General features: G+C 44.4%; 8 protein-coding genes and 1 long non-coding RNA gene across 18 annotated transcripts in view; 5 read left to right on the top strand and 4 right to left on the bottom strand.

Annotated features, from left to right (window-relative positions):
- Window positions 1-4,130: 4,130 nt before the first annotated feature.
- Window positions 4,131-10,827, bottom strand: kynu (kynureninase). Of its 2 annotated transcripts, XM_049753287.1 has the most exons (16): window positions 10,682-10,827; window positions 10,455-10,557; window positions 7,834-8,009; window positions 6,832-7,018; window positions 6,579-6,699; window positions 6,422-6,504; window positions 6,201-6,262; window positions 6,054-6,125; window positions 5,885-5,959; window positions 5,609-5,755; window positions 5,441-5,539; window positions 5,300-5,373; window positions 5,154-5,206; window positions 4,838-4,923; window positions 4,491-4,721; window positions 4,131-4,323 (listed from the first exon to the last, which is right to left on the bottom strand). In XM_049753287.1, the coding sequence occupies exons 4-16, from the start codon at window positions 6,998-7,000 to the stop codon at window positions 4,204-4,206; spliced, it is 1,392 nt and encodes a 463-aa protein (XP_049609244.1). In that variant the 5' UTR covers window positions 7,001-7,018; window positions 7,834-8,009; window positions 10,455-10,557; window positions 10,682-10,827; the 3' UTR covers window positions 4,131-4,203. The 2 variants fall into 2 exon arrangements, with proteins under 2 accessions (XP_049609244.1, XP_049609245.1); XM_049753288.2 differs by lacking the exons at window positions 7,834-8,009; window positions 10,455-10,557; window positions 10,682-10,827 and adding an exon at window positions 7,545-7,800.
- On the top strand, window positions 8,707-22,001 carry si:ch211-246m6.5 (von Willebrand factor D and EGF domain-containing protein). Of its 5 annotated transcripts, XM_049753168.2 has the most exons (33): window positions 8,713-9,006; window positions 10,635-10,819; window positions 10,901-11,129; window positions 11,206-11,271; window positions 11,341-11,588; window positions 12,399-12,488; window positions 12,558-12,690; window positions 13,010-13,227; window positions 13,654-13,727; window positions 13,786-14,062; window positions 14,154-14,329; window positions 14,401-15,224; window positions 15,303-15,442; window positions 15,583-15,729; window positions 15,799-15,903; window positions 16,254-16,368; window positions 16,742-17,227; window positions 17,289-17,426; window positions 17,500-17,808; window positions 17,926-18,063; window positions 18,126-18,211; window positions 18,242-18,400; window positions 18,474-18,744; window positions 18,819-18,914; window positions 19,097-19,192; window positions 19,253-19,348; window positions 19,603-19,698; window positions 19,867-19,962; window positions 20,035-20,130; window positions 20,262-20,357; window positions 20,450-20,545; window positions 20,958-21,055; window positions 21,294-22,001. In XM_049753168.2, exons 1-33 carry the CDS (start codon window positions 8,931-8,933, stop codon window positions 21,303-21,305), a joined length of 5,568 nt encoding a protein of 1,855 aa, XP_049609125.1. In that variant the 5' UTR covers window positions 8,713-8,930; the 3' UTR covers window positions 21,306-22,001. The 5 variants fall into 5 exon arrangements, 4 of the variants coding, with proteins under 4 accessions (XP_049609125.1, XP_049609122.1, XP_049609120.1 ...); XM_049753165.2 differs by having other exon boundaries at window positions 17,503-17,808; window positions 18,126-18,400; XM_049753163.2 differs by having other exon boundaries at window positions 8,714-9,006; window positions 18,126-18,400.
- Window positions 22,002-24,278: 2,277 nt separating this feature from the next.
- On the top strand, window positions 24,279-25,673 carry si:ch211-246m6.4 (transcription factor 15). 2 transcript variants are annotated; one of them, XM_049753341.2, is made up of 2 exons: window positions 24,279-24,773; window positions 25,594-25,673. In XM_049753341.2, the coding sequence occupies exons 1-2, from the start codon at window positions 24,279-24,281 to the stop codon at window positions 25,630-25,632; spliced, it is 534 nt and encodes a 177-aa protein (XP_049609298.1). In that variant the 3' UTR covers window positions 25,633-25,673. The 2 variants fall into 2 exon arrangements, with proteins under 2 accessions (XP_049609298.1, XP_049609299.1); XM_049753342.2 differs by having other exon boundaries at window positions 25,597-25,673.
- A 510-nt stretch (window positions 25,674-26,183) lies between these two features.
- On the bottom strand, window positions 26,184-30,988 carry bzw1a (basic leucine zipper and W2 domains 1a). Its single transcript, XM_049753328.1, has 12 exons — window positions 30,918-30,988; window positions 30,212-30,284; window positions 29,961-30,137; window positions 29,785-29,879; window positions 29,024-29,089; window positions 28,737-28,872; window positions 28,553-28,662; window positions 28,309-28,479; window positions 28,091-28,237; window positions 27,865-28,003; window positions 27,148-27,270; window positions 26,184-26,839 (listed from the first exon to the last, which is right to left on the bottom strand). The coding sequence occupies exons 2-12, from the start codon at window positions 30,273-30,275 to the stop codon at window positions 26,808-26,810; spliced, it is 1,260 nt and encodes a 419-aa protein (XP_049609285.1). The 5' UTR covers window positions 30,276-30,284; window positions 30,918-30,988; the 3' UTR covers window positions 26,184-26,807.
- LOC125988307 (uncharacterized) lies at window positions 30,223-32,966 on the top strand. Its single transcript, XR_007488277.2, has 3 exons — window positions 30,223-30,348; window positions 32,010-32,195; window positions 32,386-32,966. It is a non-coding gene; the product is annotated as an uncharacterized lncRNA (long non-coding RNA).
- Window positions 32,967-32,970: 4 nt separating this feature from the next.
- LOC125988299 (ADP-ribosylation factor-like protein 4C) lies at window positions 32,971-34,353 on the bottom strand. The gene has a single exon (XM_049753338.2). The coding sequence runs from the start codon at window positions 33,945-33,947 to the stop codon at window positions 33,363-33,365; it is 585 nt and encodes a 194-aa protein (XP_049609295.1). The 5' UTR covers window positions 33,948-34,353; the 3' UTR covers window positions 32,971-33,362.
- A 489-nt stretch (window positions 34,354-34,842) lies between these two features.
- Window positions 34,843-43,121, bottom strand: LOC125988259 (SH3 domain-binding protein 4-A). 4 transcript variants are annotated; one of them, XM_049753221.2, is made up of 7 exons: window positions 42,986-43,121; window positions 42,147-42,352; window positions 41,845-42,061; window positions 40,371-40,535; window positions 37,554-39,826; window positions 36,023-36,211; window positions 34,843-35,815 (listed from the first exon to the last, which is right to left on the bottom strand). In XM_049753221.2, exons 4-7 carry the CDS (start codon window positions 40,498-40,500, stop codon window positions 35,591-35,593), a joined length of 2,817 nt encoding a protein of 938 aa, XP_049609178.1. In that variant the 5' UTR covers window positions 40,501-40,535; window positions 41,845-42,061; window positions 42,147-42,352; window positions 42,986-43,121; the 3' UTR covers window positions 34,843-35,590. The 4 variants fall into 4 exon arrangements, with proteins under 4 accessions (XP_049609178.1, XP_049609181.1, XP_049609182.1 ...); XM_049753224.2 differs by having other exon boundaries at window positions 42,147-42,229; window positions 42,986-43,120; XM_049753225.2 differs by lacking the exons at window positions 41,845-42,061; window positions 42,147-42,352.
- A 10,669-nt stretch (window positions 43,122-53,790) lies between these two features.
- Window positions 53,791-66,638, top strand: LOC125988260 (aryl hydrocarbon receptor). Its single transcript, XM_049753226.1, has 11 exons — window positions 53,791-54,105; window positions 56,419-56,606; window positions 62,513-62,661; window positions 62,735-62,824; window positions 62,964-63,090; window positions 63,160-63,299; window positions 63,369-63,571; window positions 63,639-63,748; window positions 63,820-63,961; window positions 64,353-65,859; window positions 65,937-66,638. The coding sequence occupies exons 1-11, from the start codon at window positions 54,047-54,049 to the stop codon at window positions 66,033-66,035; spliced, it is 2,814 nt and encodes a 937-aa protein (XP_049609183.1). The 5' UTR covers window positions 53,791-54,046; the 3' UTR covers window positions 66,036-66,638.
- Window positions 66,639-66,785: 147 nt separating this feature from the next.
- The window catches only part of LOC125988265 (aryl hydrocarbon receptor), a 7,875-nt gene continuing 7,142 nt past the window's right edge, over window positions 66,786-67,518 (top strand). The window contains exon 1 of the mRNA XM_049753236.2: window positions 66,786-67,479. Within this exon, the coding sequence (XP_049609193.1) occupies window positions 67,439-67,479 (41 nt within the window). The 5' untranslated portion in view covers window positions 66,786-67,438. The remainder of the gene's footprint in view (window positions 67,480-67,518) is intronic.

Here is a 67,518-nt window from a genome sequence, read left to right on the forward strand (position 1 = left end):
AACACTAGCTCTAACCCTAACCCTAGCTCTAACCCTAACTCTAACCCTAACCCCTAACCCTAGCTCTAACCCTAACCCTAACCCTAGCTGTAACCTTAACCCTAGCTCTAACCCTAACCCCAACCCTAGCTCTAACCTTAACCCTAACCCTAGCTCCAACCCTAACCCTAGCCCTAGCTCTAACCCTAGCTCTAACCCTAACCCCAACCCTAGCTCTAACCTAGACCCTAGCTCTAACCCTAACTCTAGCTCTAACCCTAGCCCTAGCTCTAACCCTAACTCTAACCCTAACACTAGCTCTAACCCTAACCCTAGCTCTAACCCTAACTCTAACCCTAACCCCAACCCTAGCTCTAACCTAGACCCTAGCTCTAACCCTAACTCTAGCTCTAACCCTAGCCCTAGCTCTAACCCTAACTCTAACCCTAACACTAGCTCTAACCCTAACCCTAGCTCTAACCCTAACTCTAACCCTAACCCCAACCCTAGCTCTAACCTAGACCCTAGCTCTAACCCTAACTCTAGCTCTAACCCTAGCCCTAGCTCTAACCCTAACTCTAACCCTAACACTAGCTCTAACCCTAACCCTAGCCCTAGCTCTAACCCTAACTCTAACCCTAACCCCTAACCCTAACCCTAGCTCTAACCCTAGCCCTAACCCTAGCTCTAACCCTAACCCCAACCCTAGCTCTAACCTTAACCCTAGCCCTAACCCTAACCCAAGCCCTAGCTCTAACCCTAACCCCTAACCCTAGCTCTAACCCTAACTCTAGCTCTAACCCTAGCCCTAGCTCTAACCCTAGCTCTAACCCTAACTCTAGCTCTAACCCTAGCCCTAGCTCTAAAAAAAAAACTACCGTGTATAAGCGTTTTCATTAAAAAAAAAAAAAAAAAAAAAAACCGTTACCATTTTAAAAAAAAACTACCATACACGGTAGTTTTAGCTCTAACCCAAGCCCTAACCCTAGCTCTAACCCTAACCCTAACCCTAGCTCTAACTCTAACCCTAACCCTAAGCCTAGCTCTAACCCTAACCCTCGCACTAACTCGAACCCGAGCTCTAACCCTAACCCTACCTCGAACCCAGGTCGCTTGGGTGACAGCCCAGAGCACTAACCACTACCCTATGGAAGCCTTGCTCTCAGGCCACGGAACGTGTATGGTTTTATGGAGCAGCTCACAAGAAGACTAGCTCAGTGAAAAATGTTTGTGTCCCAGTGAGATTCGAACCCAGGTCGCTTGGGTGACAGCCCAGAGCACTAACCACTACCCTATGGAAGCCTTGCTCTCAGTCCATGGAACATGTATGGTTTTATGGAGCAGCTCACAAGCAACTAGATCACTGGAGACTCCACAGCAGACTCCATCGTTCTACTGGGTGACTTCAATGCTCACGTGGGCAATGACAGTGAGACCTGGAAGGGCGTGATTGGGAGGTGATTAGACTGGTTAGTGACTCGAACTCTTGCTCGGTAAGAACTTGGTTCGATCCCAGGTGCGAGAAAGTTAACCTTGATGTGCTTTTGTTGTGCAATTAACCCTTTATTTATTTATTCTTTTTTTTTAAACCTTGTGTAGTGTACCTATTGAAGGTGTACCTACACATATTGTCATATAAAGCATGATTAAGCTGATTTTTATGTTTTAATTGGCGAATAAAGAAACAAGGAATAAAACACCAGACAAGTTTGAACATAAATGTTTAAAAGCAAATTTCAAACCAGCAATCTAATGTGAAATTGCAGTAGATATATTGGATAACAATATTTAGGCAGACATAGGTATACACGTTATTTAAAAACTAATATAAATAAATAAGAAAGTGTAGCGAACGATTTGGTGAACGATTCTTTTGAACAAATATTTTGAGTGAACCGATTCTAAAGATTCAGTTCACTGAAAGAACTGGAATACACATCGCTCGTGCAAAAAGTGTAAGCTATTGTAGACTACCGGTCGAAATAGCCCACTGGTTAGTGACTCGGGCTCTTGCTCAGCAAGAGCTTGGTTCGATCCCAGGTACGAGGAAATGCTTTCGTTGTGCAAATAACCCTTTATTTTTTTATTCTCTTTTTTTTCAACCTCGTGTAGTGTACCTACACATATTGTCATATAAAGCAGTTAACCAAATGTCTGATTTTTATGTTTTAATTGGCGAATATAAAAACAAGGAATAAGACAAGTTTTAACATAAATGTATCTTAAAAATAATAACATTTAAAAGCAAATTTCAAACCAGCCATCTAATGTGAAATTGCAGTAGGGATATATTGGATTTAGGCGTATATAGGTATACACGTTATTTGAAAACGACTAGAATCGGTCCTGCTGAGACTCGAACCCGGGTCGCTGGGGTGATAGCCCAGCGCACTAACCACTACCCTATGGAAGCCTTGCTCTCAGGCCATGGAAAATGTATGGTTTTATGGAGCAGCTCACAAGCGACTAGATCAGTGAAGACTCCACAGCAGATGTCATCACAACACGTCGTGTACACGAACACCTAGCCACCTTATTTATGACACTTTCGAAGTACCCAATTATTTAGGCAGATAATTATGGGATATTTTGATACACCACACGAGGTAAAAAAAATAATAAAATAAATAAGAAAGTGTTTATTAAAAATAATAAAAGCAAATTGCAGTAGATGTATTGGATAACAATATTTAGGCGTATATCGGTACACACGTTATTTAAAAACGACTATAAGTGTGATACTACGATACGAGTGTTCACCAGCTCAGTGGCCGAAGAGGAGAGTGTCCGCCCTGAGATTGGGAGGTTGTGGGTTCAAACCCACAGCCGAGTCATACCAGTGACTATAACAATGGTACCCATTTCTTCCCTGCTTGGCACTCAGTGTAAGGGGTTGAAATGGGGCCCCCCCCTGCTGCTCACCATCATTGGGACTTTTGGCACCCAGTCGGCTACTTCAACCTGGCAACCCATTGCCGTCTGCACTCTTTTATACTAATGATGTGCATTCCAGTGTTAAGTGAACTGAATCTTTAGAATATTTATTCTTTTTTTTTCTTACCTTTTTTGTAAAAAACAAGGAATAAAACACCAGACAAGTTTTAACATAAATGTTTATTAAAATAATAACATTAAAAGTACATTTCAAACCAGCAATACAATGTGAAATTGCGGTAGATATATTGGATAACAATATTTAGGCGTATACATGCATACGTTATTTAAAAACCACTATACGTGTTATAAAATCAAGATTACCCAAAGAGAAGCATAATCTCCCCGTTGTTGCATAACGGCGCATCCCTTCGTGCAATAAAGTTAGCCGTTAGCTTGGAGAAAACGCGCATAAAAGTGGTGTTTCAGTGAAAGGTTCTTTCTTTCCTAGGCAAACCGTAAATCTACATTCTGGCTTACATAGTTCACGCGAGGAGGGAGACGCAACACGTTCACTGACTGATCCGTTGGCGCACGGGAAGGAAGGCAGTTCACCCATTGTCTCGTTCGCGAACGGGAAAGTCAGGATTCGTTCCCTCACTCATCCGTTCTTGCGATGAACTGGAAATGCAAATCACTGACTCGTTTACTCACAGATCTGTTCGGTTGGGGAACGGGAAATGCAATTCACAACTCGTTCGTGAACAGGAAGTTACGTCATTTTCTTCTTCGTTTTGTTTTATGGCGAGGTGGCACCAGCTTTAATGGGCATTACCGACACCTACTGGTTGAAGTCATATGAACTGGAAAAAGAACAAATCACTTTAGGAAGTGAAATGATTCGTTTCTTTGAACGAATCGTTCACTCACGAGCCAACACTCGTGTAGGTGTATTATAGAAAGAAATGTGTGAATTACCCGAGCCAATTATTATTTCAAACTTGGTTTTATAACTAGGGTTAGGGTTTCAAACTAGGGTTTCAAACTCGGGTTAGGGTTTCAAACTATGGTTTAGAACTAGGGTTAGTATTTCATACTAGGGTTTAAAACTAGGGTTAGGGTTTCCAACTAGGGTTTTAAACTAGGGTTAGGGTTTCAAGCTAGGGTTTGAATTACCCTCGCTCACAGACATTGCCATGACAATTGAGGGCACCTTCCTGCAGCTCTTCATTTTAAATATGGACATCTACCAAGCAAAGTTTTTAAAAGAAAGTATTAACAAGAAAAACACAGATTTTTTTTTAGGGTTTTTATTTGACTTGCTGATGAAACAGGCTACTTGTTGGCGGCTCACTGGCAGTTGGTGCCTACAGCCGCTCCTAAATTTTCGATGAAGCGATGGACGTCACTAAAGGAGTTGTAGAGTGGCACCGGGGCGATGCGCAACACACTTGGATGACGCATGTCGCACTGGGGGAAGGAGGGAGGGGGGGGGGGGGGGGACATTTGTGCGTTCAATAAAATAAGTTCAACAAATGAATTCAATCAAACAAATGAATATACTAAAAAAAACCGATATTATATTATATTATATATCATTTTCCCCAATTATTGGTGGGCGACTGAAGACAACTCACAGCCACGCCCCTCTTCTCCAGTTCCCGGAAGACTGTGTCAATGGGCACAGAAAAGCTGAGTGATAGCTGGCAGCCTCTCTGTTGCGGGTCCGAAGGCGTGATGATGCGCACATGAGGTCTGCCGGGGTGGGCGGGATCCTCATGGTAGTAGTGGCCAATTAGGTACTCCAAGTAGCCTGTTAGTAGCATGGACTTCTTGCGCAACATCTGCATGCTGGTCATGTTAAACACCTACAATGTGGTCATCATTAGTGATGTTTGTGCATACAAAAAAAAATCTATCCGTGCATCCAGCCTTCATTTACAAGCTCAAAAAATAAATTTCTGTGCCCTCATCGAGGCAGTACCTCCAAACTGGCTTGCAGGGGGCACACGAGGAAAACAGACTGGTTGGATAGTCTGAAGCCTTTCACTCCAGGCTGCAGTTCCAACTCTGCACACACACACACACGCATTTCACAATTGAAAAAAAGTCAAAACTTTAATTTTTGGGGCGTGTAGTTCCCATAAACACCACAAGTTGGGAGTATTGAGATCGGGGACGAAACGTTTACGAATTGATTTCATGACTTTTAAAACAAATACTCCTTGTCTGTCATTTTTACATGTAGTTTCCATGCACACCACAAGGTGGCAGCATTGCAATTGGGGACAAACGTTTACCGTTGTTCATGTCGAAACGAGTTTTTAAGTTATGACCCCACCATCCCGTCAGCCTGCAAGCACAAAACAGATCATTCCACACCAGTCATCATCACTGTGTGGTTATCAGAAAATAATTTGTCTGGGGGGCATCCAAGTGCACTTACGCAGGTTTGACGGTGTGTTGATGTTTCTCATGGACGAACGCTCCTGCAATCCCACCGCAACCTGAATTCAAATACTGAACACGGACACGAACATACAATCTAGTTTCTCGTCATACGCAGCTCGTGTGGATGTGCGGTGACCTTGTAAGAGCACCAACAAGCAAAGTCCACTCCCCAGTCGTGCAGCTTCAGCTCGGCGTTTCCTGCTGCGTGCGCTAGGTCGAAGCCCACCAAGCAGCCCTGGACAACAAACGTTTTGTTTATCTCCAGTGTGTGCACGTGAACCAGATGCAAATTATTCCAACTCACCTGCTTCTGGGCAGCCTTGGTGATGGCAGCCATGTTGAACAGCTGACCGGTGTAGTACTGAACCCCGCTGAGCATCACTAAAGCCACAGAGGAGCCCTCCTTCTCGATCAGGTCCAGGATGTCTTCCGTTCGGAGAGTCTCCTCGTCCTGGAAACCGAGATTTACCTCCCTTTTTCACAAGTTCAGATTTAAATACCAAGATGCCCAGCGCAAAGATTCTTTTCTAATGTTTGTCAACAACAGGTTCTGCTCTGTCTTCTCGTCAACGGGACATACCGGCCTGTGCTTCAGCAGCAACATGCTCTCCTCCGGGTCAAATCCTCGTAGTCGGATCTGAGACTCAACGGCGTACTGTCAAGAGACGGACGGTTTCGTGGCATCACGTCAGGCTGGTGCGACTTGGACGCCGTTCTGAGTCAACGCGCAACCATAAAAGTCACTCAACATGATCCGAAGGGAAGGCTTTGTCTTCCAGGACGATCTTGTGCCGTGCAGCCGTTGGTCGGTAGAAGGAGAGCTGCCAAAGCAAAGTCAGCAAAGTCAGATGTTAGTTTTTTTTTTTTTACAACAACACATTTGTTTGGTTTTGCACCATCAGCAAGTGTAAGTTGACTGTCAAGCCGTTCATCAGCGCCACTTCTTCGGGTTGGGCTCCTAAAAAAAAAAACAACAACATGGCATAATTGTTGAAATGCAGCAAGCAGCCTTTAAACGCCTCTTTCAGAAGATCATAATTATCTATAAAATAAAAACGAGCACCACCCCTGCTTTACCAATCTCAATCGCCACTTCAATGAAATTGCTCAGTGTTACCGACAACTCTTGCCATGAGCGCCTCCAGGTCGTTCTCAGCCCAGGCCCAAGGTCGCGACCCCTCCGTATGGCCGTGCACACCCCTGACAAACACACGCTTTATCAAATCAAGTTTGAATGTTTAACATCACAGTGGCAGAGATGAGAGGCCGCCCACATTTTGGCCCACTTGTCCAGCTCCTCGTCCAAGTACTTCTTGACCGTTTTGGGCTGCAGGCCCAGCGAGTTGCCAACCAGGTAGATGCTGTCTTGGGTGCCGTCGACTAGCGACAGATCCGCTGCGGGTCAAACACAGAACCACAGTTGCTGTCTTGTACCGCTTCCCTGTCTACTAGAATTTTTTTCATGTTGTCAATTTGTATCGGGTCTTTTTTTCGTACAATAAAAATAGAAAAACATTGTCCACTCACAGGTAGGTAAATCTGCAATTTTGGGCACAAAAAACTTCTCCCTGAGGTGTCTTAACTCATCATGGTGGTCTAAGAACGCGGCCACCTGCTCCGAGGTGGGATGGCATCCCAGCAAAGCTGCCACGCGCTCCACAGTTTCTCTGGCGCTCAAACCACTCAGCTGCTCCATCGCTGCTCTTCACTAAGCCTGAGATAAGAATCAGCTTGAAATAAGGCAATGTCGCCGGACTCTCACCTTAAATAACCATTACAGATACTGCGTGGGTGGATGGTTGAAATAAATATTTATGTTCAATATTTGATATTTAAATGTTTCCTGTTTGCCGAAGAACTGCTTTCATGTAAAACTATTCAGTTTATATTTGCGGATCTCGTGATGGCATTTCCAACTCAGAATGATGTCATCATGATGCCAAACTGCTCAATGACCACACCCAGAGGTCAGACGACTGCCTGTCGCTTTTTAAAGCGTACTGTTACTTTAAAACAGTGCATCTCAATTATTTTCTGTGATGCCCCACCTAGGGAGAAGAAAACATGTTGCGCCCCCATGTTTGTACCCTTAATAACATTAAAGAAAAACAAAAAAGAAATAAAAAAAGATCAACTTACAACAAAAAATAACTTTATTAATAACATTGGTTTTTAGTCTGCACTTTTTATCGCCTGCTCTGTACTGTGTGATACCGCCACTGCCGTGGATGTCTACTTACCCTTTAAGTTGTACAGCCAAAAAAAAAGCACGTTGAGAAGGACTGCCTTAGAGTAATATTACTCAGGAATAAGTATAAACTACTCCTTCAAAAAATTACTTGATGGGTGTAGCTATGGTGCTGCTCCTTTTGAATGTTTACAAGTGCAGTGGCAGATTACGTAAACGGTGTCGGTTGCATTGTGGACTTGCAAAGATAAGCTACACCCCTTTCCCATGAACCACATTCCGTTACCTACAAAGTAACCGAGTAATGACTAAATACACGAGACAATAAAGTTGTAACTTACAGTTAAGTTGCAGGTGTTGCTGTACTGTAGGCAGCCAATCATCTAAACCAAAGGCGCTCTTTCACCTTTGACTCTTTCCTTGCAGTTAATTATTGTCATGACCTCAAACATGCTTCTTGGTAACCTTTCCTTGTTGACTGCAGTGCTTCTTGTCAATCAAGGTCTTCGCGGATATTCTAGACAAATCTATTCCAGTGATGAAGAAAATATAAACGTCATATTCAAGTCGGCTACAATTAGCATGCTTATCCAAATAAAAACATTTTTCCTATACAGTCAAATCGGTGACCTCCTCTCTCCCGTGTAAGCAATTTTATCATTTGAGAATTCTCAAATGTCCGCACGATGGCAGCAAAACATCTCATATAGTGACGCTTTAAGGTCACGTTCACTACCAAAGTGTTTAATTATACGTAGCTATTAATTTAACCCCTCAAGTAATAGTACAAGCTGAAATGTACTTAAATATAAAAATAAAAGTTTTTACTGTCAATCATAAACAATAGCTGTTCAAAGGCGACATTTCTGTCTAAACGACATGTTTTGAAACAAGACCAGATGTCACCATAGCCGTGAAAAAAATGTGCCGTGAGAAAGTCTCACGTTTGCAGTTTTACTGGAGCCGGGGGAACACCTGCTTATCTTCTCAGCTCTGTGATTTTTTTTTTTCTATCTCCGCGCGGCACCTGATGTTTAGCTCCGTATCAGTGATGGGAAGTAACCAGGAGCCAGAGTAAACTTTTAAGCAAGTCAAGTTTGACAGACTCCGAAGAAAGTTTCTATACTTTACTGAATGAAATATGTTGAGCGTTGTGCAAACTATGGTTGTCCCATTTCGTTGCACGAATCATCCAACCTTTCTCCTCGTTGAAGGATCTGCTGAGGACTGTTTTGTGACGGGGGTCCTCCTCCACGCTCCTGGTTGCCTCCTCCCCTCTCGCCCACTACTCGCACATGAGGCAAAGCGCCACAGTCTGCGAAAAAATCTGCGCAACCTTCTGGACACTGATCGCTTTGAGCAACTTTTGCGCAAAAACCTCCGATGGAACCGCGCGTCTGAATGACGCCTATTGTTTAATTTCCTCACGCACGCAGCCATGAAGAGTCCAGGAAACAGTTTGAGATTTGATTTGTTCATGCTGTTTCTTGCAGCGCAGGCATTTGCGCAACAAGGTGAGTGGATCCTCTATTCTATCACGGGTGACCTTTGATAAAAGACGGACTATGCTAACCTTCACACAAGTGAACCCACACTACTTGCACTGAGGTCAGGCGAGTGTTATCACTGTACCAATTTAGTTGTGTGACTCTTGTGCGTGGTTCACAAACTGCAATCCGGGGACAACCTGGGGGTCCCTATGCCATAACTTGGAGGTCAGGTAAAATAATTTGCAGTCCAATTTCTCGCATGTCAAATGAGTTTTACTCAGTGGAATTACTTCATATATTGTACACTTTCTGTAAATCCTATAAACTTAATATAATTTCTCAAATATCAATGTATAGAAAACAATTATTATATTTATTATTATTATATTTTATTTGATTTTATTATATTTGATTATATTATAATTATATATTTATTATATATTTATTATGAGAAGAATCCCTTAGCTCACTGCTAACATTTTTAAGGTCCCATTTTGTTTTTGAAGGAGGGACATATCTTGCATGTTGTTTTTAGGGAATGGCAAATATGCGGCGGGCAGCTAAAAAGCAGTTGGCAGGCCATAAACAACCTCCGGCCATATTTTGGACATCCCTTCTTTAAACGCACGAGAAATAGCATCATTCTTGTTTTCTTTTCTTTTTTTTATCTGCTCTGTTGTTCATGACCACCATCGGGACTCGCATAGCCAGCCATCTCGCTCATAGCGTTTTTCTCCTGTGAGACATCAAAGCTTGCAGTCGTAAAGTTTACCGTCAGTCAGGCCCTGTAAAGTTAGTTGAACGTTTCTAGACCATCTTAAACCGTCTAAGTGTTCCCGGCCCGTGTCTGCGTGCTGAGTGATGGCCCCTCTGGGCGGGAACAACTACAATTGTGCTATGAGGCCACGCTCCCCCGATAATCTCCTTGTGGTCTAAGTAACGCAAGGAGCACATCTGGGCAGCCGGGCCCCCCAAACTCGCACTCCCTGCCCTCCTCTACTCCACAGGGTGCCCCCCCGCCACTGAGACTCTGTAAACTCATTAAGCCCCCGATTGAAGCAGTTTAGTCGGGAGCCAAAGTCTCAAGCATTGTCTCCCATTTGAGATGTCTGTTTGTATGACCTTTGACCTCCTAGCAAGTCAATGGTGAGGCAAACATCAGCTTTTAAGAGGCTGTTTAGGTTAGTAATAAATAACATAAATAGCCCCCAGTCAAGCCCCTCCAATCCCCCAGTGCTTGTTTTGCTCCAACAGGGAAGGTAACGAGTTTTTTTTTCCCAAGACAGGGGAAAGAACATCCTGTTCTTTTTGTTTAGATTACAAAGCCGACTGGCTTCTGACTCGCACAGGTGGTGGCGGACAGGAATGGAGCGTTCTACAAAAGACTCCCATGCAGAAAGATGAACACACAAAAAAAGTGTTCCCGCCTTCAACTGTCCATTTTTGTGAGAAAAAAAATCTCAGTATCTCACCTGTAATGTTTAGGGCTGAGAATTTTTCGTTTCTGACATCAGCACACTTTGAGGAGTTAATAGTGAGCATCATGGTGACTTTTATGATCTGAGACTTTCTCACCTGTAGGAAAACATCAGTGGCGGCAGTCAAATCAATACAAAACTGAACTAAGAATAATTTCGTGTCTATCTCCTCAGCGCCTGAGTGTTTCTCAGGGGGCCATCGTACATTGCGGAACCCTTACCGGAGCGTCGACTTTGACTCCACCGAAATCCAGAACACGGCCATCCAGGACCTGGTCTGTGACCACTTGCTGGCACCGGGCTGGTACCGATTCAAGATCAATAACAAGCCGGCCGAGATGCCGACCAGCTGCGTGGAGGCATGTCTGAGTTGCTGCGTCTCCTGTTGAGTAAAAGTCACAAGTCCCAACGCCATTGTTACTTTTTGCTCTTTTGTGCAGATGAATCATTGCGGGACGCAGGCGCCTGTGTGGCTGTCGCTGAAGGGCAAGTCCCTGCCGGCGCCCAACGAAGTCCTCCACTTGTCCGCCTGTGCCACCTGGCAGTTCTTCCGCGGTAGCACCAAAGACTGCTGCCTCTTCCGTATCCCCATTACCATCCGCAACTGTGGCGACTTCCTGCTCTACTACCTGCAGCCCACTCAAGGATGCATGGGGTACTGCGCCCAAGGTGTGGGCCTCTGCTTTGTAGTCCCGTCGGGCCACTTCGGCCACACGTGGGTAACCCCAAACTCTCTGCTGTCCAGTCGCTTCTACTTTGGCGCCCGGATTCTGCCCGTCGGGCGAGGTGGAGGTCAACGGTCGGTGCAAAGGTGAGCGATGGTGACCCGTTGCGTTGTCAAACACACGTGCGGCCGCTCTAATCGTCGGCTCGCCGACAGCCACATCGCCGACAGCCACGTCACCGTCGCTGATGTCTCGACCCCTCATCAACTCGGAGCTCATCGGCCGCGGCGTCTACTTGAGGTGCTCCTTCGTCCCGCCGCCTTCCAGTCACTCGCTCGGCTTCCACGTGGTCTGGGCACGGCATATCGGCCAGAGCATGAAGGCCGAAATCCACCGGGAGTCCACATTGAAGACCTTCTCGCTGGTGGAGATGGACGGCGCTCACTTCAGACTAGGAGAGACGGTAATACTTGCCAGATGTTGGCGGATGACGTTGACCCCCCACAGCCAGGGTTGAACCTTCGCACTGGGGAGGTTGTAGCAGATGCTGCGGCTTAGCTATGCTCTCCTCACTCAATTTGAGTGCCACACAGGACAGCAAGTCACACCCAAAATCTGGACCAAAAAAGTACCATATTTTCCGGACTATAAATCAATTGCGACTTATAGTCCGGAAAAGACGGTAAATTATTTCTCAGAGAAGCTGTGATGGAGCCATTTTTCAAGGTAGCTACGGCCGATGTATAAATACTCGATTGATAAATGAAGACTGTCAGGTGGGTTCCGCAGTAAACATTAAAGTATTGCCAGACTTGCCACGCGCAAGGTGGTAATCTTCTTGTCAGTCTACGGAAAACGAGCAGTGACACGTTTTGCTGGTGTCACCATTGCCTCCCTGGAGGAGCAGGAAACATCTCTTAGCATTACGTTCACTGTTGATAAGCACATGATCATGTGTTTATCGCTTCATTTCCTGGAGCGATTACTCGTCACCAGCAAATATGAAGACGTGACACAGAAGTGAGTTCATCCTCGCAGCTGTGGACCGCCGGCTCGCCATATTTGGGCTCTGGGGTGGGTGGGATTAGTCGTGTCTGGAACATGCTCCAGTGGGCCTTGATTGGGGAACAGGGTCCAAGGTCAGTTTAATCTTGTCACTTGGCTGTTGGGAAACTGTCTTGATAGATGACAAACACATTGTCAGGTCCCAGGGAGGGAAAAAAAGTGCATGTGAGACCTCACAAGACAAAGATTGTTGACGTTTGTCTTGCAGTTCTTGTGCAGCGTGTCCACATTCCGAGTCAACGTCAACCACAGTCGATCCTCTCCCAGGGAGAGTGAGGCTTTCTACGCCGGGCTGAAGGTGATCAGGCCATCTGGTTAGAATTGACGGCAGAAAGGTAGCTAAGCTCAGTCTGCTTCTTCTCTCAAGTTTTCTGTGGAGTCGCTTCACATAGCGGAGAACGGCGAGGAGCACGAGGTCAGAGTCCACAGCACTGTGCCGCTCCCCTGTTATGACCTCAACCAGTGCGGAGTCCCCCTGATGCTGAGTGTGCACGACCCAGGTGAGATTACAATTAAAAGGTAAATACAACTGAACTGAGTTATTCTTTCACAAACCAACAGAGGGAGCCCACATACCACTAATTGAAGATTATTCATTTAGATCATAGGTGTCAAACTCAAGGCCTGGGGACCAGATACGGCCCGTCACATCATTTTATGTGGCCCACGAAGGCCAGATGAGATTTGGATAGATCTATCGTTTCTTAGCTATTGTTTATAATGCTTGTATATAATGCTAATTGTATGCTAAAATGCTAAAAGTGACCCTCCCCCCTCATCCCCGGAACAACCTCACCTTCTTCGTGCTTGCGTCCGCAGATGGCCTCGGACACGAGGTGTCCAATGTGGCGCTGTCTGCCTGCCAGGTGCAGCTCCGGCCGACCGCCTGCAGGGAAGGAAGCTGCGGCCAGGCGTCGTTCTTCATCACCGCCGTCACCGACTTCACGCGCGATGGAAACCGGATCAGTTTGATCAGCTCCCTGCCCCAAAACAGCACCTGGCCACTATGGAAGAGCTACATTCCAGCACCGCTCAAAGTGAGTTATTATTCAAGTTTGGTACGTGAAATATTGAATTCTGGTCGCCCTGGACAGCTGTGGAGACACTTGAGGGTTTTTGAAGGGCCTCCAAAATACTTTGAGGAGGTCCTTGAGAAATGCTGTGGGATCACTGAAGATCACAAAGTCGACTCAATTTCATGTGTAATTAGACTCCAACTAAATTAAACAGCAGTATTCTTTGTTTATATAGACACAAGCTATAAAGTGCTTCATGAGACTTTTCCAGAGCTAAAGTCTGGTATGATCTTCTTACATAATCATTATGTTTGGATTTGGCATCTCGTTGCTCTTGAGACAACTTCTCCATCTGTCTTTCATAAAAAAATAACATCAAAGCCAGGGGTCAAGATGTCATGGGGCAAACCCCCTCTTGTCTTTGTTCTCCTTCTCCTACTTCTCCAGGTCACAGTTCAGGATGTTCCCACCTCCATCTGCTACTCACTGACAGACCCACATGTCATCACGCTGGATGGCAGGTATTTGAAGGACACAGAGACGTTATCAAAAGATCCATTCAGCAGCTTTCTCTCACAGGCACTACGACAACCACCAGACGGGCACCTTTGTGCTGTACCGCAGCCTGGCCAGGGATTTTGAGGTCCACGCTCGGCAGTGGAATTGCGGGAGCCTGCATCATGCCTGTGGCTGTGGCGTGGCAGCACGGGAGGGGAATGAGGTCACCGTCGTTGACATGTGCAATGGCCAAAGACAGGAAACGAGGCCAAAGGTCACCGTGAAAGTCCCTGGTGGGGAGCGCAGCAATGGCCGCCGTGTCCGTGTGTTGGAATCTCATCAGGGGAAGAAAGTCACTGTAGGTATCTTTGGTTTCATGGTCTTAATTAAGGTCGTCACCCGGGTTGTCCTATAATGAGTCACGTTGGCTTCTGCCACTCCCCTTGCAGATTATCTTCCCCTCCGGGGCCTTTATTCGAGCCGACGTTGACGACTGGGGGATGAGCTTGTCCGTCCGGGCGCCGGGTGTTGACTACGGCAACACGCAAGGGCTCTGCGGCACCTTTGACGGCAATATCAACAATGACATCCATGATGACTTGCATTCGTTCATAGAGCACTGGAGGTGAGTCACATGATTATTTACCGTCGCTGTGTTTTGGGGGTTTGACTCACACAGGTACATGTTTGGCTTAGGATAGCTCCCGGTGAGAGTTTATTTGACAAAACGCCCCAGGATTCGAGGCAAGAAGAAAGGAGACCTTTCTGTAGGTGCCAGAAAGGGTACCAGTCTGAAAAAAAGCATACATCTTCTCAAATCCCTCCGTCTGACTGTCACGCAGAAGACAATGTGGATTATACATCTGTGTTTCCCTCACTGGACACCACGATGGAATATGTCAAGCATCTTGAAAGAGAGCAAATCAGCCCCAACGTCTCATCCGGTCATTCATGGAAGGGGCGGGCCCATCATTTCAACGTCCGCAACGAGTTCAGCGATGACCGTTTGCTATCTAACGACAGATTCAGGAGACAGTCAATGTCGGCATCTCAAAGCATCAGCCAGGCTGACCTGGAGCATCTCGCCTACTTTTTCCCAGAGGATCACCTCGTAAAAGCTCCGCTACAAGTCCAACTCGGGTGGCCCACGTCGAGCGGCCTGACCTCCAGCAAAGCACTGGAGCTGTGCCACGTAACTTTGTCCAACTCTTGGGTCGGCACCGTCTGCCGTGGGCTGCTGGGCCGTCGCCTTGAAGAAGCTGTGAATCTCTGCATCCTGGACCTACAATTAAAGGATAACCTAGGCTGGGATGAGGCAATGCTACCCTACCTGACCAACGAGTGCGAGCGGCTGTTGCTGGAGAACCGGGCCCAGAGAGACCACGAGACGCTGGGTCACCCTGATGAGGTCCTGACAGCGCTACGCTGCCCCAATTTCTGCTACGGCAACGGAGAGTGCACAGAATTTGGCTGCCAGTGTCACCCGAGCTTCAGTTCTTACGACTGCAGCAAAACCGTCGGTGAGTGTCTTCCATCCCCATACTTGGAATTGAATGTCCTTTATTGACAGAAATTCCTATCTCTGCTTCTCATTGGAGAAGAGCAGCCAGTAGAGCTACTTAACCTGGAAAACGGTGGCCTCTGCGACCTCAGAACATTTGACTGTCGGAAAGTACGGGTCTTTGGTCTGGGCTTTATCGAATCACCTAACCTGAGCTGCCACTCCACCAGACTGAAGGTGAGTGACCTTTGGGTTCCACAGCTTCATTGCTATCATCGTGAACTCAAATTGATGGAAACACATCGGATCAGGGTTTACTGTTCCAGGCTGAGGCACTGTCAAAACATGGAAATCATATTCACATCTTGTCTCTCCAGTATGTGAATGGCGCTTGGCTTCCAGGGGAAAAACAGAAAACGAAAGCCACTTTCCTTAGCTCCAAAGCTTTGGACTGTGGCATCCCCTCGTTGAGCAATGCAGACTTTATGATGGATGACAAATCGTACGCACGTTGGGAGATCAGGGTAAGACTGCTTTATACCCATACTTTGTCCTGTATGCCGTTTTAACCGTTCCCCATCTCCTCTCCTCAGGTGACCAACGATGGCTCCCAATACAGCCTAGCCAAGGTGCTGACGATCTACGACGGGATCTGTCAGGAGTGCGCAGGATCTCGCTCTGGGATGTGTCGATTAAAGGTAATTTACATCGAGCCATGCCATTATCTCTCAGTCTCGTAAATTGTCGTGGCGGACGATAACCAGGGGTTTACTGATGACCAAAAAAGACATCGTTTGCCCTTTCCCAACACATAGCAGCTGCCAGAGAGAGCAGGCCAGGCAGGCAGGCAGATGGGCAGTCATGGATTCATCTAGGTGCAGGCCAGGCAGGCAGTCATGGCTTCATTACTGTTTGTTGTGTGGGTTGTTGTCATTGGAGGTTTTACAGAATAAGGTCACAAAAGGTCGCCCCTACCCAAGCTCGTCGCAAGCTGCAAAACAAAAATGTAGCTTTTGATGGCCTTTTTTTATGTGAATGTCTTTGGCAGGAGCGGACGTGTAACATTGACGGAATGTGCTTTGCAGAAGGAGACTCCAATCCAGGAAGTCCGTGCCTTCTCTGTGACCCGGACACCTCAAAATTTACCTGGTCAATCAACCAAGGTACAGTGTTCAACAATTTAGACTGTTGGTATTTTAACATGAAACATTGAACACACATGGTTTTGCGGGCCACGTACAATGATGCGGCGGGCCAGATCTGGCCCCCGGGCCTTGAGTTTGACACCTGTGTGCGAGAGTCACTCGCTGCTTCCGCTGCTTAAAGACAGACAACAGGAGATCTTACTGTGAGGTCAGCCCCACTGGGAGCCTCAATTAGAAGATGAAAGAGGCCCAGGTTTAGCTTTCCAGGCGTGCACCTGTTGTTTAACCACCACAGGACGTAAACGCCATGCTTGATCATGCTAACACTTACCAACACTGACAGAGTCTGAAAAAAAAATGGATAGAACTCTTAGATATTTTTTTTTCCCAGTCAACCGGCCGCCCACCTTCCATCGACCTCAGGGTGAGCTGCGTACATTCGCCGGAGAGAACTTTGTCTTCCAGTTGGCTGCATCAGACCCTGAAGGGTCAGCCCTGCTCTTTGAGCTGGTCAGCGGACCAAATGGTGCCATCCTCTCACCAGCTGGGCTCCTTATTTGGAGGGTCCCATCAACATTCAAAGAGGAGTTGACTCAGTCAACCTTTCACTTCACACTATCAGATGAGTGCAATGCCCAAAGCACCTTGGCGGTTCAGGTCCATGTGGTGCCGTGCGGATGTCAGAACGGAGGCACGTGTGCAACTGATTTCAGCTTCCCCGCTGGGAGTGGAAAGTATCTTTGCGTATGTTCTGATGGGAAACAGGGCGACCTCTGCCACGAAGATGTCGATCAATGTTTATCGTCACCTTGCGCCGAAGGAACGTGCATTGGCACTGATGGTGGCTTCAGGTGCAGTTGTCCCGAAGGGCTGACAGGTACCAGTTCCATTCTGGGGTCAGTGTGGTGTGGTTTACTTGAACTTGCATCTTTCTGCAGGTGCAACGTGCCGGGAAGATATAGACGAGTGTGAGCGGACGCCTTGTTTTCCTGGAGTCCACTGCCTTAACAGTTATGGTTCCTACAACTGTGGTCCTTGTCCCCAAGGCATGCAGGGAAATGGTACACAATGCACTGGTAAGAATGTTTAGAATCTCACAAGCTTTGGACCCATAAGTTGCTCAAAACGTAATCAGTTTCATTCATAAAGCAGACATGAGGCCGCCCACCATCACTCCCACATTGGCGCCAAGAACTGTTATCCACGAGGTTAAAGAAGTCCTGATGCAGAAGCTAACTTCACCTCACCCAAGCGTCCAGTTTACCAAGATGGTGCCGCGAGCAGAAGCTTTTGGGCTGCCACAGGCTCAACCCACAACCCGGAGGAGACCTTCAGGAATCAGCCCAAATTCTGGCTTGGAAATTGATACATCCGGTGGCGGAATCGCACGTGACCCTGTCGAGGTTGGGCCGCCGAAGAAAAGCAGTGTGATGCAGAACTCGGGAAAGCCAGCTTCAGGTGAGGAACAAGGGGTTTGATTTGCTGGCCTCTGGTGAAGGTGTGTCAAACAGAAGGCCCGGAGGCACTTAAGGGAGCTTTGGTCTCTCGCTATTTTGTTTTCTCTACCCGTCACAGCAACGTGCAGCAGCAGGCCTTGCTTCCCCGGGGTCCAATGCATTAATCGACGACCTCCGCACATTGGCTACGTTTGTGGCCGATGCCCGCCCGGCCTTCACGGCAACGGACGGATCTGCATGAAGAGCGCCGAGGCGGGTAAGGAAGAAGAACACAGTTGGATCCCAGAGGACTCAATGCTATCATCTGTGCTTCCTCAGCGTTCAATCACCTTTCACATCAGCAGCAGACAGCAGGCCAAAGAACCCGATCCAGCCTCCACTTAACCGCCTTGCCTTCCAGAGATAGCATCAAACGCTGGTCTGTCACTAGTGACACCAAACTACGTCAGGCTTTGCTTGTAGGAAGAGAAGGTGGTACCGGAAGGAGGGAGGTGGACACCGTTGACGTCAGAGCAACGAGTGCTTTTTCTAACGCTGCCACTCACAGAAGCAACGTCACACCCTCCAAGGGTTTTGGGGTCACAAGCCCAAAAGTGAGTCTCATCTGGATGAAAGCTTCACATTATTCCTCCACTCAACGATCTTCTGTTTCTGCTCATGTCGTAGCTGTCCCAACAAGCAACTCCACCATCTCCTCGCCAAATCACTCAGTCTGGCCTGGCGACAAAACCCAGACAGACAGCGACTACCCAGACCAAGCCCTGGACGAGACTTGCACGGCCTCTCAAGACAACACTTGGATCGTTGCCTGAGTTCATGGCACCTTGCCCTGAGCAGCCATGTTTTCCTGGTGTCCGGTGCAATACAACATCAGACGGCGGTTCCCGCTGTGGCCGCTGTCCCGTCGGTTTTACCGGGGACGGCAAGATGTGTCGAGGTGGCTTTGAGCTTATTAATTATTTAATTGATTAGCCCTTCTGTTTTAATTGTCCTCTGCTCATGTGATCCAAGCTGTTTGCAAGCACACGTGCGGACGGAACATGGAGTGTGCTGCTCCCAACACATGTCTCTGCAAGGCTGGTTATGCTGGTTCAGATTGTCAAACCGGTAAATGACTAGTTGCCTTTGAATATTCCAGCTTGAACTTTCCTCAAATTGTCACATTTGAGGCAACCAAACCAAAGCACGTGTTCAGCAAATTGAAACTCACTCACAGCAGAAAAAATTAAATGTTCTGTAAAATTGGTAAACCAAAACATTAATACCTAAAACAATATTTTTTTTCTTAGCAATTTGTGAACCACAGTGCACGAATGGGGGGACATGCGTGGCTCCAGGGGTTTGTCAGTGTCCTGACGGCTTTCATGGAGAGATTTGTCAAGAAGGTAAAGATTGATTTCATCATCAGGGCCCCACAGAACCTCCTGACCCATGAATGTGCGTAGCTGTGTGCAGGCTACCATGTGAAAACGGAGGCACGTGCACAGGATTGCAGACATGCTCGTGTCCGTACGGTTTTGTTGGCCCGCGATGTGAGACCCGTGAGTTTGCGGCCAGTGGAGCTTCTCTTTGTTACTTGGATAGATGTTGCGAGCGGTATAGTGGTAATTTGACTTATGAGTGCTTGAGTATTTTGAGATAAGAGTGGCCTTTGGATAAATATTTTATGTTGTGTGGTGGGCTGTAACCGATTGATGGAGTTTGAATTAATATCTGTGGGAAATATTAATTTGGTATATGAATAAATTGAGTTACGTTTCAACAAATTAAACTTTCTTTGTGCTGTCGGTCGCAGTGGTTTGCAGCCGCCACTGTCACAATGGCGGCCGCTGTGTCTCTCCAGACGAGTGTAGCTGTCAGCCTGGTTGGAGCGGACCTTCCTGTGAGACTGGTGAGCTTGAAAATTTGCTTACCTTGTTGTATTAGACTGGGTGCAAAACGGTTGAAAATTTCAACATTGCCGAAACATGTATGGCGAGGCACCCCTCAAGCCTTTTTATTTGCCACAAATGAAAATCTTACCGTCCAATGTCTCCATGCTGATGTCGGCTTTCTTTAGCTCTTTGCGGTCCGGTCTGCCTGAACGGCGGTTTATGCGTCCGGCCCGACAGCTGCGAGTGTCCTGGCGGTTTCTACGGTACCCGGTGTCAAAACGGTACGTGGCATCGGGACGACACGTGTTCCTCTGCTTTGGCTGCACTGATGCCATCCCACTTTCCGTTTGCAGCCATTTGCACACCACCCTGCAAGAATGGCGGTCTGTGCATGAGGAACAACGTCTGTTGGTGCCTGCAGGGCTACACCGGAAGACGCTGCGAACAAAGTGAGTGACTGAAATGATTAACCAAAAAACAAAAAAATACATCTTACTTGTGTTATTTTCTTTTTTTAAGTACAGAAACAAGGAATTTGTACCTGCTTGCTTCCCAAAATCGTCTCTCTCCGTTTCCTCAGGCGTATGCGAGCACATGTGCATAAATGGCGGCCGCTGCGTTGGTCCCGATGTTTGTGACTGTCCATCAGGTTGGCAAGGAAAAAGATGTGAAAAACGTAAGAAGTGATGTGTGTGCGTGCGTGATTCGTGCCATTTGTACATGCATGGTGAATCTATCAGTGTTTTTTTTTTTTTTTTGTCCTCACAGCCCGTTGCGAGCAAAAGTGTCTAAACGGGGGCGAGTGCGTGGGGCCAAACGCCTGCCACTGCCCACCGGGGTGGCATGGAATGTTATGCCATGTTCGTGAGTATCACTAATAACAAGCACTTTAATTAAATTTTTAATACGATTTTAAATAAGGGTCATTAATGAACGGCACAGAATTGCTGAACAACAAATCATCATTAATTGCAGGAAGACATTTTGTGCATTTATTTTAGTGATGTGAAAACGGTGCTTCAAATGTGCTTCATGAACCAGCGGTTGCATTTTCTGATTCCTCTACATGGCACTGACAGTTTAAAGAAAGGGATCTATGAAATGATGCCATCCAGAGGCCTCAATAGACATTACAGCTAATTCACGAATCATTTTGAAGCTTCGCTATTCATTAGCTCAGAAATAGCAATCACAAAACCTTTTTTTGATAAAACAAGTTCATTCAAAATGTTAATGAGGTGCTATAATATTTGTGCACGTGTGTACCATCCCTCAGCTCATTGTCAACAAAAATGTTTGTACGGCAGCCGCTGTGTGAGGCCCAACGTGTGCGTATGTCGCAGCGGATTATCAGGTGCTCTTTGCTCAAGGAAGGTAAGAGAAATTTAGATGTTCTAATTTCTTGGGTCTTGTTAAAATGGCTAACTTCATATAGCCACACTTGCCATTTTGGCAATCAGCCTAACTGACCTGAACTGACACCATGATGAAAAAGAAAAGGTTTGCATTTTATAAAGCAAGTACAAAGAAATTTTGAAGCATTTTCAGTGTTTTCCGATAAAACAATATCTACCAAAGTGTATATATATAGAGTTTTTTTTTTTTTTTCCAGCTTTCCATCTAGATTTTGGTGAATACGCGGTGTCAGCAAATCTTTATCCTGGGCTGTTTCCAAGTGACAATCTGAAGAGGACAACTTGTGCTCCTCATAAAATAGGGGCTTCCCTCCCAATAAGGCAGCTACTCCCTTGCTTGCTCAAAAAGGCTGGAATGACGTTGGATTCTGCCCACCCAAAAGGAAAATACGATTCCTAACAACATCACCTTTTTTAATAATATTTAATTTAAAAGGGTCAGTATACATTTCATTGTTTTCCATTTATTTATTTGTTGTTGGCATCACAGTTGTGTATATATCTTAATCCAGTCGAAGGTATGATAGCTTTGTGTAAAATCAAAATTAAGAATAACAAATAAATGCTTTAAATGTCAATATTTGGATGTGGAATTTGGGAGTTGTTAGTAGTGTATAGAATGAAACAAAATTTTAATGAAATACATACGACAAATGAAAAATGTGAGAAATAAATATTTTGCTGTACTTTCAATCTTCTGTACTATTTTTCGTTTAATTGCTGTAATGCACTTGGTGTTAACATGCGATTAGCATAAATCTAATTTTGCTGCATTTCATGTATTTGCTATTTCAAGGAGGACCTAAAACGCTAAAAAGTGTATAGAATGAAAGAAAATTTTACTGAAATACATAACGACAAATATAAAAATGTGAGAAATAAATATTTTTGCTGTGGTCTTTCAATTTCCTGTACTATTTTTTTGTTTAATTGCTGTGATGCTCTTGGTGTTAACATGCTATTGGCAAAAATGTCATTTAGCTGCATTTCATGTATTTGCTAATTCAAGGAAGACCTAAAAAATATTTGTGCTCTTTGTGATTAGTACGGCGTGCCGACTCTGCAGTGCAGCAGCAGCAAAGAAAGCTTTTGACTTTGCTGGTCAGGTTCGAGGCCAGCAGGTCTCAAGGAAATAAGGATTAAAAGCTTAATGAGGCCACATTAGCTCTGCACCACTTCCACGGTGATGTCCAGTCAAGGATGAAGGCTAAGGACATTGCTCGTTCCTTTCAAAAATAATCATGCCGTATGAGTACACTTGTTGCGTCACTTGCCTTTTTATTGGCATTTTAGGCCGAAGGTTTCATTCTACCTGCTCCTGCCACCTGGTGGCGAAAAATGTTTCAACAACAACCGACAGGTATTTTAAAGAAATTTGACATTTTCAAGACACATGGGATATTGTGGTCAATAAATAAAATAATAGACTCCCTATATTAAGTGGAAAATAAAGTTTATTTTAGCCTTTTTGTTCATATATTGCCAGCTATATATATAATATACAATATATTGCCATATATTGTCGAAAAAAGGTAGGTTGCACAAAATGCCGCCAATTCAAATTCCAGGCCCGCCTCCATTATTGCTAATTGATGTGACTATTTCTGTTAATTTGTGCATTGGGGGGGTTATATGTTCAACTCTGCCCTCTAGAGGTTTTTCCTGGCGTTGCAATGATTCTTTTTTTTTTTTAAGAACTCTCACACATCACATCTGTCATCAACTGCTTTTGTATTCCTTGTCACCTGTTAGTACACACCCAATTTGTCTGTTAGCTGTGTGCAATGTGTAAAATAAAATCTCATCTAGATTGTGAATCACATCCACAAGTGAATTAGCTGGATATAAAAGACTACATTTAAATCTTTTGATCTCAGTCTTGAATGTGTGCCAGTCTTCAGTAAAAATAAAAGAATATCAAATAAAGGACTTTTTCTTGTGCAATTTTGCACCTCCATTTTCAGCACCACTTAGCGGTTTATTTCCCCTTATCCTGCAGATTTGACTCAAATCAGCTAAAAGGTAGCAGGATTCATCCATGGATATTTTTATCCTTTCCAAAGATGGCACGACGCAAGGTGGCGAAGGGGAGGGCTGTGGCTGTGCCTCACAGTGGCCACTGACAAGCCAAGTCCACCTGGACTACTCACTCAGAAGGAGTCCCGCAGCTTGATACATAACTTGAAGGCCGTGGAAGACTGACACATTTGTTGACTGAAGACACAACGGTTTCATACAAGCCAATCCGTGTCAAAATCGGTAAAAAAATTAGTTCCAAAGAATTTATCGGAGCCATACATAGTTCCCTAAGTACAAGTAAAAGCAACATACCTCTACTGACAAAGATGGTTGTGTCGAATGCAGCCGACATCCTCCAACCAACTGGACACAAGTTCTTGACAGCATCAAAGTCCTCCCAAAAAGAGCAACTCCTTTTTACGATCACGTATGTTGTGATAGCTCACTTTGAGAAACAACTGGCTTTATTTTCGACCAGTCTGGTTTGGAAAGTTTATCTGTGAGGTCTGTGTCTTCCTGTCATCTATCTTTCTCTCCAACCAACTTAATTGTTTTTAACATACCTGGTATGAACACGTGTTCTATGAAGGACCCTTTGCACAAAACTAGAAGTAAGCAGACTGATGATCAATAATGATAACAACTTCGCTGGTGTTTTCCTTTTGTGTGCAATTCCTTAAAAATGGCAGCTGGAAACTGAGCATTGTGGGTAAATCGGGCAAATCGAGCAAAAAAAAAAAAAAAAAAAAGAACTCCATGTAAGGTAGCAGCATGTACCGCTCTACTACTGGTGGCCGCCCATTTTGACAAAATAAGTAGAAAGCAGGTTCAAATAAAAAATATGTCATCTGAAAAGTACCTGCAACCAGTCTCGGAAGGCCTACGTTTATTTCTCACATCTTACAGTAAAACAGGTGCGTGTCAACACACACACACGCGCGCGCGCACACACAAGCACACACAAGCACACACACCTGTCTTCCCTTCTCCGCCGAGAGCTGGCGACCCAGAAAACAGCCGTCATTGAGTAGAAATGCTATGCTGATCCGGAGCGGACCCTCGCTCGGTCACCGGATCAGGAGCAGCTGCTCGGCCACTCGGTTCTATTTTCACCCTGAGGATAAAGTGATGTGCACGCTGCGTTCACACGTCAGGCTGCCAGGATGAAGTCCACGAACAGCGAACCCACCGACGGCTTCGCTTCCGACCCAGACGAGTGGGACAGCGAGAGCGATGGCTCGGATAGCAAGTCTACCGGTGCCTGCAGCCCACGCCGCGGGGAAGAGCCGGAACCGGCCACGCGGAGGAAAAGGCGGAGACGCGGTAGAGAGGCGCCGCGTCTGCCTGGTGTGAGTAAACAGAGGCAGGCGGCCAATGCGCGTGAGCGCGATAGGACGCACAGCGTCAACACGGCCTTCAGCACCCTGCGCACGCTCATCCCCACCGAGCCTGCCGACAGGAAGCTCTCCAAGGTGGAGACGCTGCGTCTGGCCTGCAGCTACATCTCACACCTCGCTAACGTGTTAATGCTGGGGGAGGAAAGCCGCGACGGGCAACCGTGCCTTCGCAACCAGGACGTCGCGCACGGCCCCGTGCAGTGGAGCGCGCCGCCGCTGCGGGCAATCTGCACCTTTTGTCTCAGCAACCAGAGGAAGCAGGTCAGTCATGGTGGGACGACCCACCTCGGAGGACGCGCGCACTAAAGAAATTGCTTTTTTTGAAAGGGAAGGGGGGCGCGCTACTTACCCGCACTTGACGCTTATTACCAGAAAAATTGGTTGGAAGTATAAAGTGCACAAGAATCAAATGTCAGTAGCCTACCCGTTTTGATAAATTGCCACAACGGAAAAAAAGTTTTTTTAACCCAAGATTACACCGGCCCGCAAATATATTTTTAAAAAACCCACACACACACATATTGTAAGATATTCATTTTTTAATACCATAACATTACAAGAAAAAACACGGTTGGCATCCCCTCTCAAATAAAATATAAACTAACCTGGACCTAACAAAAAGCTGTACATAAAATATGCATGAGAGTAAGTAACAATACAATCAGAAAAAAAATCGGAATAACATACAGCAGAATGTTGTAATTAAAATTTATGAGCTCCATTAAGATTGGCAATTAGCAAACAGGAAGTAGTTTTGTTCCTTCTTGTTGCATCAAGCAGTTAGTAGAGGAGTCAAATTGTCTCCAATGGCGCCAGAATTATAATTCCAAACATAAAATGGTGGATCTTAAATTGGCAATAAACACACACGTTAAGTATTTATGTTGACAGTCAAAATAATTCCTTTCAAGGGAATATTTTGCATCAAGTTGTGTGATGTCTGTGCAAGTGCATTCATGTCACCGCTTTCCCTTTTTCCTAAGACCCAAGAATGTTCGTTGTCATCTTTTCAACATTTGATTGAAGTAAGTTCTTCTGTTTTTTTACATAATTACAAATGACTTTGATTTTTTTGTCTCAGCAGCTGAGAGACGGCGGGAAGCGTTCAACTAAAGTGTAAAGCCTCGGACGCACATGGAGCAGTCGCACAAGTTTACATTTGTACATATTAACTATATTTATTAACTACATTTAGAAATGTTAGGAAAAAAGAAAATCAACACTGGAAAGCACTTTGTGTTGCCATCATTTGTGCCTGTCAAGCAACCTGTGTTTTGGTTGAACTGCAACATGAGCCCGTGTGTAAGGTTGCACTATTTTGGTCCCAGCAACCCCCGAAGCAGCTACGGCTGCAACGAGTACAATTTGATCAAATCGCCGCAATGTTGACTTTTGCACAAAACCTTACTTTGACCGGCACGCATATTTCAAACACAGATGTGTAACCCTCCTACAAAATGTTGCACTACCTCAAACTTGTTTACCTCAACATCAAATGTGTAACATTACTGTATTGTGTGGCACAGCAACTATTTTTCTGCAAAATAAATATTTTTGTACCATAAACAAGTGTTGCATGATGAGTTGGGAGAAAACTTTGAATTTCCTCACATTGCGTATGTTGCTCATCTCCATCAGAATGTTTCTTTGGTCGACTCAAAACACACGGCATCATTTCATAAGTTTTATTTCATAAAAAAGTCAATTGGTTTACATCAGATTAACGAAAGTAGAAACCAATAATCTGATTGCCGGCGAGGCAATATATAGGGCGTTGTCTTTCAATGGACTAACCAGTGTGGCCACAACACACGGGACAGGTTAAAAAAAAATTTTTTAAAAAAAAAGGCGGCGTTTGAGTGAGTATGAGCCAAAATGTCAAGTTTAAACTGGAAGGGGCAGAAAAGAAATATAAAGACAAGAAAAAAAGAACTTTGGCAAAAAATTTTCAGTTGGCCTCACAGTCTTGTGGTAAAGTGATGTGAACTCCGAGTAAAGGCCGGAGCGAGCAGAGGCCACAAGATGACACGGAATGTTTGCTGTCCAAATTAGAGGGCACTACGAGAGCGACAACTGAAGGGGACAACCCACCAACAGTTACAAAGGAGGACCGAGCCCTTGGGAAAAAAAGATTTGAAAATAACGTGTGCGACTTGTGAGGGAACTATACCAGGAGGTAGAAAAGTCAGAAGGGCATCGACATTCTACCAATCCCATTTCTACTCGTTTGAAAATAAAAAAATAAAGGTGCGGGTACGCAAAGGGGGGGGGGAACTCATCTGGCAACTGAAAATTTCAGTCTGCTTCCTCTTCATCCGATTCAGACTCTGCAGGAAGAAAACATAAAAGTCAAACTTTGGGTAACTTGATCGCAGCGTTGAACAATGTCCAACCTCTGGCCCGCCCAATATGGATTTTTTTTTTTTTTTTTTTTAGGTCAATGCTGATATTTGAAAACGTCAAGGTTCGATACGATTCCCACATTTAACTGATGCAGCGATTGAAGGAATCGATTGTTTTCGTACAAATGATTCTATTCCGAGCATTTTAGAGAAATTAAATGTGAACGAAAACGTAAATTTTGCACCATCGGCTACGTGAATGACTTTTCACGAGTGTTGCTTTGTTTTCTCACCTTCTTCTGCATTCTTCAACCACTCCACAAACTTTTTCATCTGCTCGAGGAAGACGCTCTTCCCCTTGGCGAGGTGGGCTTCGGAGTACCACTTAAGGATGGCCTCTTCGCTCAGGACATCCGCTGAGGAAGAGGGAAAAAGGCGGAAAATCACACATATGCTGATGCTGGCAACAAGAGACCTTGACAGAAAAAACTGAGAGTTAAGAAGTGTGTGGATATGCGAGGCTGCACTCGCACGTTCTGCCAGCAGACTCTCCACGCTTCACTTTTACGCCAGAAGTACATCTAGTATTTCGTCACATGCAGTCCGCATGTGATCAAATTATCAATCAATAAGTGCTATAAATAGCGTGACTTTGACTGCCTGAAATTTCATAATGCTGCAGCAGGCTAACACCATTGTGTGTGATGATAAGTTTGGGTGTTGTTTTTTTTTTTAGACAACGAGCAAAAGTAGGTTAGATACATTTGAGGAGGCATGGTTTGTCAAAAATCGATTACTGTAATGCTTTGCCGCAGGAGGAAGCCCATCAGCCACGGAGCTTTGCATGCATTAATGTACGCCGAGTCAGCTTATGATTTTTGCATTGCAACACAAACTTTTCCCATCAGCTATGAAAAGCTGCAGGAAGCCTCAGACTGATACATTGGCACGCCGTGACGAGTGCCACATTTACAAGCAATTTCAAATCGCAGCAAATCCTGCCTGCAGACCTTTATAGAGGAGCACCACGATCTTCTGGAAGGCCTTCATGAAGTGGATGTTATCGTAGCAGTACTCCTGGATCTTCAGCAGCAGGCTGAGCTCAGAGAGACCCTGGGAGGTGAAGGACTTCAGCAGAGGGCTGTATTGCTGTGGAGAAGAGAGCGTCACGTCGACGCTGAACAAGCGTAAGACCCAAAAAAAAATACAAACAAGACAATCGGGTGGTTAACAAACCTTCAAATGTTTGATGGCTTGTTCGGTCACCAGCTCTTCCTTTTTATTCCACTCCACAGAGCTCATCACACAAGTCCAAATGATGCTGATCATGGCCTGCTCAGAGAGGTTGGCCTTTTTCATCTCCTCCCTGGTGAAGGCAATGATCTGCGGTGGGGCAAGAGACGGCCGCGTTAGCGCCGAGCGCGGGCAACCAGCAGGGAGTCGGCTCGCCTCGCCTCTTTGAGTGGGTCTCCGCGGGACATCTGCTCCTGGAGCTCCTTCTGCAGCTCTTTGCGGGCGCCGATGGATTGCTGGTTCCGGGCAAAGTCGGACAGCTCCTTCAGCCCGGCGTCGGTGAAGTACTTGGAAAAATGCTCGCAGCTCCGCTTGTTGGCGGGGAAAAGTTCCTTCCGGGGGAAAAGGTAGCGGCGTCAGAAAACACAAGCGCGGAATCTTTTGGCTTTCGGCTAAAACGTTTACCATCAGTCTGTTGTCCATGCCCACTTTGCGGAGACTGCCAGCGACAGAGTTGATGTCCTTCTCATTGATCCAAGACTTGAACAACTTGACAGCAAAAGCTGCGGACACTCCTGCACACAAGAGCGTACCGCTTATGACGACAGTCCCAGCCGCCGGCGGTCGCCGCGCCACGGCGGCCCCTTACCCTCTTTGACGAGGTTTTCGTTAAAGAGGCTGTTGAGGATGGAGGCCGATATGTTGCCGTTGGCCAACAGAATGCCGGTCAGCATGGCCAGCTTGTTGCGCTCAGACTCAGTGAACCCTTTCAGGAACAGCAGCAACTGGGCACAACAAAACGATGCTTACACAATTGCAGAGAAATGCGATTTGCAGGCACCGTTGAACATCGCAACATCTCTCACAGCGTGTGCCTTTCACAACAGTCGACACCAATATAGTTTTTCAAAATAAAAAAAATAAAAAGGTGCTCACCTTCTTGATTTCCTCCTCAAATCCCTTTTCCAGGTATTTGTAGCGCCTGATCAGCTTGTTAAAAACCTGAGGGGGAACATTTGGAGTAAGCGCTCATCCGCAGAAGGTCATAAGGATGAAAATATGCAAGAATTTTACAAACTGGAAACTTAAGTAACCCATTCTAAAAATTAAACCTTGGTGCCAAACAAGCAACCTAAATTTAGTCGGAAAATGTAGTTCAGTATAACCCTAAATTAATTATCTAGTTACGAACCGTTGATTGGTCAATTTTTTTTGTTTAGTGTTGCAAGCAAAAAGTGTTCGCAAGCTTCAGACGAAAGTAAAATTTAAAGAAGAGTACTTAAGCTACTGGAACGTCCTCATGTGGGCGGCTGTATTTATATTTTGAATACCACAATACCTTTAAAATATTATTTTTCTCTTTACTAGACAGGCAGTTAGCATGGTGGATAATTGTTCACGAGGCGTGACTGGCAACGAAAACAACCCTATTGTGATCACCTCCAAAAGAGAAGTGCCCGTCAGAGGTTAAATGGGAAATTCCACAGTACATTTTATAATGAAAAATACTTTTTGGATGACAGGTGAACCATCTTCGACAATCAAGTGCAATTACAATGATTCAAACCTTTTGAATCTAATTTTGGAATATGTATAGAAATCCCCACTTTCTGAATTAAAATTTGTTTATCTTAAATAGACCGGGATGTTTAATGAGACTAAATGAATATTTTCCAGCTTCTCAAGGTAATGCCTACCTGAGCATATGCTTGCATCGTCTCCAGGTCTTCTTGTGCCGTAAAGAGGCAAAACTCTGTGCGGGTCATGTCATCAGACAGAGTCCCTCCTGGGGCTGCAGGAGAACGTAAAGATGATTCAGAAACAAACATCAGCTCGACGCGAGGATTGTTGTGAGCGTGTCCACACGACGTACCCAGCATTCCACCAGCCACCAGGATGTCAAAGAGTGTCTCGGCATAGCGGCGGTAGTCAAGCTTGGCGCCGGAGGCATCAAGGAACTTCGCAACCGCCTCCAAGTCAGTGCCAGTTTGATTCAAGCCTTGTACGATACTTTCTTGAAACTGAGTAGGATCAAACCTCTCCTTTTCATCTGAAGAGGCAAAGAGAGCACATGTTAGGAAGAGGGGCACACCCAAACAAAGCATAAACCAAAGTTAGACCAACCTCTTTTCCTCGTTTTGAAACGCTGGCCTGTTAGCGTTGGCTTTTGCTGCTTTTGATTATTCATAAAAGACACCTTGAAAAAGATGAGAATGGGTTTAAGGAGGCTGAAATGTGAGGGGAACCAAATTCGTTTCCAGGTGCGTACCCGACTACTTGCAACGTGAAAAAACACAAAATTAAATGTTAACAACTGTCAAAAAGAAAGACATTGCACGGTGTTACAATGAAGCAATGTCATGAATATAGCAAAAGGAAGCGAAAGTTTTGTTCATACACGGTTGAACTGGATTATACCTGTCTTTAGCGGACTATATATGGCTTTAGCTGTTAGCTTTAGCTCCCCGAGGGCCTTACCATGCGCTGAGCTAGCACAGGTTAGCTGGGGCCTCGAACCAGCTCGTTAATCTCAGCAACAAAACTGACAGCGGACTGATTTAGTGAAGCGACAATTTTCTTTAACGTGCCTTTTCGCTTGGAAAATGTAGGTCAAGCGTCACCTAGCATTCTGTAAGACGTACCAGGCAAGTGAGAAAAATCCCTAAATTGGGCTAATTTAGCGTAACCAGCCTTCGAACGTCGCCCATGACGGCAACACGAATATGAGACTACGATTTATTTTGACGCCATCGGATCACATGCCTTGTCGTCTTTAGCTACGTGATGACGTGTGACACCAAACAAAGTCAACACACACGCGAATACTCACCGAAATGAATGCAGATAAAAAACGGTTATGAACCAGAGACTCGATCGGTGCGTCGCGAATGTGAGAGAGCCCCAAACAAAAAGACCTTCCAGTCAGGACTTCCGCAGGCTCCGCCCGCTGCGCATGCGCATTTTACTGTCACTTCCGCTTCGGAGGAAAAAAATAGAAAAAATATTATTATTATCCATCCATCCATTTTTTTATACCTATTATTATTATTATTATTATTATTATTATTATTATTATTATTATTATTATTATTATTATTATTATTATTATTATTATTATTATTATTATGTTCTGAGGGATGCTCAACATGTCCCGTTTCATACATAGAATAAGTCATTAAAGGTTTGGTAGAGGAATAAAAGGTTAAATATTGAACTCGAGTTAAAATGCAACGAAGTATTTTTTTCTTTACTATGTATTCCCCAAGCTTTTCAGGTCATTCATACAAATTTTCAGCAACTGAAGATCAAAATGAAACACCCTTTCACAACAAACGAGATTGTGTGAAACAATTAAGAATGTTTTTGTAGCAGCAAAGTTAAGAAGAGTGGGTGAAAAAATTGAGTGGGTGGGTGTTAGATTGAGTTTTTTTTAGCATCAAATAACAGAAATCAGTCGCAGAGCATTTTTATCTCCAAAATACTTGTTTAATGGATTTTGCCATCTGCCAACACATTTGGTTTCACTTACAACTGTTTCCAAAGTGTAACATACTGCAGATCGACTTTGCTACAACGTGAAAATCATCAGACTGCATTTTCATTGACTGTTTGGCTGCATCACCTTGTAACATTCAAGTGCGAGTTCAACCCCAAGTTACACTGTTCTTTCAAAATCTATGTGGCCCAAATAAATAAGTACAATTAAGCACAACAATTCTCCTGCCTACATGATGGGTTAAGAACTAAACAGGAAGTCATTTGAGTCCTATTAGGCCCTATTTTTGTACCTAGCCAGCGCAAGTCACCTGCAAATGTTCAAAGCACTTACTTGAGGGCCATAATTTAACATGTGCTCAAATCAGATCTTGACAAAGAGTAGATAGTGAAGGAAAACATTTTTGACTTTATTCCCCATTGTAAGGAGAAATGCCTTGGTCAAGACTTTGCTCGAGCTGCAGTGATGAACAGACGACATGAAATGATTCGGCATAACATCGTCAGCCATCGTGCATTTTTAGCTTGCATGCGGCATCTTCTGCTACCAGGTGGTTGGTTATATTTGGAAGAGATGAGCTGGTGGGAGTCAATCACCGTTCCGCCAGCAAAGGTACAAAGGTCTCACTCTTTGAAAGTATGACACTTGAAATCCAGCTTTAACCGGATGCTACTGTAACAGTCGTTCCGCCACCAGCAGCAATCAAAAGCAGTTCAGGCCTCATTGCATTCATTAATGATTTTTTTTTTCTTCCTATTAAGGCTTCATGACCTTGACATCATTTTGTCTTCTTGGACTGCAGGTGCAGGGATGGTGTTTTGTGGGTCCCTTTAATAATCTTGTGGGACTGAGGTGCTGACCGATGCCACGGAGCCAGAAGCTTGTCTTCGCCGTTCATCTCGACGATTTACGATCGCTCATGCGTAAGCGTGTCATTTGCATGGGAGATTGTGAAATGTGCTCCCTGAAAATAAATCGATTTGCAACGCTTATAAAATGTAATAGACCACCGCCCCATCTGTTCTTGATAGTGCTACAATTAAATATCGGTTGAAAATAAAAATCTTTATTGTGGACTCAATACCGTTTTTTTTTTTTTTCTGCAGCTGTTTTAAATGGGGCTACAGAAAAAAAAAATCACACCTGACTTTATTGCTCAAAAATCTTATTATTATGTATAATACCGTATTTTATTTTATTTCAATCTGCTGTGTGCTGCTATAACACCACGTTCAAGGATTAACATGATGTCGTATCTATGCTTAATTAATTTGTGACCTCTTCCCCTCAAAAATGGCTATGAAAGCTGAATTAGAAAGAAATTCCTCCCCCTTGTGAATCAGAAGAAATCACAGCAATTGAAAGAGTGGTGGTCACCCCCCCCCCCCCCCCCCCCTAGAAATATTGCAAGTTTGCATGGAGTTTGTTTTGGCACGATGGAACATCTAAAAGGCTTGCAATGTGCCACATGCTTGTTTTAAATGCAAAAATATGCTACACGTTAATTTCTTGTTTTACAAAAAGCACGTAGCTAGTCATTATTATTTCTTGTCAAATGATAGGGTGGGGGTTGTCGGATTGTTATGTTTAATTGAATCATGACAGGTGGTCCACTAAATGTGTTAAGTACCGAATATCCCCGCTGGAAATAATTACTTGCATTTAAGCGTAGGTTTATTTTGGCGTCTCTAAATATTCTAAATGATCATACGCGGGGGGGGGGGGGTGGGGGGACTTGCAAGGTGTCCCCCGCATGCTGTCACGTAAGATGCAGACCTATCATTGCCTCTTCTTCTTCTGCTTGAGCGCTTTCCTCCTCTTGACGATCATCTCGTGCAACTTGTCCATGCCCTCGTGTAGACCCTCGCCGATAATGGCGCAGGCGGGTTGGACGTGGTACGGCGTGGACGGGCTCAGTTCGGACAGGGCCAGCTGCCGCTCGATGTCGGCCACGTCCAGGGCCCGCGGCAGGTCCTGTTTGTTGGCGATGACCAGCAGCGGGGTCCCGTGGTTCTCGGAGAAGCGGGTGATCTTGTGCAGCTCGGTCCGGGCTTCCTCCAGCCGCTCGGCGTCCACCGAGTCCACCACGTAGACGATGCCGTCCGTGCAGCGGCTGTAGGGCTTCCACAGGGGCCGCAGCTTCTCTTGGCCGCCGACGTCCCAGAAGTGGCAGCTGATGCCCCTGGATGTCCCCGCGCCGCCCAGCCGGATCCTCTCCGTGTTGAAGCCGATGGTAGGCACCGTGTTGACGAACTCGTTGAACCGGAGCCGGTAGAGCACGGTGGTTTTGCCCGCGGAGTCCAAGCCGAGCATGACGATGTGCAGGGACTGGAAGGCTGCCAGGTTGGAGAAACTAGTCCCCATCCTGCAGGCGCGGCATCAAGTCGGGGATGGGAAGATGCTTAATCGAAAGAGACCCCGGGCCGCCTGAGCAGCGGCTCGGGAGGGTGGCGCAGAGCGCACTCCGGCAGCCTCAATCTTAATCTCCTCAACCTCCTTAACCTCCGCATCCCTGCATCTCCGCGGTGTGGCTTCGCTCCTCGAGCACTCGTAACACAGCGTGGAAATGTCACATTATGTCCCCTCGTGAGTCTGCAACGTCGCGTCGCGGTGCTGAGTTTGCTAAGCCACACGAGAGCGTGACGCGTGGACAAAAAAACAACAAGCCATGGAGCGATCAGAATGCTTGCAGCAGCATGGCTGAGAACTTATATCCGGTTTTGGGAGGAGGAAAAAACAAAGGAATGAAAAGACAGGTTCACGATTATGCTGGCTGCTTGACAATGAAAAGTCGAATGCTTTTATTCTGAAACTTTGCGTGTACTATTTCCTCTGCGTACAAAACCGTAAAGGTCACAGCTGCATGCTTGCACTGCGGGAAAGTTTTATTATTATTATTTAACTATTATCCAAACCGCATTATTATTATTATTATTTTATTATTATTATTAGTATTAGTAGTATTGTTACTACTATTATTATTATTATTACTTCAGCAGGCAACTATGGCAAACGTTTCCTTTGTCTGCGGAGGGTTATTCATTACTTTGTTATTTACATTGACGATGACATTGTTTATTTTAATACGCGTGGTCTTGTTACATTCTTATTGCACCTAGATGGCAGCAGAGTTTCGTTACATGAGAATGTAACACTCACGGGTCGCAATCAAACCAAGGTCGGACATGTCCGTAAATTGCTGTGCGGTCTTTCGAGCTGCATTCATATAATGCCTGGTTCACTATTTAGCAAAACAAAATTCTTTAGCGAAATTAAAAACGCCAAGTTTTTTTTAATTTCTATTTTTTGACAAAGCGGGCATATTTACAAATTTATTTCTTGCATCAAGTCTAGTTGCAAGTACATGCAAATGCCACCCTCCCTCCCAACTTGTACATTAAGTGAAAACAAATTAACCTCCTCCCATACACACACTGAAAAACACGCTGGAGTTTACCTTATATCGTCTTTAAAATATATTATAAGCAAAAAAATACAGCAACAGCAACAAAACCAGTGAAATGGCCAGAGAACAAAATAATAAAAAAATCTTTCATTGCATAAAAGAAAAACAAAACCTAGAGAAGGAAACCCTATCACATTAGTTTTAACTTTGTTCATCAGCGGGATTGTCTGCTGGCTTTCTTTCACGCAAAATCATCCTTGAATTATTTGGTTGTGCTGAGTCCCCGTTAATCGTTTCTAGGATATGATTGAACTCCACAAGGGGGCGCAAATAATAAAAAGCACTGGCCAAGAGGCAGCAACAAAAAACAAATGCAGTTACAAATCCAGCACAGAATGTTGGATTTTTCGTTGTTTGGATTTAAAAGCAACAGCACTTTATTGACATGCAAATGCCAATATTTGGCATGCCATGCAGTACACAATAAGAAGCCGAGTTTAAGTTTGGAACTCAGAATCTGCCTACTCAATCATTCATTCATCCAGTTTACAAACCGCTTTTCCTCACGAGGCGCAAACGCTTGACTGGCAACTATGGCAGATCAGACGGCAAAGTCACCATAGCCGGTGGGACAGAAGGCGGCACTTCGGAGGATGTCGAGGCAGTTGACGAGGATGAGGGTGCCGGTCAGGTGCTTCCACCTCTTGGTGATGGGGTTCCTCATCTTATCCAGACCAACGTGGAGCTCCTGGATGACATCCCGATAGCTGTCCCCTACGTGCGCCGCCCACGTCAGCAGGAAGTCATAGGCTGGTTTCCACATGGACTGATGGGATGGAGATCAAGGTTGAGTGGCAAGGCCAAATTTTGGAAGAAAAACTTTCGTCAATCTTCAGAAACTCTTGCTTCATTTCTCATGTGCACGTTCTATCGTTCTAAATAATTTCTTATATGGTGCATCATTTATATTGTCAAAACTTTTGAAATCTGATCTACAAACCCTAAATGACAATTATCAGAGGCATGTTCTCACCTCATTGTCCAGCACGCCGCTTTTATCCCGGTACGGTGCCTCGTAAGCCTCCATCTGCTGCTTGGACACCCTGGCCAGTTTTTCTGCAAGTTCCCTCCAGCGGGATGCCACCTCCACCGCCGTGGTTAGCAGGACAAAGTCCAGAACCAATCTGGCAACAAGACCCTGGCAGTCCATCTTGAGCAAGGCCTAACGGTGGTGGCAGGATGGTCATTTCATGATTCCCAAATTGGGATGCAACATTCATGTAACATCCCCGGCCGGCACGCTCTCCTTCGGAGCGGGCGGCCTTCTAACACGCTTTCCCATTTAAGCCGCGTGAAGGCTCGGATCTAAAAATAGCGCCCCAAACACCTACAGTACACGGTAGGCTTCTTGGGCACAATGGCCTTACGTGCGATGAAGCAGCTTTGTCATTTAAGCCGGAAAGGATTGAAGTGCAAGATGTCCCATGAAACACAAAACCGTTTCAAAACACAGCTCAGGAGTTCAGAAGATGCGAACCTGAATCTGTTGCGGCGTTGACACTAGTGATGGGAAAATGAGGCTTCAGATTTGCTTCATGAACCAGTTGTTTTATTTACTCCTCTAGATGGCACTGTTGGTGTGAATAAAGCAGTTTTAGAAATGTCAAGTCAGTATACTTTTAACGCAATGTTGAACAGAGAGTGCCCTCTAGAGGAGTGAAAAAAATTACAACTGCTTCATGAAGCACATTTGAAGCTTCATTTACCAACCTGACACTTCATCTTGAGTCTAAGGCCGATTCTGAATGGTTGAGCATCTGATGGTGGTGCTAAATTGCACCTTTTAAATGTGATGATTGAGTGAACACACTCTAGTCAGGTGTAACCCAATCCGGCGCTTGAAGAGACCGGCCCAGCCAGTGTCGGATGCCCCTCCAGCGAGGCCTCCTGCTCACATTTCACACTTGTGAGGGAGGAAGATGGCTTCATGTCGTTTTGCAGGTGTAAACGAGTGCAGTGGGCGGATGAGAAAAATGGACAAAATTGTTGTCTTGCTAAATGATAACCGTGATGTTAGGGGTGCGTCCACTCTCTTTGTTTTCTTGTGGTATCAGTTATCACTTCCCACAGCTTTTCATCCCAGTACGGCAATCGGGTTCTGGCCCAAAGCCGCTGACAAATTTCAATCCGGCTTCACTTTGAGCCTCGAGAAAGAATGAAAGGCTTGTTTAAGGATGAAATGTTTGATTGAGCAATAGCTATGTAAGACGATTCCGGGCTTTGAAAGGCATGGCGCGCCAAAATGAACGGGAAACGCCAGACCCAAAGTGATTAGCTGCAAATACATTAATGCTAATGTTCCGCTTTGAGGAATTTTGCCATAATTTTGCCATAATTTTGTCAGAATTTTCTTAATAATTTTCTGAGAATTTTCTCAGAATTTTCTGAGAATTTGCTGAGAGTTTTTCTGAGAGTTTGCTCAGAATTTTCTCAGAATTTTGTCTGTCACCTGCATTTCAGGAAGTCATTTCACAATCGAGCCACTCACCACAACTTTTACTCACCATCATGAGCTCCCTCTGAAAAGACTTCCTCCCCTTGCTCTCCGCATTGGTGCACTCCTCTTTGAGTTTCTCCAGAACACACGCTACCTTCTCTGGCTCGTTGTCCATCTCGGTCCGACAGAAGTAGTCCAGCGGCAAGTTCCCATAGCCCAGCGCGTCGGCAAACGCTCCCCAGTTTGACACGTTCTCCATCAGAAGGGTCCTCACGGTGGCATAGATGTATGTCAGAAATTTGCACGGTTTGAGGATCTGCTCCAGCAGCGTCGTGGTCGTTAAATCAGGTCCACACCAATGAATGGGCTTGACTTTTCCCAAAAGCAAAACGTTCTTGGCGTGGACCAGTCCCGTCTTGCCCTGATAGAATGCGATGTACCATTCTTTAGTGCGCAGCTGCCCTCTGATCTTGATCTTCTCCTCACTGAGCAGGGCGATGACGTCACCTTTCTTGTACTCCAGCAGGTAGTTGCTCTTGTGCTGCCGTATTATCGTTTTAATCAGCTTGCCGAATTTTAGGCTGGTTATACGGCGCTCCTGAAATTTGGGGTATTTGGAAGTGACAGCCAGCGGCGACAGGGTAATCTTACCCACCTCGTTTTTTTTCAAGAATCTCCTCTGGCCCGTCGTCCTCCCTTCGGACTTTGGCGGCGGTTGCGGCGTTTGGATGCAGAACTGAGTAAGGGTGCAGTCCAGCATGTCCTTGACTTGGACCCTGAGAGTAAAGTCTGAGATGATATTGGGGTCGCGCGAAGACATCACGTAAACCAGTCGGCCGACCTTGCCCAGTTTCAGTTGAAATCCCCGGACGAGGCCGGCGCCGTCGCAAGCTTTTACCTGATAGTGGGCTACGTTTGGGTACAGTCCTACCTGGAGATCCTGTGGGGACCTCAGGATAAAAAGCTGCTTCCCCCACAACTGGAGGCTGACTGCAGGGGTGGAGCAAGCTAAGCGACCCACCTGACTCAGCAGTAAGGTCTTCGGGGCGCAGTCATGGCCAAACACGGCCACGACAGTCTTAAAAGTAGGGTGGATGTGCTTGGGTCCGTAAACCCCGAGCGTGACCTTTCTCTGCATCTGGTCCCACACACTCACGCCATGACTGATGTTCAGTGACCGAACCACAACCGCCACGTACATGCACGACTCAAGACTGTCCAGGCGCACTTGGACCATGTCCTTATAAATGTAACAAGTCGGAATGGTTGCGTAGGGTCCATTTTTGCTGTCGCTCCGAACACAAAATATCTCGCTCTCTGTTTTTACAGTGACTGACACTTGAATCTCCAAAGTGACAAAAGACTTGGTCTCCATGTTGCTGAGCTTGATCTCCACCACCGGGCTGACAGTGGAGCAGCTGTCGTTATTGAGCTCCAAGGGAAGATCGAGTAAGGCTCTCATGGAGATCTGCTGATGGTCGCCATGGCAAACGTGCCCTTCGGGAACGTGCAGGGTGATGTTGGTGTCTGGCAGCTGAACCACACCTCCGCCGCTATCCAAGCCACACACAATGCTGGTCTCGACCGGTTGGGTCTGACCCCACCCCGGATTCTGACCTAAGGATTCCAGGTCATGGCAAGACCTGGCCAGTTTTCGGTGGTTGAGCCAAGCCGTTCGGAAGTCCTCGCGGCTCTGAAACTGCTCCGGCGAAGGCGCCTTCAGGCCCGTGAAGAAACAAGAGGAAGGAATGCTCGGATTTGATTGCGCTTGGAGAAGCCAGAGTTGGGAAAGACTCTGGGAACGTTTACTCCTTAAAAGAGGATTATCCCTGTGGAGGTGTTGCTCCGCTCGGTCGGGACAACTACCAAGGCCGCTAAAATGAATATTCTTGGTGTTACTGTTGGAGTGACTTGGATTTGCAAACGTGTCAAAAAGAATCAAATCAGCAGAGTTTGTCACACGTTGGCGGTTCTGGTCTAAGGGATGCGCAAAGGGTTTTTCACAAAACGGATAGTCGTTAGCTCTCCACTCTCCTAAACCTTCAAAGTCCTTCGGCAGCTCCTCTTCCTCTCCAAGACTGTCGATCACTCCGCTATCACTAAGCGAACAATTCCTGAAGTTGAGCAGTTTGACACAAGCAGCGGGGATGTAGCCCATCTCCCTGTTATTGTGTGCGTACCACCACTCGCCGCCCGACGTGTCCAGAACAAAAAGTCGATCGCCTTTGGAGAATTTCAGGCTGACTAAACTGGTGGGCAAATAATCCTTGATGGCCACCACTTCCTGTGCGGCTCCATATGAGGTAGACGTGTCCAGTCTTAAGGCACTGGGAGAAGGCACTGAAATCAAAAGAGATTAATAAAAGTTAAATCAACTATATGGACTCAGCGCATGGTACAAATCAATAAACGATTGGACCGTGAGTGCTTTCAGTCTTAGTTCAGGGGTATAAAACTCATTTTTATCAAATATTTTATAAAGATGAATGGTAGTAAATATTTGTAATTTTATTATTGACACATGAAGTTGATGCACAGTTTATCTTTGCGGGCCACACAAAATGATGTGGCGGGCCGTATCTGGCCCCCGGTCTTTGTGTTTGACACCTATGTCTCTTTAGAAATGGACCGAAATATTACAGACACAGTATTTTCACTCCAACTCGGCCTGCTTTCGTCCAGTTGTCATTTGCATTGAAAACGCAAGCGTGCCATGAAATGTAAACACATTTCCTCTGAAGTTGTTATTCACTCCATAATCAAACGACTTTAATAATTCAGTGCATAATCTACTATTTTTAGATTAGATCATTAGTGCAGATGAAGCATTTTTAAAAAGCAGACACGCAGGATGTCATTAGAGGGTAAATGAAATGAATCATACCTAAAGAGAACATTTCATCATGACCTTTGACTTGCAAGAGGCTGGTAGGACACCCCTGGCCCAGGTCCTCAAGCATCCCCTCAGACTTGCAGCGAGGGAGGAGGTGATCGCCGCTCGTCATGCTGACCATCGGATGGGCCCGAGCCTCATTCAAATGCTTTTCATCTGGAAAGCAATGACTGATTTTTTCAAACATTTGGAAAGTGCAAACAAAAAAATACAACAGAACTCAAAAAGTGGTGTGTGAAAAATGACCAGACCGGACAATCGGAAAGACAAAATGGAACAATGCCTGTGTCTGTGCGTGTCTCAGATGAAGGATTTTCAGATTAGCAGGTGACCTCATTGGCAGGGTGAAGACACACTTGCTAATTTGCGGCAATGTGAATATTCGATATATTTTGATGGAAATGTCGCAAGGCTGATAGGGGCAGAAATGACAAGAATCATCTTTATCATTACACTTTTGAAATCAATAACATATATTACTACCACTACTTTTGAGCATTTTATATTCATAAAATTTAAAGCAAAAACAAACAATTATATTATTATAAGCGTGACAGAAAATAATCTTTCAGATATGCGTGATCCTGCAAACTGACCACTTGTTGCTTCTTAAGCCGCTCCTTTGTGGCAAAATAATAATCCACAAGAATGCAGAATAATTGCCACGGCTCACCTTAGGTTCTGGTTTCTTCATTTTTCAGATTCTAATAAAAAAAGTTGATCAAATTAAATCTCTTGCCCCAATCCTGAAGTTTAAGTCCACTGGAGTGCTCTGCACAAGGAGGCTGCGTCTGTCCGTGCCGTGGGAGATGTGTGTGTTTGCGTTTGTAGAGGGGGGGGGTGACGTCAGAACAGGGGTGGAGCTACCGACACACTCGGGTTTCAGCAAAATTGAACCTTGAACCGAATGGATTGATAGCAAAGGTTGAAGGGAGTACATTTTCAAAATCTAAGCTTTTTTTTAGTAATGAAGCACATCCTGCATACTACGGAAGCCTACTGCTACCAAACTAAAGAGAAATAGACTCAATATTTTATTCTTGGAAAGCACTGTGATCCGTAGTGTAATTCTTTTTTCTGAAACAATATTTTATTTTTGAATTTAAAATTAATTGTATATCCCCTCTCAAACTGTGTTATGTTATTTGGAATAAAAGCTTTATACCCAAAAGGGTGTTTCTTTTTTCCATGCTAAAAGAATTGAAATGACCAAAAACAGATATTTTTTTAAATCCCTCTAAATCTTTTGACAATCAAAATTTCCAACATTGTCATTGTTCAAAATGTGGATTCTCCTCTTTGGAGGTTTGTGTGTGGTGTACTAGTAGGCTGTCATAGTGCGTACCTTACCGTACTTTTTGTACTTCAGAGTCGGCATTTTTTTTCTCAGTGATCAAATCAGCACTTTTTGTTACGCAAATATTTGTTTACTAAATAAAGTACAAAGTGAAAGTACTTTTGCTACCTCTGCTGACATCCCGGATTGAAGACGCTCATGAGCAACATGTTTTCTTTTCATTGTTGAGTCACCATTCAAACGCATGTTGCGGTTTCATCTCATTTCACCGGAAGGATTTCAAAGTGGGGCCTGCTTGAAAGGAACGAATTCACTGGTGGCCCATTCTCATCATCATAATGAGACGCTCTTTTTGGTTTCCACGTCAGAAGTGCCCTTTGAGGTGCTGCAACGGACACAGGACTCACTTTAATACATTGTGTGTTTGTACTGGCCACCAGGTGGCAGTATAATATACACATACGACTCACCACTGTTCAGTAAAGTGCAGTCATTTTTTGCTGAGACAAATGGAGGGGCATATCCTTGTCTGTCTACATGTGTTGCTGCACTTCTGTTGTGGTAGGCTTGTTATTCAAGAGACATATGCATTTGAAAGGAGTGACACGGCAAAGAAGATCAAGAGCAGGCTGCTCTTAGAAGACCTTCCAGTTTCCATCTGGCCAACTAGTTCATCCTGGAAAGTAGAATTAAAATGTGGGCCATCAGGTGGGAGTGCGTAGAGGTTAGACACGCTGATCCAGGAGCGTCTAATCCGATCGGGGGTAGGGGGGTGAGAGTGGTGGCCCTAAAAGATTATGGGATTAGGGAGGGGAATATCTCACATGAGACAACCAGATCTTCCATTGCCACGGTGACACAAATCTTTGCAGTACAGTTCATTAAGACTCAACAATCTCACTGCCCCTTGATATTTTGAAATGGGATATTTGACAATCACTCCAAACAACTTGACAAGCTTTTAATACTGTATTTTAAGAACTATAAATTGCTCCGGAGTATAAATCGCACCAGCCACAAAATCCATAATAAAGGAGAAAAAGACATTGTGTTAAATGTAAATGTAAAATGTGTTAATAATTTCACAAAATAAATAGCTCCAGTCAAACTATGAAAAAAACTGTGAGGTATTGTCCGGAAAATACGGTAGTTCATTTAAAATTTAAGTAGGTCAAAATCCAAACTGAGATTAAAAAACATTTTTTACAATCAGGGCTAGGCTAAGAAAGCAACATGGACATCAAGTAAAAGAAGACACGGCACCTTCACACACTACATTGCATCTGATCTAATTACTGAGGAACTTTACCGGTGGTGTTGGCTTTGGGTTAAGGATAGCGTCAGGGTTGTATGTTGTTCTTCTTTCAGAATAACCAGCATTTGTTTTTGAACAAGCTTGCGCTCCAACTTTATTTTTTACACACTGATATCCACCCAGGTGTCTCTTCCTCCGTTCTCATTTTTGCTGACTTAAACATCGCTGACAATCATGGAAACCTCTGCTGGTCACATTGAGTATTACAGTTTACCATATATCTCAACAGGTTGGAATTAGATTCAGGTTTAGGGTTGGTTGGTTGGTTGGTTGGTTGGTTGGTTGGTTGGTTGGTTGGTTGGTTGGTTGGTTGGTTGGTTGGTTGGTTGGTTGGTTGGAGCCAAGCCCATCATATTTTAATGTGTGGTCTCTACGCTGATGTCTCTTCACCAATGGAGGGAGGAGCCACAGGTCCAGATCCACCACACCCATCTCTATGTGCATGCGTGTGTGTTTCTAAACACTAGAATTTGCTGCAGTCAGACTCTCTTGAGCTGGTGAGTTTTGATCATATTGCACATATTTTTCACATATTGTCATCATCAAGATTTAAACCGCTGCACACACGCAGCCTATAAAATGTGAAGAAACTAATTATTGCCGTTTAACAAAAGGCGTGCAAGGAATAATAAATATTGATCTATCAAAATAGCAAAGAGGAACAAAATGTGAATTTTTATTTGGTGTCCAGGTTGTTGTGGCCATGGGAGATTCCGTGACTCCTCCCCCCTTGAAGCCAACAACCAAAACTGTGTCTGGTATGTGCATCAAAGTTCCCGAACGAAGACTTCTTGTCAGACAGCAACACGCTCTTAGTTCAATATTGTAAAAGTCAACAAAGAGTTGAGGCAGATAGGCCGCGCTGTGAAACCACAAATGTTTGCTTTTGTGACTGCCACATGAATTCCTTCATTCCTCCTGCACTTCTGCTCCACCCTCTCCTCACCTGGTATGCTTTTAGATTTCACTATGTTCAAAATTTACCATCAGGTCACATGTACAAAAAAAAAATGATGTCACGACTAAGGTTGAATGAGGAGTGTCTTATCAGCATTACATCAGAGTAGAGTCTCTGAAGGAGCAACTCCCTTGGGCAACGTCTGTTGCCGTGGAGATAAGAGCAACTAGGAGCTTGTGCCCTCCAATTTTGGTTTGGGCTAAGGTACCACTGTAATCGTAGCAGTGCATAGTGACCTTTTGTGACATTTGTGTTTTGTTTGGTTTAGTGTGTTTGGTTTGCCATGCAATTATTGACTGCTCGGGAAAAAAAGCACTTTCTTCTTTCATGAGAAGAATTTCGAGTCAGATGAGGAATGTGAATATATTCCAACTTGTGTTTTCGTTTTGAATTTTTTTAAAGACCTTGACATGGATGGCAGTATCATTGGAGCCTTGATTGGAGGTGAGAGCAAAATATTTTATTTTTGTAGACAGTGTTATTTTTGCTTTTGTGCATGTAACTTAAAAAATATGACTTGCACTTTTACTTTTGTAGGTGTTATAGGTGCCACACTAATCTTCATCTGCGTGATAGCATTGTTGCTGTGGTTTCGCTCCAGAGAGGGCTCTTATGTCACTCATGAGATGGACAACCAGGATGATGAGATGGGCAACCTGGATGAAGATGATTGTGATGACAGCGATAATGATGATGACAATGACTTTATTTGTACTGACGCAGAACCCCAACATAAAGAGCTTTTTGTGATTAGTGAAGAACCCTAGAGCAAGAAGGTGTACATATTTGACTGGAAGATCATGAAAGATTTTCTAAATTTCTTATTTAATATTATATGCACACTTGTGTAACTCCATCTAAAATATTTTTTGCATCTCCTCCCCAATTTTTTTGCAATTAATAAGTTAATACATATATGAGAATTAATCAGGTGCCATAGCCACCAACTTTAAGAGATATAATTTTGTAATTTTGTAATTTGTCAAGGTTTTATTTTCATGTGATTAAAATTAACTTGTGAACAGCACCATCCTGTGGCTAAAACGTATCACTACATCAACATGTTAGACTGAAAATACTCAAGGAAGGAAACCCATGAGACCTTTCCCGATTTTTTCTAATTGAAGTAATTACAAATAGTCTCAATGACCAATTTTTGTGTGAGAGCTGGGGCTGCCTTAATTTTTTTATTTTTTTATTCCATATTTCACAATCATACACACTTTAACGTCACTTGCAAATTATCTGGCCGATTTATTCGTTTAAAAACAAATGTCTTGTGTTTGACAGTATTAAATTTCCATAAATTTAAACCACAAGTCACATTTAAGGTGGTCGTTTGGGTTAAGCAACGTCCCTCTATTCAGGCGCCTGTGTAATCTACTTTAAATACTGTTGAGTGCAATAAATGTTTTTGACAGTGAAGTGAATTTTGAACTTTATGCGTATCTGTATGTTGCACTAGATGATCCACTTGTAGCAGTAAGAACTAACAAACAAACTATATTTGCTGTACAGAGAAGCTTTAGTTTCAGTAGTGTATAAGTACGTAGTAGAAGACAGAAGGGCCAGTTGTCCGTGACCAGGGAGAATTCAGTTTCAGCAATGTGTGCAATCCTATAATAAGGTAAAGTGGCTGTTGTTGTCCATCACCAACAGCGCTGGTCAAGATCTCCTTTTTAGGACTGAAGTAAACTAGTAGATTGAAAACTACAGCTGTTACCCCAAGCCGTGACATCAGCTTCTTGTCAGGTATAAAAGCTACGGGCCTGACAAGAGGGGGGGTTCGTTGGCTCTCGTTCCAGGGGTCGTTCGTACCAAGGGGGGCTCGCGCTAGCGCGGGCTCACTCGCTCTCTCTCTCTCTCTTTTGGGGAGGGGGGGCTTTTTTTGACATCCATGCCTTGTGCCACTCAACTTTTTGGAAAGACTTCACCCTGACATTGGTTGAATAAAATCTTTTCCCAATCAGCCGTGGTCCCTGAAGTGCTCATTCGTCGGGAAACAGCCACCGATCACCGAGTGTTTTTTGAAGACCAGCGAAGCAGCAAAAACCATATACCACATTTTTGGCGTCACGAACAGGATTCGTGTTCTCCAGGGGGACCGTCCCGCCCGCTCTCTCCGTGAGCATCCAGCGGCCAGCCGACGACCTGTTTTGAGGTGAGTTGCTTGCACTCAAAGTCGCCGCAGCATGCTCGCTCTTGGAAAGGGGGGGAGGGAGCGTTGTCCCCCACACGGAGGGCAGTTAAACGAATCTGATGGGGCCACGGCTGGCTCCAGGGAATGTTGTCTCTCCTAGTCAAAAGCCGTCATAATGCGACTTTTGAAGGGGGAGTGGCCCCAAATAGAGACAGCGAAAGAAAAGTAAAATAAAAACAGGAAAATAAATAAAAAACAATAAATAAAAAGGGAACAGTAACAAAACGTTTTGGGGATTGCACGAGTGAATGGCATGTCTTGTGAGAATGATAAACGAATTAAAAGCTCCAGGGAGAGCGAATGTGGAACAGGACACGTTGTCATGAACAACGCTGATCGGCTGTCACGAGAAGTAAATAGTAGGAAGTCCCATAAAACGTGGACGTGGAAATTAGTCGTTTCAATGGTCCCGCGGAGGATCGAAATTTTAGCTGTGTGATTGTGGCGGAAACACAGGTACGATTGAACTATGCTGCGACAAGATACGGGTGAATCCACACGGGCCAGGGGCTATAGCCGAGATGTCCGGTGGGAGCCTAGTCTCTGCCAAAGTCCAGCGCAAAAGGGAGGTTGCGTTGACCGCGTTTGGCTAATAGGAACGAGCGCAACCTTGGCATCCGTACCGTGAGTAAGAGTGGATGAAGGAAATATCCGGCCAGGTTAGCGACCTGTGGGCCGAAGAGAATGATGCGCGCGAAGCCACGTCGTTTGGGCACTGATCGAATTAGAGGTGTATGTGAGTTATAAGGCTTGTCAATTTAAATGCTGGTGTAAGAGGCCCCCAGGTAAAACGAAGGACTGGCGGTTTTTGAATATTGATTGAGCTGATACGATCTGCTTGCGGTTCGATTCCTCTATGGGGACGTATTATAATAGCATGCACGTCTGTCAAAGTTTGATAAATTTGAGCCTGTACAGACCGCGTTTGGGAAATAGGTGCTGTACGGCATTGTGTGTGTATAGAGAACCCTCTGTGTGAGACAGGGAAAACGTGGCAATGAGGCCTCGGAGTGCAAGGATTGGTATACCATGATGGAAAAGTAATTTGTGTGCACACTTAAGTTAAATTCTGCAGAAAATAAAGGGGAAAATATAAAGCGCTATTAGAAACGAAACGAAACGAAAGTTAAGAAAGACGTGCGTATTTGTCAGTGCATATCTGCACTGTTAAAAACCAGACTGCATAGCCGCAGTAGGCAAACAGCAAAACGTGGAATGGATTCGAATCCTGCTCTGTCTTCTGTGTTTGTGCGTGAGCGTTTGTCGCTCAATGGCGTCTGTTTGTGTGTGTGTGTGTGTGTGTACCCATGGGTGTGTGTATGTGAGCGTGCGTGTGTGCGCGTGCGCGCGATCGTGAGTAAGTGTGTGTGTGCTCTTGAATGCGTGTGGGTGAGCGTGCTTGGAGAGGCAGAAAAAAGCTAAAACGATAGTGTGCTTCTCGGTGCTCTGGGGCGCGTGCCCGCCTGCGGTGCCCGCTCGGGGAGGGGAATCTGGCTTCGGGGGCGGGACAGGGAGTGGCCAACCTGTACCTGCCCACCGTGTTTCAAGGCTAGGCACTCCCCGTGTGGGTGACGTGGGGGCGGGGCGCGGGGCCAGAGTTGTGCCCATTTTGGGGCCTACCTTGCTGGCAGCGAGAAAATGTGACAGGATGATGGGGGACGGCAGGCTGAAGGAGCAAAGGAATGCATGACCAACAATGAAGGTCCTGAGCTAACTACAACCCATGATAATTAATGTCCCATAGCTGTCTAACAAGAGAAACAAGAAGCATGCGTATGTTAATCAATACGACACCAATATAGATGAGTATGTAGGTATGTCCAGAGGAGTGTGGTCCGCTCGTAAATAACTAGAGCCAGCTGATGCTCCTTTTAGCATTCTGAGGGAAATGGGAAATTGTTTAAAGACAACCACAACTTGTTAATTTAAATTGTTGAAAAGATGAGAAAATTCAAAACAAGTTATTGCTTTGCTTTGTTTCTTTGCGACTCTCATTATCATTTCAGATTTTCTGTTTACATAAAGAACCCGACACAGCGGATACATCCGTTGGCTCCAGGACAAAGAGACACAGACTGAACTTAGAATGAATGTTTAACAGCAGTCTAACAGGTGAAGACTAATTTATGAGCGCAAGAGAGGTATCAAGTGAGGGCCACAGCGCCAGCTAGAATTAAAGGAATTCTCTGGATTTAGACATAGAACTGAATCGTATTCACGGAGAGCCTGCTCATAAATTTTGGCTCGACAAGGGCGACCAGCGCCTATGTAACAAGACTCACAGGTCAAAAGCCGTAAGTCCAGAATAGAGAAGGAGATGCCAACGAGGAGATATTGGATTTGGAAGTAATCTGTTGGTTCTCTTAATACCCTTGTGAAAGTCTACTCGGTACAAATAAATTAACGATAGGAGCAATTTAGAGGTCCAAAAGTGAGAAATTCAAATGAGAACCACATCCTAAATTCGAATAACATGAGCATGGGGAAAGTGAACAGCTGAGAAATGGCCTTCAATGTCGTGGCAGTGAATGAAAGATTCAAGATAGTTCGGTAATATCTGTAAAGTGAGCATAACACCATTAATACTTAGGTCAAAATAGAGATGATGCTATGCACAATTTGGAAACTTTATCAGAAATTGAGGGCTCAAATCAGGAAAGGTAATAAAGAGGATGGCATAAAATCAAAGTTAGGAAAAACAAACGATAGAATGTAGCCTGAAAATAGAATGAGCTTCTGGAAATTGCAGTATAATCGAGAGGAATCACAGTTAAGACTGGCAATTTAAGTTTGGGGTAATCTGCAAATTTAAAACGGCTCAAATGAGGTCCATTACAATACATCCGAGAGCTCAGGAAGGAAAGGCGCCGTCTTTCTCAAGTGTATTACATTGTCAAGAATAGTAGAATTTGAAGTTTGATTAACAAAAGGCACTATGAAATTAATGGCATATTGGGAGATGATATTTAAGTTTGGTACCCCAGTCTGTCTCGTCCAGTGGTCAGCAGTTACTCTGAAACTCGATCCCGAGACTCCACCGACAGCTGAGAACAACAAGAAAACGGTGCATGGCTCTGAGGCACCTTTGACCTTCGCAAGAGCAAAGAAGGACTATATTTGTGCTGGGGGGAGCACAACGCCCGGATGCAAAACTACAAAGAGTGAAGGAACTTACAAGATAAGAATGGACTCAGTTGAAAATGGACTCATCCAAGAGTGAGAGATGAGTTGACTCTGAGACTACAACCAAAGACAACAACTTGACAATGAGGTGCGGCGAAAGACACATGAGACCTGAAAGATGCATCAAGCTGCTGAGATGTCATCAAAACTGGTGGAGCTTGGGTCAGAGTGGAGGGAAGCTTGCTTGGGCACTAAGTTTGACACCACTGAGGAGTCTTGATAAATAAATATGTATAAAGAAATAAGGAGCAAATGTGTAGTGTTACAGAAAAAGGAAAAGCATCATAGTCAGAGATTTAAATTTGGATAAAGCAGATAGGCTAACACTGTAAGAAATAAGAGTAGAATCACATTTAGCCCATCCAGCTTAACGATTAGACATTTAGTCATTGACACTTTGGAGAAGGGAAAATAGGGCATTAGGACCCACTAGGATGCAGTCAAGAGGTGATTAGATTGTTCAATGGAGCTAATTAATAAATTAGAAGTTAATCACACCTCACAGGGAAATTCTGGTGTCAAACAAGTTCGACAAAATCAAGGAATAACAGCCATGAAACCTTTTGACAGTTAAGAATAATACTGCTACTACTAATACTGCTAAGAGTCACACCAAGTGATAGTGAACGCGATGACAAATGTGATAGAACTCGAATCACAAATGCCTTAATATGGCAAAGTGAAAATAACGTGGTGGAGTAGACTGTAGGAGTCTCTTTACCCGGCTGCTCGATCAGAACGATGGATTAGGACAAAATTATTTAGGGACCAGCTGAGGCTACTTCTTCCCCCATGCTCACCTATGAACATGCTCAACAGTGGAAATGACTGAATTTTTTAGGCATTTATTTGGCAATTTTACGGTAAAGGTGAGGTACGAATGTAGGAAATATTTAATTGGGAAGAACATCCGGAAATGAAGGGTTACTGTTAGTATTCACTGATTGCCTGCTCACTTACACATACTAAATTTGTTTGTTGTGGTATGAGTGATAGAAACAAATGGAGTGGCATTTGTGCGGTTAGGAATGAGTGTGTCGGGAGCAGTGTGAAAGGCCAAAGTATTTTGGAGTTGGTATGAAAGGGTCACAGTTGAGGGTAAGATTCCTCTCACCTGAGACGGGAACACCCAAGAGTGATGACTAACAGCTGATGGTTAATCAGAGGCACCATGAACAGCAAAATAGTTCATGGAGAAGGCCGAATTCAGCAACACGGATGGACAAGACAGGACTAATATCAAACATTAGGACGATGGACGATATGACATGACAAACCTGGACTATGTAGATGACAACCATACATATGGAACTTGAGCTTGCTTGTGGCAAGTGCGAGCTTTGCTTTGTTTCTGTGTGTCACTTGACTTATTGCAGCATCAACCACCAGCCGAGGAGCAGATTGCTGGTTGTTTTATAACTTGTATTACTTTTGCAGGCTGTCGATTGCAGTCTTGGAAAGGTTGTGTTGAATTCACGTGAAAATGTTAACCCTAACCCTTTTGATTTTTATGATGATTGATGATTTTCAGGACGGAATCCCCGTGCGCCATGATTCATTGTGTGGCTATTTTCATTTAGTAGATACTCGATGCCTGTGTAGTTTTGTGAGTACAAGTGTCCGTTGTTGGTATTGCCGAGTGTGAGGTGCACAGTCAATTTTCAGGAACTTGGGGATGACAGTCCTGGATGAGTTCAAGGTTCGACAGGACTGGCTGCAAGACATATGATGATGTGGTAGGACATTTGCCGGTTCCTTTTTGGATGCCTAATGACACATTGGGTGAATGTGTCAAAGGGGGGTGGGGTTACGTTTGAATGAGTAAGTAGATATAAAATTTAATTGTGACATTCAATGTTTTTTCGGATTCACTTGTTTTTGAGGCTTTAACAGGACGTGCCGGAATTCAACAGGCAGTGATGGAAGGAGCAGAAGAAGCATCTCGAAAGCAAAGTTAATGGGAGATAACAATCTGGAATGGAAGCAAAGCGTGGTAACAATCTAGCGACAGTAAGGGTTAAGGTCTATCAACGGAAAAGCATGAATGATGACAAATCATAAAGCTAATAGGGATTGGACTGCAGCACAATAGACAACAAATGTTTGGAAGGTAATTAAATAAAATAGGAAATTGGATCAGAAACAAGGAATAGGGAAAATTTCTTAACATATGAATGCATTAAAGCTGCTATTAAAGGGAAAGTATTTAAGAACACATTTCGACGAAGATAAGGTACATACACAAATTGGTTGGACAAAACTGACGAGACTGGTACCAATTTGACGATATTGAGAAAAACCTAAATCAAAGAGGAAATTTGGAGAGAAAATTAGTATTTGGACTGGGAAAGAGTGATTGCCGAGACGTGATTGACAGGACTTCAGACAGTGACAGCTGCAGCTGGAAAGGCTAACTTGAACGGCTAGCAGTTACTCTGCTACAGGAGAGATCTTGCGAGACTGACGGCAAGACGAGACACTCCCCCAGGAGGAGTGTTTGTTTGTTTGTTTGTTTGTTTGTTTGTTTGTTTGTTTGTTTGTTTGTTTGTTTGTTTGTTTGTGTGTTTTAAGGATCACGTGGGCCTCTGGATAATAGGAGTAGATGCCGGGAATGCTCGGAGGTTCTATTGAGTACTTCGATGAGACGATGACCACCAATCGTCCCCGTGCCCCAAACAGCCCCAGAGGAGAAGAATTTGTTTGCTGACGACTGCTTATGGAGATGTCGTTTACGAGGGGTGACCAAAGGGGGGCAGGAGGACTTCCGGCCTACGCTGGGCATTGCTACTTTTTTCATTGCAACTCAAGGTTTTGTGCTGTTGTCATTGTTCAATACTGGCAGTAGCTACCAATTATCGCAGAACTCCTGGACGCTGACTGGGGCCTGGGAGGAGACTCTGAGGATGGTGAAGTGGACATAAAGATCTTGGATGAACAGCAGGCCCTGGGCAGTGGTCCCAGCGCGGTTCACTACTGAACATTCAGTGGACGGGACTTGCATCGACAGAAACATATATATGCAAGGGGGGCAAAACTAAGAGCGTTTCAACTTTGCAGTATGCTGTGATATTGCGTCAATATTATGTCCTTCATTACTTTATCAAATGACCACATGCTGCATTACTTTAAGTCATCACATATTAACATCATGTTAATGCAGTTTGACTGTTTAGCTGTCGGTGGACATGTCATTTCATTTCCATACTGTTTTGTGAGCTCATACTGTTTTGTGGATTGTAATGTGCCAGGGCTCCTTACACCTGGGTGACACCAGGTGAGGGGAACCACTGGGGATGGTAGAAAGGGCCTTCCTCTTTTTCCTTGTCATTAGACTGGCGAGGTTTTTTCTTGAGGAAGGGCCGGCAACTTTTTGGTGCTTCTAACGGGCCACACCAAATTTATTACTTCGCAATTTGTCACCGTTGTAAGGGTATTACCTAAGGGGGGTGGTACCGTCGTCTGTATAATGTGGACTTCAATTTTCTTTACTTGTGGTTCCTGAGAGGCCTCAGACTGTTGTCAAGGAGCAATTGGCTAACTAAATAGTTTGAGCTTTCCTAGTTAAAGTAACCTTAAGTAGCATGCCTCGAGCATAATTTAGGCTGTGCAGGTATAGGCCAAATTGTAGACGTGACCATAAAAAATTTGGTTGGGAGAAGATTTTTTGGTTGTTTACTGATGTCATCTTTTGCTAAACTGTTTTCGGGACATTTGTAACGTCCCGAAGGGGGGAATGAAGTGAATTTTGAACTTTATGCGTATCTGTATGTTGCACTAGATGATCCACTTGTAGCAGTAAGAACTAACAAACAAACTATATTTGCTGTACAGAGAAGCTTTAGTTTCAGTAGTGTATAAGTACGTAGTAGAAGACAGAAGGGCCAGTTGTCCGTGACCAGGGAGAATTCAGTTTCAGCAATGTGTGCAATCCTATAATAAGGTAAAGTGGCTGTTGTTGTCCATCACCAACAGCGCTGGTCAAGATCTCCTTTTTAGGACTGAAGTAAACTAGTAGATTGAAAACTACAGCTGTTACCCCAAGCCGTGACATCAGCTTCTTGTCAGGTATAAAAGCTACGGGCCTGACAAGAGGGGGGGTTCGTTGGCTCTCGTTCCAGGGGTCGTTCGTACCAAGGGGGGCTCGCGCTAGCGCGGGCTCACTCGCTCTCTCTCTCTCTCTTTTGGGGAGGGGGGGCTTTTTTTGACATCCATGCCTTGTGCCACTCAACTTTTTGGAAAGACTTCACCCTGACATTGGTTGAATAAAATCTTTTCCCAATCAGCCGTGGTCCCTGAAGTGCTCATTCGTCGGGAAACAGCCACCGATCACCGAGTGTTTTTTGAAGACCAGCGAAGCAGCAAAAACCATATACCACAACAGCCCAGTGAGAATGCAAATTAGAATTATTTCCACCCCCGCCAACAGTGCGGGAGACAGGCAGGCGCGTCTTAAGCCACCGTCACTTGAACAAAAGCGCCTGGAGTGGAACTTTAGTGGGCGGTGACGTTATGAGTTTATCAAGTTGTGCTGTGACTGTGTCAGTCTGTTGACTTCTTCCCAAAAAGCAGCGATTTACATTGGAAACGTAAAAGACATGATTGTGTTGCTTTCTCCGGGGATGTGATTTTTTTTTTTGGTGCGTCCGGACCGATATTGTGCGCTTAAGAATTGGGATTCAAGCACGTTTGTGACTTTGTGGTTTCGGATCTCACCATGTTGGCGAGTTCCGTCATTTACGCTGCCAAGAAACGAAAGAAGCCGCTTCAAAAAGTGTAAGTTTAAAAAAGACATTTTTGTGTTCACCTCTTCACCTTGTCTGCTGTTTTGTTATCACTCTTCTACTACTTCTATTTTATGAGACATTTGTTATTATAATAATGAGAGTTCTAAAACATATATACAGTATGTGCACTTGTACCTTGTTATAAAAAAAGTTGTTATAATAATAAAAGAGTTCTAAAACCATATTTACAGTATGTATACTTTAGCTACATACACACATACACACACACGTATCATATTTATATTATTTATACATTATTTTCTGTGTCATTTATACTACGTATTAATATAGTATTTACATATTTGAAACTATTATTTAATGTTCTAATGATAACATATGCACTTATATGGTTTAATATACACTTATTGATACACAAAAAAAATTATGTATGTTAAAAATGAGAGGGTGACACTACTTCGGGGATTTTCACATATCGCAGGTGATCTTGGAACCAATTATCCGCGATAAACGAGGGATTACTGTATATGTGGTCACTCAAGTCCAAATACAGATCTTCATTTGCATGTAAAGAGGGAGGAACTTTTGCTATTGCGCAACCGGCTTTTAATTTCTATGGGAACTTTGAGTGCGTGTCCACTTTCTATGAGTGTTACAGGCTAACACTGTGGAAACGCCAATATTTTGCCATTTTCCAGAGAAAACATTTCAATCTCGCTTCCTGCTAGTCTAGCGGGGTTAGAGGACGACAAAAAAGCGGCCGGCGACAAGTTACAGTCACGTCTAACAACATTCCAAACTCTTGTCACTTCCGAGGTGATGAATGTGAAAATACCGACACAATCATAAAGTTATGTTCAGAGGGTGGACAAAGTCTGATTTAGCTTCAAGCAGATGTTTCTGTTTGCAGCCAAAGCACTTTCCACTGCATGCTAACCACATGACCTTTATGTAAACAAACTATCTTGGAATAGCCCCCCCCCCCCACCCCCCCATGGATGAAAGTCTAACTCCGCCACTGACTAGAGTGAGCGAAAGAGACAGAGAGAGAGAGTGCAAACGAAGGGTCGATCAACCGGGGGAGGCATGAGTGAAGAATTGGCAAACAAACAGCCCTGTCAACAACATCAATAGTCCCACGTCACCGGCAAAAACAAGCAGATGAAAATGTTGATGTGTGCCGGCATCAGAGTCACGTCAACAATTGGAGGCAGTGAGTCTTGGCTGGCAAACTTTACATTCTGGTAGCTGCTGGCCTCAGTCGCCTGCACCTATGTTGATCCCTCGGATTCATTGTCATGAGACGGTTTTTGATTTCACCGTACGCACAAGACAGCGAGTCTGTAAAAAGGGAAAAAACATTGGCCAAGCTGGTCCAGTGGCCAATGTCAGAATATTGGTAACAATTTGTTTGTACTTCTCAAAGTGTAAATTAAGAATGGCTATAATCAGCCATTAGTTGATTAAATAATTAATTAAATATTAATTAATTAATGAATAATTTTATAATATTTTTTAAATAATTTTATAATTAATCAAATTAATAATATAATAATTTTATAATACTTATATAATTTTATAATTAATAAAATTAATAATATAATGCTTTTATAATAATTATTAATAATAAAAGTGAAGAGCTCAGTTGGTTGTGTTGTCTTAACGGTTTATTTGGACTTTTCTGTATAAAGTTTAATTGTTTGCCTCGCACTTGTGTGAAGTTCCTGCAGGCTCACATTCGGGGAAAAAAAGACATGTTTTTCTAAAATACTTGTTGTTGTGGGTTTATTTATTTCAAATATTTGCCCAGCGTAGTTATTACAGCCTTTTCCATTATTTTTGCTAAGAGCGTGGATCAATTTGTCATCTAAAACGCAAAGAAAACATTTTGAAGCATTTTTTGTTGGTTGTTGCTTTGACCTGCGTCAGACCTGCTCTGAATATGCAGTTGACTTTCTCTTGTTCTGTCTGTTCCGCCCCAGACAAAAGCACCTTTGTGTAGTCGCAGGAGTGTCACTCGATCCCATATTGCGGCGACAGACACTCCCCTTCATATGGCCGATGTACCAGATAGCGCCAGAGGCAGAAAAACTAGCCGCTTATTATTCTCGTCCTGCCGTCAGGAATGCGACGATCGCTATCTCGCCCTTCATTTCAGATCCAGCGTTTTCTGGACGATTATTGTAAGCAGATGCAAATGTATGGATTGAATTATTCAGGACTCAACATGTACAAACTTAATTTGACCTTTTGAATGTGATCATGCAGCCCAGGTTGTTTGCCTTTTCTCATATTCTCCTCGAATGCACCTTACTCATTCTTCTAAACGGTTTTCATTTTGCAGACCCAGACCGCCACCTCCCGAAGGCGCCAAATCAAACCCGTCCAAACGGCATCGCGACCGACTGAACACCCAACTGGAAAAACTGACCAGCCTGCTGCCCTTCACTGAAGAAGTCCGCGCTCGTCTGGATAAATTGTCGGTGCTGCGGCTCGGTGTGGGTTACCTGAAGGTGAAGAGCTTCTTTAACGGTGAGTCTCGGCAGAGTTGTGCTGATCTCGTACCACTTTGTGTATATATAATTGACCAAATAAGGTGTAAGATTGCAAGCAAGAACTTTGTGAACACTTTTAGGACTTCCTCACCACTCATGGTCAATCCTCCTCCTTCAATCAATGTCTTCAGTTCATCTTAAATTCTTTCACCCTTCTCCCAACAAGCTCCGCCCCTAGCGGACCTCCACTCGCTTCCTCTTCGACAAAGCCTGTTAGATTCCAGGTTGTTGTTGGAATGGCTTGAAGCCATTTGCCTTTCGCTAGCTGGAACAACTCAGCGCTTTATGCATTCATGGGGCTTGACACACCCACCACACTAGAAAGTTCCATCGGGAAGCTCAAAGGTTCCTTCAATGTGGACCTGCATCAGAAATGCATTCTGATGCCTGTTATTATGCCACTTTCTGGCTTTTGCTATTAAAAACTATTCATTACTGTTTCTTTGTAGATTATATTTTTATGATATAATAAGATGTTGCGTCATTCAGTGGTCCTGTCATGGGCCCTCATCACTGATTATGATTTGTACTCTCTTAACAAGGAATGCTGGATGTGGCCGCTTTATTCAGGTCTTTTTTTGTCTCATGAGAGGGAACAGCATTGGAAACTTCACTTCGGCTCTCTTTGGCCTGATCCTTGTCTTGCTCTTTATAGTTTCAAATTGTCCGTACTGTCTGATGGGAAATGTCCAAGGATCAAGTCCCATCCGAGAACATCGGCAATGTTTGGCGGTTTCTAGTCGACGTGGCTGGCTGCAGTTGTAATCGATGTCGATTTCACTTATCCGACAAAATGTCTTTAAAGGAAGTATCGTAAATAATGGTTAAAAATAATACAATGGGAAGTTGCCACATGCCTCAAAAGTTGACTGAAGCCATTGTGGAGGAGTTGCCTGGCTGTTGACAAAAGTTATTTGTGGTCTTAGAATAGATGATCCAAAACTTTTCCTCAGGAACTACGCACTCTTTTGAAGTCACTGTTCTTTGTCTTTACTGAACATTAAGACTTTACTCGTGTCAACAAACACAAGGCCTTCCGCTAATGGATGGACTTTCCAGATGTGTTCTCAGCAGATGTCAGCCTCCTTCCAGCTGAATTCTGCTGGAGGTCCTACTTAACCCTTAGACAATAAGAAGTCAGGAAGCCAGCAATGAAAGGGTAGCAATTGTGTAAAACTGAAACATAACTTATTAGAGGCTCACCTCTAACACGTTGTACTACTGATCCACTTTTTGGAAGTACACAAAGGCCATGTGTAACTGTCATCTGGAATCAGAGGGAACAGAAACTGAATTTGCCAATCAGTTGCTGGCTGATGTAACTTCTGTCAAGCTCAAAAGAAAGTTTGGACTTGGGATAGTGTAGCAGAAGTTGCAGGCAGTCTCCTGGATGCAAGCGTGATAGCATCAGATTTGCAGAGCTTCATGGACGGTTGCAGTCTAAACAAAGCAGCCGAACTCTCGTGTTAAAACCTGCCCAAGCATCTTCGAAACCGCATGTGTGTGTTTGTGTGGCGTGTGTGTGTGCGTGTGTGCATGCGTGTGTGTGTTGTGTGTTTCACTGCACATCTACTTCAGGATTTAAAGTAAGAGCCCGATGCTGTAGAGCCAAAACTAGAAAAAAAATCATTAAAATAAAAATAAAAACATAATAAAATTAATTAAAATTAATTAATTAAAATTAATTAATTAAAATTACACCGCATGAGACCCATAACTGTCAGAACTGTCTGTGATTTGTCGTGCCCAGGTGGAAATTTTCTAATTAAAATTAAAAAATAAAATTAATTAAGATTAATTAATTAAAATTAGATCGGGCGAGACCCAGAACTGTCAAAACTGTCTGATTTGTCGTGCCCAGGTGGAGTCCAAATCCATAGAAACACAGGGGTGGTACATATCCCCAAACTTTAGAGTAATGATGTGATGCCCCTTATTTGCTGCTCTTTTTTTTGTGCAGCTCGTTTAGGAGTTGAGGATTGTTTCTCAAATAATATCCATATGATGTGGCGTCAGAGATTTTAGAGCCATAGGCACAGCCGCCTCAAAAAAAAAAAAAATTTGCACGAAAAACTGCACACTACATATGCTACAAAATACTTGAAAAAATACAGCCCATTGATTGCTCTATTTATAAATGTATTTTAAGGATTTCCTGTGTTTGTTTTTCATACAAAATTCTACATATGCCTTGGTCAATATGTGCACACAATAATATCATTTTATCACAAACAAATGCAGCACACACAGGATGATGCCGGCCCATTTCTGACTGCTTCATTAGAACCCGTCTCCTCCCGGCTGATTGGTGCCAGATGTGTTGTCATGAGAGCATCCATGCCATTGGCCCAGGGGGGACACTCGCTGCCGAGATGTTTCGCAGCTCTCGCTCAGCTGGCAAACTATGAAACGATCACGTCTCTCATCTGCTCGCTCACCGCCAGTGACTCAGCGCTCACTCAAAGCCCGGCGCCACATACGTAGTGCGCATAGAATGGTCTGAGTGGGCTTGACCAGATCCGTTTGCATTCCAGCCTCGCTCAGAGGTTATTACAGATTCCATGGGGAGGAAATAGAAAAAAAATGGACAGTCAGCACTTTCAAAACTAAGAAGCGGTGTCTAACAGAAACACTCAATTGTAGCTTTGGTCGAAAAAAGGTGTCTGTGAATAGATTGGCCAATTTCATTTTATGGCTGGCCAGAAATGATTTAAAGAAGAGGAAGGTGCAGCACGAGGATTTGCCTGTGATGGAAAAAGTTGTCTACTTAGTTTGTCAGAACTCGTAGCAAAAGAAAATGTAAAAACAAATATTTTCAAAATTATTACGTTTCCTTTGCAGCTGCTTTTACCTCACATATTAAATAATAATAGTAATAATAATAATAATAATAATTCATTTTATTTATGGGTGCCTTTCTCAGCAGTCTATAATAATAATAATAACTTATTTTATTTATGGGCTCCTTTCAAGGTCACCTCACAACTGATAAAAAATCAATAATTCACTTATTTTGCCTTGTTTCTCGCTGTCATTCTTCGGATAGTTCCGATGAAGCCTTTGTTGCGTTCACTTGAAACCACATGGAGTCACATGAGCACCGCGCTCGCATGCCAAGATCTAAAATCAGGTTTCCTTGTCTCCTGCTGAGATGAAGATTCTTCGGTGCTGTATGTCTTGTTTACATTCTTTGGAGCAGGCAGATGAAAGAGAAGCTGGCTCATCCTTTCAGCTGGTTCAGGCATGTCTTCCGTGTCAACACACACACACACACACACACACACACACACACACACACACAAACACACAACAATGACTTCGTCATGACTCAGTGTAGCAAAGACAATCCGTATGACTGACACTGTTTATTTAACAACGGAATACCTCATCAGTAGTAATGTTATGGATGATAAATCAATCTCAAATCAATTTAACTTTTTTTTGGGGGGACTGGTGATGTCCTCATAGATTCCAGTGTCAGGACTAAGGAGTTTGTGTCCTATCATGTTCAGGGTCAATAGTTTAAAGTTCACACACACTCATGTTTGTTTCTTGCTGTGACTCATGTAAGAATCCGATGAAGCTCTTGAAGGCATTAGTAACCATATGTGCTACATTCCTGTGCCCGATTATTTTTAGACACGGTATTTATTTTGAGAACAGCAATAAATGCGAGTCTCTTGACTCACACGCCGGGTGAGCACACAAGTCAAAGTCAACACGGGGAGATCAATGATGATCTAAAATGTGCTGTGGATTGAAACTCATAATAACAAAAATAAGGCTAGTGCTTCGGTGACGTAACAATGGAAATGATCGGTATCAACCGAAAAATTCATTGTCAAGCCAAGAATAAAATATTTTAGGTGTTGACTTGATTTGAACTACTGGTGATTTATAGCCATATAAAAAAAAATATCGATCACACGTAAACTATCTGATCATACTCAAATGTGATTGGTCTGGTATGGTGAAAAACAACAAGTCTGCTCTTTTTTAATTTGTGTTTCTGAGTTCTTCCTTCAGTCTCCTCTTCGGAGATATAGTTTCGCCAGTTTCATTCACTGAACCCCTCTTTAGTAAAAAAACAAAATATATATTTTTTTCAAATTCAAGACAGAGAGCGATCAGTTATTCGACCTGGTTAAAAAGCGTGCGTGCGTGTGCGCCACTAAATGTTTTCCATCTTTCTTTCTGTCTTTTCCTCAAACAGCCTCCTTCCTCTCCTCTCCTCTCCTCTCTCAGCTCAGGATGCTGGAGGTTGAAAGTTCGCACGCAAGGCTTTGTTGTATGTGTGCTTGTGTGCAAGATCATCTGCGTGCGTGCGTGCCTTTGCGTGTGTTTAAGGAAGAGAAGACGTAAACAACTACCAGAGCAAATTGACCGCATTTCCATCAGTTGTTTTCAAACAATTAAACCTTGCTTTTTTTTTTTTTTTCATTTTTCTGACCCTTTCTTTTCAACTTATTAAGAATGCATATTGTTGCCCTCCAGTGAAAATACTCGTCGACTTTTCTTTGCTGTTCATACACTGTTTGCTTATTAACGCCTCGATATTTTTTTTTTTGATTAAATACGTGTGAAATAGTTCATCAAGAAACACGATTCCAAGTGACTTGTTGAAGTGGGAAAAACTTTCGAGCTCTCTGATTCCAGACCTGACAAGAATTTTCTCTTTTCACCTTTCGTGCCCAAACCTGCCCGTTGAGAATCAGACAGAACAAGCGTTGCCAAGAGTGAAAGGTAGTGATGGTGATGTTGATCTCTAAGTCACCCCCCCCCCCCCCCCAAAAAAAAAGAGACACCCAAATAAAAAGCCCGCACATAGCGATCCTCCCGCAATCCCAAAGGTGGAACAATAGCACGATTCAGCTCTTGGATTTTAAAGTGGAGAAAAACCACAAAGTGTTGGCAGATAGCGAGAGCCAACGCTATTGTGTGTGTGTTTGCTTGATTTTTTTGTACATACACAATTCATATTTTCCTTCATATTTCAGGCTTGAAACTAGCATTCTAGCATTTTCTACTTGACACGAGCCACAAAATGAAAGCATCCAACTCTGTTTATGATCTAGTTCAGGTGCACTGCTAGGTGATTCCAGTTCAAATATGTTTGTCTTTTGCCTTCACCAAAATAGTTGTGGTCACCAGATCATAATTATGGTGGTGATTGTTCTCATGATCTGCATGTGAATCAGAGTTACAAGAAGGCCAATTATCTTCTGTTTTTTTTTTTTTTTTTTTGTGTGTGTGTTATTTCAAAATCAACAGTGACTCATGTTTGTTCTTGTCTGTCAATAATTTTAAACCCCTTTAAAATCACCTGCTTCCTCTGCAAGAGGATATTTTTAGGTGCCCGGTCTTGTTTCCTGGCAGTGATTAGCGCTGCTAGATAAACTCGAGAGGCGGATGAGAGCGACTTGTTGAGTGACAATGTTGTAAGATAACAGGAAACACTTGCCAGCTCCACCCTGCTAAAACCTGACACATTTCTGCTCTCCTTATTGCACAAGACACCCAAGGCTAGATGACTGAATCGGTTTATATTTCTGACCCAGAAAACACCGTGTTGTTAAAAAATAACCAGAATGAAGTGCCATTGTGGTCCTACGTTAGTCTTCTTCTTTTTTTTTTTATAAAATCAAACTTGGGTAGAACATTTACGGTAACTTCACTTCAGTTCTCACACCAAGTTAAAGTTGCACGAAACATTGAAGATTGACACATATATGACAAAAAAAAGCTAATGCTAAAAGCTAACTTCTTCAAGGGTAAAAGCTAATTTCATTTAGCTTTTAGCTAAAGCGAATTTTTTAGCTAAAGCTAATTTTAAACCTTCGAAAATCACCTGCGAAAGCTAAAAGCTAACTTCTTCTTCAATAGCCACCCTCAGGAATGGTCAGAATGGCTCCTGCGTGGCAAGTCAAAAGCTGTGGGGAGATGTCCACAATGCACTCTTGTCCTCCACCGGGAGCTCCCAAGTGTCCTCCTTGGATGGAGTCAGCTTCTCGGAGGGAGACCTGCTCCTCCAGGTCAGTGTCTGATTGATCTTTGAAACAAGAATGTCAAGTTATTTTGTCAACTCGAGTGTTTTTATTTCTACAGGCATTGAATGGCTTTGTGTTAGTGGTGACCACCGAAGGTTATGTCTTCTATGCGTCACCCACCATACAGGACTTCCTGGGCTTCCACCAGGTGAGAACAAACTGACCTTATCCCAGTTGACTTCAGTCACTAAGTGGGCAGACACAGAGACAGACGACCATTCCCGTTTGGATACATTTCTTCCCATGCCTTGAGATTCGGTGTCTTAATCCACGGCTCTCCGTTGCAGTCCGATGTCATCCATCAGAGCGTCTTTGAGTTGATCCACAGCAACGATCGAGCTCTTTTCAGACGCCAGCTTCACTTTGCTTTCGATCCGCATTCCAGCCAGCGAGACGGCCTCGCAGAGGGCGGCGGTAAGTCATCCTTGCGTCATCCAAAGACGAGTGTAAACATTGACATGCTTCGCGTGTATTTCCACGTAGACGAGCAAAGCAGCAGTGAAATCAGCACCAACCTAAGAACCTACAACCCACAAGTCATGCCTCCAGAAAACTCTTCTTTCCTGGAAAGGAATTTCTGCTGCCGGTTCCGATGTTTGCTTGACAACGCATCTGGCTTTGTGGTAGACAGAAATAGCTCCAACGTTGGATTTGAGCTTGTTCCGACATGATTCTGGCTTGTTTGCCTCCAGGCAATCAACTTCTGCGGACGCCTGAAGTTTCTCCACGGTCAGAACCGGGTGTCGGAGCTTGGTGAGGAGGTTCCCCCACAGCTGGCTCTGTTTGCCATTGCCATACCCGTGCAGCCGCCGTCCATCTTGGAGATCCGCACCAAGACGGTTATGTTCCAGACCAAGCACAAGCTGGATTTCACGCCGATGGCCATCGACAGCCGGTAGACAGTCGTAGTTGTGATTTGCCACCGGATCGGACGGTGATGGGACTTTGCGTTTCCTCCTTAGGGGGAAGGTGTTTCTGGGTTACAGCGAAGCAGAACTCTGCATGAAGGGTTCGGGTTATAACTTCGTCCACGCTGCGGACATGATGTACTGCGCTGACAACCACGTCAGGAGTGAGTCACACTGTTTTTACGTAGGTTGAAATACGTTTAAGGTATGTCCTGAACTGAATCTCTTTGTGTAGTGATCAAAACAGGAGAAAGTGGTTTTACCGTCTTCAGACTGCTGACTAAAAATGGAACGTGGCTCTGGGTCCAGGCCAACGCCAGGTTGATCTTAAAAGAAGGGAAGCCAGATTTCATTGTGGCCCGCCAGAGAGTTTTGACGTAAGTTACGAGAGATGCCGTAGTTCTGTATCAGTCCATCCTGGGTGGAGAATGGTGGAGCCTTTGTCGAGCCAACTTGTCTTTGGACAGGACTAGATACATTTTTTTATGATGCCGGGGCTGATTGCCAAGCGTCTCGTTGCGGGACCTAATGGTTTTGGGCGTGTTGACAGATTCCTTACAAGATGCGTCTTTTGTCATTTACCGTCTTTCCGGATCATTAAATACAGTTACAAGTAATTACCACAGCGTCTGATGGTAAATATGCTAACAAGTAATTAGCATCAAGCCTGATGAGAGGTTTTGGTGCCTGTTAGTCCTGTTTTTGTCACAACTTGTTCTAAACAAGTTCTTGAGGTCATGGCTGGATTGATCCTTTTCTGGGTTGCAGAAATGAAGAAGGAGAGGAACACGTTCGTCTACATCGACTGCAGCAGTCGTTTAGCCTAACCACCGGCGAGGCGCTGTTGTACGATAGGGCACCGACCGTCGACATGCCCGACACCTGCTCGCCCGCAAAGCAGAGGAAGCTCGATGAGTACTCGGTCAGACCCAACTCGCTCCAGAGCTGCATTGTGAACCAGGGTCAAACTGTCTACTGCCAGCACAAGAGCACCAACACGCTCAACACGCTTAACGACGACGCCTTTAAGGACACGCACGCCACAATCGGCGTTCGCGGAGATTTCTGGCAGCACCTGTCGCCCAAACCTGCTGTCGAGAGCATGATCAAATCTGAGGACACCATCCAGGACATGATGGAGACTCTGCAGCAGATCCTGGGGGACAGCAACCTCGCAGAGACAGTGGATGTGAGCGCCGATGAGCTCAAGAGCTGGGAAAGCACTCTTCTGAAGGTAAGAAACAACAGCTGCGACCTGGCCGACGACTTGAACGACGTTATCGTGGACGACGTCCTGTTGTACGTGGAGGAGCAGCTTCAAAAAGAGGCTGCGCTAAAGTCGCCTGAGCGGCTGGATACCCGCGTGCCAACTTTGAACTTCCAGAGCCAGGCTTCTGCTTATCAAGGGTCGGTACAAAACTTGAGCTGGGCTCAAGACCCTTTGGACCAGTTATTAGCCAGCAGTGGGCAGATGTCTGAGGAACCACCTGTGGGGATGGTGGAACGGACCCTAATAGATCTTCCTCAGATGAATTCTTCTGGTTTAAACCTTCCAGTGGCAGAGTCCATCTTTGACCCCCGTTTCGTGGACTCCTGTGCCGAGACACAAAAACTGAGCAGTGTTCAGGTGAGTTTCATGGACAATAACCAAGGAGTTTTCTGGCATAAGCAATCATGTCAGATTTATCCCAATCAAATGGTTCAACCAAATGGCCACCTGTCAACGGAGCACCGTACACAAAGACAGCCTGATTTTATCTTACAGTATGGTCAGAGGAACTCAAACCACATCAACACCCAAAATGTTCCCAATGGCTCGGTGATCGCGGCAGATCCGGCGGCGTCCAGTTGCATGGACAGCCGCTTTGTGCTTCCCGGTCAAGACCTGCAGAACCTGAGACAGTCTTGGCAGCTCGAGCAGCCACCGCAACCGCAGCTCATTTCAAATGGACCGACGAGCATCAGCCGATTGGCAGATTTTCAGCCTAATCCAGCCGTTGCGTACAGTTCAATGACTTCATTTCCCGTTGAGCAAGGCATCATGGGGGCGCCTGTCACGACATCAAGCGTATTCAGAATCAACCCCCCCTTTGTGCCTCCCAACGTAACACAGATTCCACAAAGATTGAAACACAGCAGCGGTCACATTTCCGGTCCCTCCTGCTTTAACCAGGACTTAGATATGGCACCGCTTTCCGACCAAATGGCTCCAAATAGTGTGAACCCGGGCAACCTGCCGATGCAGCAGCAGACATGCTTCAACCTCGGCAGCCAGGTAAAAAAAAACATCACTGAAAACCAGCTTGACTGTTTTGATTTGCAATTGAGCTCCCAATTACTTTTCTTTCACAGCTCATCAGCCACTCGGTTATCGCAAATGGCGGCATGGCATTTCCTCATTGCGCAACGGGAACTTCTGCTCCTCACAGAGCAAACGGGAACATCAACTGAAAGACAACGGATGACCGGAAATGTGCTTTAGAGAAAGACAAATAGCTCTGGATAATGAAATAAGCCAAGAAAGATCATCTGGAGTTTAATTTCTGTTTTGAAACATGGATCATCACCGAAGATTGAAAGTTTAGCACTGAGCTGCTCCCAAAAAGTTTAAAATTCGAGGCGCCTTACTTGGTAGAAACCACATTACGAATTGTCACAACCTGTTTATAAAAAAATCAAAATGGCTCTTGTTTTTTTAAAATTAGAATTTCTAAATGTGAAATGTTCAAAAAATCAACATCCACTTCAACTTTGTGGTCTGCTGTATCACTCACTCTCACTCGACTTCCTTCAATCACGCAGAACCGCAGGTCCCTTGACTTTATACTGCCACCTATTGGTGACATCTGTCAATATGCGTTTAGTGGTGTGGTTTTTTGCGTGTTCATTTTTTAAATACGTATTGTCGCAAATTGTGTACAGCAACACATATCTATGTCAGTATGTGTATATTTTTTGTCGTTGAAATGAAATGAATGAATGAAAAATTAATCTTCTGTTCACGGTGGCCACAATAAATATTGGTTTGATGGCACAGTGGCGCTGAGAAAAGCAGTTTTCGTTCATTTATTTTTGTTACGTTTTTACGTAGGTAATAAATTTGTTAAATTTAATAAAGCAACTAATTGTGAATTTGATCGGGAAATGGTAACGCTTGTTTTAATGATGGCAGTGCTCAATAGCGTCCACTCGGTGTCAGTATAACGACGTGGAAAGTTTACTTTGTGGCGCGATGTGGTTTCTTCTCGATCTATTCGTCGACTTTTCCTCCCAGCGAGAAGCCGCCGGTGTGAAAGCACCGATTGTGTTTTATTTTCAGCTCCTCTTCCGAAAGCCACTGAAAGGAAGGAGATGCTGGGATGATGCCGGGATGAGGTGGTGAGGGGATGGAAGTGGGCGAGGATGATGTGGTGAGAGAATGATGGTGAGAAGATGAGGAGGGGGAGACAGGATGAGGTGGTGAGGGGATTGCCCCCCACCACCACCCCCCATTCGCCCCCTCCCACCCTACTCACCCCTCCCTCTCTCCTTCCCGCCGCGTCAACTGAGTCCACCACAACCATCGTCTCGGGATTTTGGATAAGGAGGTGGGCGCCGTGGAAAGGGGAGAAGAGGACCACAAACGACGTTTTAGCTATTTCGCACAACATTGTGATACTGAAGTCTACCTGAGACACGAGGAACATTGTCATTGTCAAATGACGTCGGTTGTTGTTTGCTTCTTACCATCGATCATGTGCTTGTAGTCCTTTCAGAGGAACCGCTTTCGGATGTCGGGACACTTTTGCGCCTCCGGCTGGCTAGAATTCCTCTTGGTGGATGAGCCGCTCGATTGGAACTAACTTGGAGCCAACATGTACGCTGGACGCAAGAGAAGAAAACCGCTTCAGAAGGGGTAATGTGTGTCATTTGGGCAAAAAAATAAAAATAAAAA

The sequence above is a fragment of the Syngnathus scovelli genome, chromosome 2 (genome assembly GCF_024217435.2).
Source record: "Syngnathus scovelli strain Florida chromosome 2, RoL_Ssco_1.2, whole genome shotgun sequence".
Lineage (NCBI taxonomy): Eukaryota > Metazoa > Chordata > Actinopteri > Syngnathiformes > Syngnathidae > Syngnathus > Syngnathus scovelli.

Coding starts and splice junctions, on each gene's coding strand:
- kynu (XM_049753287.1), bottom strand. CDS start 7,000: ATGGAGCAGCTGAGTGGTTTGAGCGCCAGAGAAACTGTGGAGCGCGTG. Junction 5,960..6,053: donor AAGCCTTCCCTTCGGATCAT/GTTGAGTGACTT, acceptor GTCTCTTGACAG/TACGCCGTTGAGTCTCAGAT. Junction 5,540..5,608: donor CCAAGGCTGCCCAGAAGCAG/GTGAGTTGGAAT, acceptor TTTGTTGTCCAG/GGCTGCTTGGTGGGCTTCGA.
- LOC125988260 (XM_049753226.1), top strand. CDS start 54,047: ATGTTGGCGAGTTCCGTCATTTACGCTGCCAAGAAACGAAAGAAGCCG. Junction 56,607..62,512: donor GGTGAAGAGCTTCTTTAACG/GTGAGTCTCGGC, acceptor CTTCTTCAATAG/CCACCCTCAGGAATGGTCAG. Junction 65,860..65,936: donor GCTTCAACCTCGGCAGCCAG/GTAAAAAAAAAC, acceptor TTTCTTTCACAG/CTCATCAGCCACTCGGTTAT.
- LOC125988299 (XM_049753338.2), bottom strand. CDS start 33,947: ATGGGGACTAGTTTCTCCAACCTGGCAGCCTTCCAGTCCCTGCACATC.
- si:ch211-246m6.5 (XM_049753163.2), top strand. CDS start 8,931: ATGAAGAGTCCAGGAAACAGTTTGAGATTTGATTTGTTCATGCTGTTT. Junction 9,007..10,634: donor GCAGGCATTTGCGCAACAAG/GTGAGTGGATCC, acceptor CTATCTCCTCAG/CGCCTGAGTGTTTCTCAGGG. Junction 17,228..17,288: donor TTGTCCCGAAGGGCTGACAG/GTACCAGTTCCA, acceptor ATCTTTCTGCAG/GTGCAACGTGCCGGGAAGAT.
- bzw1a (XM_049753328.1), bottom strand. CDS start 30,275: ATGAATAATCAAAAGCAGCAAAAGCCAACGCTAACAGGCCAGCGTTTC. Junction 29,090..29,784: donor CGATGCAAGCATATGCTCAG/GTAGGCATTACC, acceptor GTTCCCCCTCAG/GTTTTTAACAAGCTGATCAG. Junction 28,663..28,736: donor CGAAAACCTCGTCAAAGAGG/GTAAGGGGCCGC, acceptor TCTTGTGTGCAG/GAGTGTCCGCAGCTTTTGCT.
- si:ch211-246m6.4 (XM_049753341.2), top strand. CDS start 24,279: ATGAAGTCCACGAACAGCGAACCCACCGACGGCTTCGCTTCCGACCCA. Junction 24,774..25,593: donor TCAGCAACCAGAGGAAGCAG/GTCAGTCATGGT, acceptor TTTTTGTCTCAG/CAGCTGAGAGACGGCGGGAA.
- LOC125988259 (XM_049753225.2), bottom strand. CDS start 40,500: ATGGTCAGCATGACGAGCGGCGATCACCTCCTCCCTCGCTGCAAGTCT. Junction 36,212..37,553: donor TTCAGAGGGAGCTCATGATG/GTGAGTAAAAGT, acceptor CACCACCGTTAG/GCCTTGCTCAAGATGGACTG. Junction 35,816..36,022: donor GCGGCGTGCTGGACAATGAG/GTGAGAACATGC, acceptor CCATCCCATCAG/TCCATGTGGAAACCAGCCTA.